Source organism: Osmia lignaria, unplaced genomic scaffold (assembly GCF_051020975.1).
Source record: "Osmia lignaria lignaria isolate PbOS001 unplaced genomic scaffold, iyOsmLign1 scaffold0002, whole genome shotgun sequence".
Classification (NCBI taxonomy): domain Eukaryota; kingdom Metazoa; phylum Arthropoda; class Insecta; order Hymenoptera; family Megachilidae; genus Osmia; species Osmia lignaria.
Genome location: NW_027478159.1, coordinates 23486356 through 23558444, shown reverse-complemented (window position 1 = coordinate 23558444; position 72089 = coordinate 23486356).

The window sequence follows — 72089 nt, the reverse complement described above, 5'->3', positions numbered from 1 at the left end:
CTTTTCATGTTCTATGATATTTTTTGATCAGATGCGTAGTTCTCGAGATATATCAAGATATTTAAAAGTTCCGAAGCCGCACCAACATAATAGAGATACAGAAACACCGTGGCCCCTTTCTTTGAGATAACTCTGAACTATTGCGAGCTGCAAATGCCACTTCCAGCTTAGCTGTGCAGAAGAAGAACAACAAGAAGAAGAAATATCTCGAAATATGTCCGTCAGGCCACTTCCCTTGAGATGAATCTGCAAATATCTCGGAAACGAAGCGAGCTATGGCAAAATGTTAAGAGACCTTTTTTGTAGAGAATTAAGTTTCCTACTTTTTATGTTCTCTGATATTTTTTGATCAGACGGGTAGTTCTCGAGATATATCAAGATATTTAAAAGTTCCGAAGCCGCACCAACATAATAGAGATACAGAAACACCGTGGCCCCTTTCTTTGAGATAACTCTGCACTATTGCGAGCTGCAAATGCCACTTCCAGCTTAGCTGTGCAGAAGAAGAACAACAAGAAGAAGAAATATCTCGAAATATGTCCGTCAGGCCCCTTCCCTTGAGATATATCTGCAAATATCTCGGAAACGAAGCGAGCTATGGCAAAATCTTAAGAGACCTTTTTTGTAGAGAATTATGTTTCCTACAATTTAGGTTCTATGATATTTTTTGATCAGAAGCGTAGTTTTCGAGATATATCGAGATATTTAAAAGTTCCGAAGCCGCACCAACATAAGAGAGATACAGAAACACCGTGGCCCCTTTCATTGAGATAACTCTGCACTAGTGCGAGCCGCAAATGCCACTTCCAGCTTAGCTGTGCAGAAGAAGAACAACAAGAAGAAGAAATATCTCGAAATATGTCCGTCAGGCCCCTTCCCTTGAGATAAATCTGCAAATATCTCGGAAACGAAGAGAGCTATGGCAAAATGTTAAGAGACCTTTTTGGTAGAGAATTAAGTTTCCTACTTTTCATGTTCTATGATATTTTTTGATCAGATGCGTAGTTCTCGAGATATATCAAGATATTTAAAAGTTCCGAAGCCGCACCAACATAATAGAGATACAGAAACAGCGTGGCCCCTTTCTTTGAGATAACTCTGCACTATTGCGAGCTGCAAATGCCACTTCCAGCTTAGCTGTGCAGAAGAAGAACAACAAGAAGAAGAAATATCTCGAAATATGTCCGTCAGGCCCCTTCCCTTGAGATATATCTGCAAATATCTCGGAAACGAAGCGAGCTATGGCAAAATATTAAGAGACCTTTTTTGTAGAGAATTAAGTTTCCTACTTTTTATGTTCTATGATATTTTTTGATCAGATGCGTAGTTCTCGAGATATATCAAGATATTTAAAAGTTCCGAAGCCGCACCAACATAATAGAGATACAGAAACACCGTGGCCCCTTTCTTTGAGATAACTCTGCACTATTGCGAGCTGTAAATGCCACTTCCAGCTTAGCTGTGCAGAAGAAGAACAACAAGAAGAAGAAATATCTCGAAATATGTCCGTCAGGCCCCTTCCCTTGAGATATATCTGCAAATATCTCGGAAACGAAGCGAGCTATGGCAAAATGTTAAGAGACCTTTTTTGTAGAGAATTATGTTTCCTACAATTTATGTTCTATGATATTTTTTGATCAGAAGCGTAGTTTTCGAGATATATCGAGATATTTAAAAGTTCCGAAGCCGCACCAACATAATAGAGATACAGAAACACCGTGGCCCCTTTCTTTGAGATAACTCTGCACCATTGCGAGCTGCAAATGCCACTTCCAGCTTAGCTGTGCAGAGCAAGAACAACAAGAAGAAGAAATATCTCGAAATATGTCCGTCAGGCCAGTTCCTTTGAGCTGAATCTGCAAATATCTCGGAAACGAAGCGAGCTATGGCAAAATGTTAAGAGACGTTTTTTGTAGAGAATTATGTTTCCTACAATTTATGTTCGATGATATTTTTTGATCAGAAGCGTAGTTTTCGAGATATATCGAGATACTTAAAAGTTCCGAAGCCGCACCAACATAATAGAGATACAGAAACACCGTGGCCCCTTTCTTTGAGATAACTGTGCACTAGTGCGAGCCGCAAATGCCACTTCCAGCTTAGCTGTGCAGAAGAAGAACAAGAAGAAGAAATATCTCGAAATATGTCCGTCAGGCCCCTTCCCTTGAAATAAATCTGCAAATATCTCGGAAACGAAGCGAGCTATGGCAAAATGTTTAGAGACCTTTTTTGTAGAGAATTATGTTTCTTACTTTTTATGTTCTATGATATTTTTTGATCAGACGCGTAGTTCTCGAGATATATCAAGATATTTAAAAGTTCCAAAGCCGCACCAACATAGTAGAGATACAGAAACACCGTGGCCCCTTTCTTTGAGATATCTCTGCACTATTGCGAGCTGCAAATGCCACTTCCAGCTTAGCTGTGCAGAAGAAGAACAACAAGAAGAAGAAATATCTCGAAATATGTCCGTCAGGCCACTTCCCTTGAGATAAATCTGCAAATATCTCGGAAACGAAGCGAGCTATGGCAAAATGTTAAGAGACCTTTTTTGTAGAGAATTAAGTTTCCTATTTTTTATGTTCGATGATATTTTTTGATCAGAAGCGTAGTTTTCGAGATATATCGACATATTTAAAAGTTCCGAAGACGCACCAACATAATAGAGATACAGAAACACCGTGGCCCCTTTCTTTGAGATAACTGTGCACTAGTGCGAGCCGCAAATGCCACTTCCAGCTTAGCTGTGCAGAAGAAGAACAACAAGAAGAAGAAATATCTCGAAATATGCCCGTCAGGCCCCTTCCCTTGAAATATATCTGCAAATATCTCGGAAACGAAGCGAGCTATGGCAAAATGTTAAGAGACCTTTTTTGTAGAGAATTATGTTTCCTACAATTTACGTTCTATGATATTTTTTGATCAGAAGCGTAGTTCTCGAGATATATCAAGATATTTAAAAGTTCCGAAGCCGCACCAACATAATAGAGATACAGAAACACCGTGGCCCCTTTCTTTCAGATAACTCTGCACTATTGCGAGCTGCAAATGCCACTTCCAGCTTAGCTGTGCAGAGGAAGAACAACAAGAAGAAGAAATATCTCGAAATATGTCCGTCAGGCCCCTTCCCTTGAGATATATCTGCAAATATCTCGGAAACGAAGCCAGCTATGGCAAAATGTTAAGAGACCTTTTTTGTAGAGAATTAAGTTTCCTACTTTTTATCTTCTATGATATTTTTTGATCAGATACGTAGTTCTCGAGATATATCAAGATATTTAAAAGTTCCGAAGCCGCACCAACATAATAGAGATACAGAAACACCGTGGCCCCTTTCTTTGAGATAACTCTGCACTATTGCGAGCTGCAAATGCCACTTCCAGCTTAGCTGTGCAGAGGAAGAACAACAAGAAGAAGAAATATCTCGAAATATGCCCGTCAGGCCCCTTCCCTTGAAATATATCTGCAAATATCTCGGAAACGAAGCGAGCTATGGCAAAATGTTAAGAGACCTTTTTTGTAGAGAATTAAGTTTCCTACTTTTTATCTTCTATGATATTTTTTGATCAGATACGTAGTTCTCGAGATATATCAAGATATTTAAAAGTTCCGAAGCCGCACCAACATAATAGAGATACAGAAACACCGTGGCCCCTTTCTTTGAGATAACTCTGCACTATTGCGAGCTGCAAATGCCACTTCCAGCTTAGCTGTGCAGAGGAAGAACAACAAGAAGAAGAAATATCTCGAAATATGTCCGTCAGGCCCCTTCCCTTGAGATATATCTGCAAATATCTCGGAAACGAAGCGAGCTATGGCAAAATGTTAAGAGACATTTTTTGTAGAGAATTATGTTTCCTACAATTTATGTTCTATGATATTTTTTGATCAGAAGCGTAGTTTTCGAGATATATCGAGATATTTAAAAGTTCCGAAGCCGCACCAACATAATAGAGATACAGAAACACCGTGGCCCCTTTCTTTGAGATAACTCTGCACTAGTGCGAGCCGCAAATGCCACTTCCAGCTTAGCTGTGCAGAAGAAGAACAACAAGAACAAGAAATATCTCGAAATATGTCCGTTAGGCCCCTTCCCTTGAGATAAATCTGCAAATATCTCGGAAACGAAGCGAGCTATGGCAAAATGTTAAGAGACCTTTTTTGTAGAGAATTAAGTTTCCTACTTTTTATGTTCTATGATATTTTTTGATCAGATGCGTAGTTCTCGAGATACATCGAGATATTTAAAAGTTCCGAAGCCGCACCAACATAATAGAGATACAGAAACACCGTGGCCCCTTTCTTTGAGATAACTCTGCACTAGTGCGAGCCGCAAATGCCACTTCCAGCTTAGCTGTGCAGAAGAAGAACAACAAGAAGAAGAAATATCTCGAAATATGTCCGTCAGGCCCCTTCCCTTGAGATAAATATGCAAATATCTCGGAAACGAAGCGAGCTATGGCAAAATGTTAAGAGACCTTTTTTGTAGAGAATTAAGTTTCCTACTTTTTATGTTCTATGATATTTTTTGATCAGATGCGTAGTTCTCGAGATATATCAAGATATTTAAAAGTTCCGAAGCCGCACCAACATAATAGAGATACAGAAACACCGTGGCCCCTTTCTTTGAGATAACTCTGCACTAGTGCGAGCCGCAAATGCCACTTCGAGCTTAGCTGTGCAGAAGAAGAACAACAAGAAGAAGAAATATCTCGAAATATGTCCGTCAGACCCCTTCGCTTGAGATGAATCTGCAAATATCTCGGAAACGAAGCGAGCTATGGCAAAATGTTAAGAGACCTTTTTTGTAGAGAATTAAGTTTCCTACTTTTTATGTTCTATGATATTTTTTGATCAGGAGCGTAGTTTTCGAGATATATCGAGATATTTAAAAGTTCCGAAGCCGCACCAACATAATAGAGATACAGAAACACCGTGGCCCCTTTCTTTGAGATAACTCTGCACTAGTGCGAGCCGCAAATGCCACTTCCAGCTTAGCTGTGCGGAAGAAGAACAACAAGAAGAAGAAATATCTCGAAATATGTCCGTCAGGCCCCTTCCCTTGAGATAAATATGCAAATATCTCGGAAACGAAGCGAGCTATGGCAAAATGTTAAGAGACCTTTTTTGTAGAGAATTATCTTTCCTACCTTTTATGTTCTATGATATTTTTTGATCAGATGCGTAGTTCTCGAGATATATCAAGATATTTAAAAGTTCCGAAGCCGCACCAACATAATAGAGATACAGAAACACCGTGGCCCCTTTCTTTGAGATAACTCTGCACTATTGCGAGCTGTAAATGCCACTTCCAGCTTAGCTGTGCAGAAGAAGAACAACAAGAAGAAGAAATATCTCGAAATATGTCCGTCAGGCCCCTTTCCCTTGAGATATATCTGCAAATATCTCGGAAACGAAGCGAGCTATGGCAAAATGTTAAGCGACCTTTTTTGTAGAGAATTATGTTTCCTACAATTTATGTTCTATGATATTTTTTGATCAGAAGCGTAGTTTTCGAGATATATCGAGATATTTAAAAGTTCCGAAGCCGCACCAACATAATAGAGATACAGAAACACCGTGGCCCCTTTCTTTGAGATAACTCTGCACTAGTGCGAGCCGCAAATGCCACTTCCAGCTTAGCTGTGCAGAAGAAGAACAACAAGAAGAAGAAATATCTCGAAATATGTCCGTCAGGCCCCTTCCCTTGAGATAAATATGCAAATATCTCGGAAACGAAGCGAGCTATGGCAAAATGTTAAGAGACCTTTTTTGTAGAGAATTAAGTTTCCTACTTTTTATGTTCTATGATATTTTTTGATCAGATGCGTAGTTCTCGAGATATATCAAGATATTTAAAAGTTCCGAAGCCGCACCAACATAATAGAGATACAGAAACACCGTGGCCCCTTTCTTTGAGATAACTCTGCACTAGTGCGAGCCGCAAATGCCACTTCCAGCTTAGCTGTGCAGAAGAAGAACAACAAGAAGAAGAAATATCTCGAAATATGTCCGTCAGGCCCCTTCCCTTGAGATAAATCTGCAAATATCTCGGAAACGAAGCGAGCTATGGCAAAATGTTAAGAGACCTTTTTTGTAGAGAATTATGTTTCCTACAATTTATGTTCTATGATATTTTTTGATCAGAAGCGTAGTTTTCGAGATATATCGAGATATTTAAAAGTTCCGAAGCCGCACCAACATAATAGAGATGCAGAAACACCGTGGCCCCTTTCTTTGAGATAACTCTGCACTATTGCGAGCTGGAAATGCCACTTCCAGTTTAGCTGTGCAGAAGAAGAACAACAAGAAGAAGAAATATCTCGAAATATGTCCGTCAGGCCCCTTCCCATGAGATAAATATGCAAATATCTCGGAAACGAAGCGAGCTATGGCAAAATGTTTAGAGACCTTTTTTGTAGAGAATTAAGTTTCCTACTTTTTATGTTCTATGATATTTTTTGATCAGATGCGTAGTTCTCGAGATATATCAAGATATTTAAAAGTTCCGAAGCCGCACCAACATAATAGAGATACAGAAACACCGTGGCCCCTTTCTTTGAGATAACTCTGCACTATTGCGAGCTGCAAATGCCACTTCCAGCTTAGCTGTGCAGAAGAAGAACAACAAGAAGAAGAAATATCTCGAAATATGTCCGTTAGGCCCCTTCCCTTGAGATAAATCTGCAAATATCTCGGAAACGAAGCGAGCTATGGCAAAATGTTAAGAGACCTTTTTTGTAGAGAATTATGTTTCCTACAATTTACGTTGTATGATATTTTTTGATCAGAAGCGTAGTTTTCGAGATATATCGAGATATTTAAAGGTTCCGAAGCCGCACCAACATAATAGAGATACAGAAACAGCGTGGCCCCTTTCTTTGAGATAACTCTGCACTAGTGCGAGCGGCAAATGCCACTTCCAGCCTAGCTGTGCAGAAGGAGAACAACAAGAAGAAGAAATATCTCGAAATATGTCCGTCAGGCCCCTTCCCTTGAGATAAATCTGCAAATATCTCGGAAACGAAGCGAGCTATGGCAAAATGTTAAGAGACCTTTTTTGTAGAGAATTATGTTTCCTACAATTTATGTTCTACGATATTTTTTGATCAGAAGCGTAGTTTTCGAGATATATCGAGATATTTAAAAGTTCCAAAGCCGCACCAACATAATAGAGATACAGAAACACCGTGGCCCCTTTCTTTGAGATAACTCTGCACTAGTGCGAGCCGCCAATGCCACTTCCAGCTTAGCTGTGCAGAAGAAGAACAACAAGAAGAAGAAATATCTCGAAATATGTCCGTCAGGCCCCTTCCCTTGAGATAAATCTGCAAATATCTCGGAAACGAAGAGAGCTATTGCAAAATGTTAACAGACATTTTTGTAGAGAATTAAGTTTCCTACTTTTTATGTTCTATGATATTTTTTGATCTGATGCGTAGTTCTCGAGATATATCAAGATATTTAAAAGTTCCGAAGCCGCACCAACATAATAGAGATACAGAAACACCGTGGCCCCTTTCTTTGAGATAACTCTGCACTAGTGCGAGCCGCAAATGCCACTTCCAGCTTAGCTGTGCAGAAGAAGAACAACAAGAAGAATAAATATCTCGAAATATGTCCGTCAGGCCCCTTCCCTTGAGATAAATCTGCAAATATCTCGGAAACGAAGCGAGCTATGGCCAATTGTTAAGAGACCTTTTTTGTAGAGAATTAAGTTTCCTACTTTTTATGTTCTATGATATTTTTTGATCAGATGCGTAGTTCTCGAGATATATCAAGATATTTAAAAGTTCCGAAGCCGCACCAACATAATAGGGATACAGAAACACCGTGGCCCCTTTCTTTGAGATAACTCTGCACTAGTGCGAGCCGCAAATGCCACTTCCAGCTTAGCTGTGCAGAAGAAGAACAACAAGAAGAAGAAATATCTCGAAATATGTCCGTCAGGCCCCTTCCCTTGAGATAAATCTGCAAATATCTCGGAAACGAAGCGAGCTATGGCAAAATGTTGAGAGACCTTTTTTGTAGAGAATTAAGTTTCCTACTTTTTATGTTCTATGATATTTTTTGATCAGATGCGTAGTTCTCGAGATATATCAAGATATTTAAAAGTTCCGAAGCCGCACCAACATAATAGAGATACAGAAACACCGTGGCCCCTTTCTTTCAGATAACTATGCACTATTGCGAGCTGCAAATGCCACTTCCAGCTTAGCTGTGCAGAAGAACAACAAGAAGAAGAAATATCTCGAAATATGTCCGTCAGGCCCCTTCCCTTGAGATAAATCTGCAAATATCTCGGAAACGAAGAGAGCTATGGCAAAATGTTAAGAGACTTTTTTTGTAGAGAATTAAGTTTCCTACTTTTTATGTTCTATGATATTTTTTGATCTGATGCGTAGTTCTCGAGATATATCAAGATATTTAAAAGTTCCGAAGCCGCACCAACATAATAGAGATACAGAAACACCGTGGCCCCTTTCTTTGAGATAACTCTGCACTATTGCGAGCTGCAAATGCCACTTCCAGCTTAGCTGTGCAGAGGAAGAACAACAAGAAGAAGAAATACCTCGAAATATGTCCGTCAGGCCAGTTCCTTTGAGCTGAATCTGCAAATATCTCGGAAACGAAGCGAGCTATGACAAAATGTTAAGAGACGTTTTTTATAGAGAATTATGTTTCCTACAATTTATGTTCTATGATATTTTTTGATCAGAAGCGTAGTTTTCGAGATATATCGAGATATTTAAAAGTTCCGAAGCCGCACCAACATAATAGGGATACAGAAACACCGTGGCCCCTTTCTTTGAGATAACTCTGCACTAGTGCGAGCCGCAAATGCCACTTCCAGCTTAGCTGTGCAGAAGAAGAACAACAAGAAGAAGAAATATCTCGAAATATGTCCGTCAGGCCCCTTCCCTTGAGATAAATCTGCAAATATCTCGGAAACGAAGCGAGCTATGGCAAAATGTTAAGAGACCTTTTTTGTAGAGAATTATGTTTCCTACAATTTATGTTCTATGATATTTTTTGATCAGAAGCGTAGTTTTCGAGATACATCGAGATATTTAAAAGTTCCGAAGCCGCACCAACATAATAGAGATACAGAAACACCGTGGCCCCTTTCTTTGAGATAACTCTGCACTAGTGCGAGCCGCAAATGCCACTTCCAGCTTAGCTGTGCAGAAGAAGAACAACAAGAAGAAGAAATATCTCGAAATATGTCCGTCAGGCCCCTTCCCTTGAGATAAATCTGCAAATATCTCGGAAACGAAGCGAGCTATGGCAAAATGTTAAGAGACCTTTTTTGTAGAGAATTAAGTTTCCTACTCTTTATGTTCTATGATATTTTTTGATCAGATGCGTAGTTCTCGAGATATATCAAGATATTTAAAAGTTCCGAAGCCGCACCAACATAATAGAGATACAGAAACACCGTGGCCCCTTTCTTTGAGATAACTCTGCACTATTGCGAGCTGCAAATGCCACTTCCAGCTTAGCTGTGCAGAGGAGGAACAACAAGAAGAAGAAATATCTCGAAATATGTCCGTCAGGCCAGTTCCTTTGAGCTGAATCTGCAAATATCTCGGAAACGAAGCGAGCTATGGCAAAATGTTAAGAGACGTTTTTTATAGAGAATTATGTTTCCTACAATTTATGTTCTATGATATTTTTTGATCAGAAGCGTAGTTTTCGAGATATATCGAGATGTTTAAAAGTTCCGAAGCCGCACCAACATAATAGGGATACAGAAACACCGTGGCCCCTTTCTTTGAGATAACTCTGCACTATTGCGAGCTGGAAATGCCACTTCCAGCTTAGCTGTGCAGAAGAAGAACAACAAGAAGAAGAAATATCTCGAAATATGTCCGTCAGGCCCCTCCCCTTGAGATATATCAGCAAATATCTCGGAAACGAAGCGAGCTATGGCAAAATGTTAAGAGACCTTTTTTGTAGAGAATTATGTTTCCTACAATTTATGTTCTATGATATTTTTTGATCAGAAGCGTAGTTTTCGAGATACATCGAGATATTTAAAAGTTCCGAAGCCGCACCAACATAATAGAGATACAGAAACACAGTGGCCCCTTTCTTTGAGATAACTCTGCACTAGTGCGAGCCGCAAATGCCACTTCCAGCTTAGCTGTGCAGAAGAAGAACAACAAGAAGAAGAAATATCTCGAAATATGTCCGTCAGGCCCCTTCCCTTGAGATATATCTGCAAATATTTCGGAAACGAAGCGAGCTATGGCAAAATGTTCAGAGACCTTTTTTGTAGAGAATTCTGTTTCCTACAATTTATGTTCTATGATATTTTTTGATCAGAAGCGTAGTTTTCGAGATACATCGAGATATTTAAAAGTTCCGAAGCCGCACCAACATAATAGAGATACAGAAACACCGTGGCCCCTTTCTTTGAGATAACTCTGCACTAGTGCGGGCCGCAAATGCCACTTCCAGCTTAGCTGTGCAGAAGAAGAACAACAAGAAGAAGAAATATCTCGAAATATGTCCGTCAGGCCCCTTCCCTTGAGATAAATCTGCAAATATCTCGGAAACGAAGCGAGCTATGGCAAAATGTTAAGAGACCTTTTTTGTAGAGAATTAAGTTTCCTACTTTTTATGTTCTATGATATTTTTTGATCAGATGCGTAGTTCTCGAGATACATCGAGATATTTAAAAGTTCCGAAGCCGCACCAACATAATAGAGATACAGAAACACCGTGGCCCCTTTCTTTGAGATAACTCTGCACTAGTGCGAGCCGCAAATGCCACTTCCAGCTTAGCTGTGCAGAAGAAGAACAACAAGAAGAAGAAATATCTCGAAATATGTCCGTCAGGCCCCTTCCCTTGAGATAAATCTGCAAATATCTCGGAAACGAAGCGAGCTATGGCAAAATGTTAAGAGACCTTTTTTGTAGGGAATTAAGTTTCCTACTTTTTATGTTCTATGATATTTTTTGATCAGAAGCGTAGTTTTCGAGATACATCGAGATAGTTAAAAGTTCCGAAGCCGCACCAACATAATAGAGATACAGAAACACCGTGGCCCCTTTCTTTGAGATAACTCTGCACTAGTGCGAGCCGCAAATGCCACTTCCAGCTTAGCTGTGCAGAAGAAGAACAACAAGAAGAAGAAATATCTCGAAATATGTCCGTCAGGCCCCTTCCCTTGAGATAAATCTGCAAATATCTCGGAAACGAAGCGAGCTATGGCAAAATGTTAAGAGACCTTTTTTGTAGGGAATTAAGTTTCCTACTTTTTATGTTCTATGATATTTTTTGATCAGATGCGTAGTTCTCGAGATATATCAAGATATTTAAAAGTTCCGAAGCCGCACCAACATAATAGAGATACAGAAACACCGTGGCCCCTTTCTTTGAGATAACTCTGCACTATTGCGAGCTGCAAATGCCACTTCCAGCTTAGCTGTGCAGAGGAAGAACAACAAGAAGAAGAAATATCTCGAAATATGTCCGTCAGGCCCCTTCCCTTGAGATATATCAGCAAATATCTCGGAAACGAAGCGAGCTATGGCAAAATGTTAAGAGACCTTTTTTGTAGAGAATTATGTTTCCTACAATTTATGTTCTATGATATTTTTTGATCAGAAGCGTAGTTTTCGAGATACATCGAGATATTTAAAAGTTCCGAAGCCGCACCAACATAATAGAGATACAGAAACACCGTGGCCCCTTTCTTTGAGATAACTCTGCACTAGTGCGGGCCGCAAATGCCACTTCCAGCTTAGCTGTGCAGAAGAAGAACAACAAGAAGAAGAAATATCTCGAAATATGTCCGTCAGGCCCCTTCCCTTGAGATAAATCTGCAAATATCTCGGAAACAAAGCGAGCTATGGCAAAATGTTAAGAGACCTTTTTTGTAGAGAATTAAGTTTCCTACTTTTTATGTTCTATGATATTTTTTGATCAGATGCGTAGTTCTCGAGATACATCGAGATATTTAAAAGTTCCGAAGCCGCACCAACATAATAGAGATACAGAAACACCGTGGCCCCTTTCTTTGAGATAACTCTGCACTAGTGCGAGCCGCAAATGCCACTTCCAGCTTAGCTGTGCAGAAGAAGAACAACAAGAAGAAGAAATATCTCGAAATATGTCCGTCAGGCCCCTTCCCTTGAGATAAATCTGCAAATATCTCGGAAACGAAGCGAGCTATGGCAAAATGTTAAGAGACCTTTTTTGTAGGGAATTAAGTTTCCTACTTTTTATGTTCTATGATATTTTTTGATCAGATGCGTAGTTCTCGAGATATATCAAGATGTTTAAAAGTTCCGAAGCCGCACCAACATAATAGAGATACAGAAACACCGTGGCCCCTTTCTTTGAGATAACTCTGCACTATTGCGAGCTGCAAATGCCACTTCCAGCTTAGCTGTGCAGAGGAAGAACAACAAGAAGAAGAAATATCTCGAAATATGTCCGTCAGGCCAGTTCCTTTGAGCTGAATCTGCAAATATCTCGGAAACGAAGCGAGCTATGGCAAAATGTTAAGAGACGTTTTTTATAGAGAATTATGTTTCCTACAATTTATGTTCCATGATATTTTTTGATCAGAAGCGTAGTTTTCGAGATATATCGAGATATTTAAAAGTTCCGAAGCCGCACCAACATAATAGGGATACAGAAACACCGTGGCCCCTTTCTTTGAGATAACTCTGCACTAGTGCGAGCCGCAAATGCCACTTCCAGCTTAGCTGTGCAGAAGAAGAACAACAGGAAGAAGAAATATCTCGAAATATGTCCGTCAGGCCCCTTCCCTTGAGATAAATCTGCAAATATCTCGGAAACGCCGCGAGCTATGGCAAAATGTTAAGAGACCTCTTTTGTAGAGAATTAAGTTTCCTACTTTTTATGTTCTATGATATTTTTTGATCAGATGCGTAGTTCTCGAGATATATCAAGATATTTAAAAGTTCCGAAGCCGCACCAACATAATAGAGATACAGAAACACCGTGGCCCCTTTCTTTGAGATAACTCTGCACTATTGCGAGCTGCAAATGCCACTTCCAGCTTAGCTGTGCAGAAGAAGAACAACAAGAAGAGGAAATATCTCGAAATATGTCCGTCAGGCCCCTTCCCTTGAGATATATCTGCAAATATCTCGGAAACGAAACGAGCTATGGCAAAATGTTAAGAGACCTTTTTTGTAGAGAATTATGTTTCCTACAATTTATGTTCTATGATATTTTTTGATCAGAAGCGTAGTTTTCGAGATATATCGAGATATTTAAAAGATCCGAAGCTGCACCAACATAATAGAGATACAGAAACACCGTGGCCCCTTTCTTTGAGATAACTCTGCACTAGTGCGAGCCGCAAATGCCGCTTCCAGCTTAGCTGTGCAGAAGAAGAACAACAAGAAGAAGAAATATCTCGAAATATGTCCGTCAGGCCCCTTCCCTCGAGATAAATCTGCAAATATCTCGGAAACGAAGCGAGCTATGGCAAAATGTTAAGAGACCTTTTTTGTAGAGAATTATGTTTCCTACAATTTATGTTCTACGATATTTTTTGATCAGAAGCGTAGTTTTCGAGATATATCGAGATATTTAAAAGTTCCAAAGCCGCACCAACATAATAGAGATACAGAAACACCGTGGCCCCTTTCTTTGAGATAACTCTGCACTAGTGCGAGCCGCCAATGCCACTTCCAGCTTAGCTGTGCAGAAGAAGAACAACAAGAAGAAGAAATATCTCGAAATATGTCCGTCAGGCCCCTTCCCTTGAGATAAATCTGCAAATATCTCGGAAACGAAGAGAGCTATTGCAAAATGTTAACAGACATTTTTGTAGAGAATTAAGTTTCCTACTTTTTATGTTCTATGATATTTTTTGATCTGATGCGTAGTTCTCGAGATATATCAAGATATTTAAAAGTTCCGAAGCCGCACCAACATAATAGAGATACAGAAACACCGTGGCCCCTTTCTTTGAGATAACTCTGCACTAGTGCGAGCCGCAAATGCCACTTCCAGCTTAGCTGTGCAGAAGAAGAACAACAAGAAGAATAAATATCTCGAAATATGTCCGTCAGGCCCCTTCCCTTGAGATAAATCTGCAAATATCTCGGAAACGAAGCGAGCTATGGCCAATTGTTAAGAGACCTTTTTTGTAGAGAATTAAGTTTCCTACTTTTTATGTTCTATGATATTTTTTGATCAGATGCGTAGTTCTCGAGATATATCAAGATATTTAAAAGTTCCGAAGCCGCACCAACATAATAGGGATACAGAAACACCGTGGCCCCTTTCTTTGAGATAACTCTGCACTAGTGCGAGCCGCAAATGCCACTTCCAGCTTAGCTGTGCAGAAGAAGAACAACAAGAAGAAGAAATATCTCGAAATATGTCCGTCAGGCCCCTTCCCTTGAGATAAATCTGCAAATATCTCGGAAACGAAGCGAGCTATGGCAAAATGTTGAGAGACCTTTTTTGTAGAGAATTAAGTTTCCTACTTTTTATGTTCTATGATATTTTTTGATCAGATGCGTAGTTCTCGAGATATATCAAGATATTTAAAAGTTCCGAAGCCGCACCAACATAATAGAGATACAGAAACACCGTGGCCCCTTTCTTACAGATAACTCTGCACTATCGCCAGCTGCAAATGCCACTTCCAGCTTAGCTGTGCAGAGGAAGAACAACAAGAAGAAGAAATATCTCGAAATATGTCCGTCAGGCCAGTTCCTTTGAGCTGAATCTGCAAATATCTCGGAAACGAAGCGAGCTATGGCAAAATGTTAAGAGACGTTTTTTGTAGAGAATTATGTTTCCTACAATTTATGTTCTATGATATTTTTTGATCAGAAGCGTAGTTTTCGAGATATATCGAGATATTTAAAAGTTCCGAAGCCGCACCAACATAATAGGGATACAGAAACACCGTGGCCCCTTTCTTTGAGATAACTCTGCACTAGTGCGAGCCGCAAATGCCACTTCCAGCTTAGCTGTGCAGAAGAAGAACAACAAGAAGAAGAAATATCTCGAAATATGTCCGTCAGGCCCCTTCCCTTGAGATAAATCTGCAAATATCTCGGAAACGAAGCGAGCTATGGCAAAATGTTAGGAGACCTTTTTTGTAGAGAATTAAGTTTCCTACTTTTTATGTTCTATGATATTTTTTGATCAGATGCGTAGTTCTCGAGATATATCAAGATATTTAAAAGTTCCGAAGCCGCACGAACATAATAGAGATACAGAAACACCGTGGCCCCTCTCTTTGAGATAACTCTGCACTAGTGCGAGCCGCAAATGCCACTTCCAGCTTAGCTGTGCAGAAGAAGAACAACAAGAAGAAGAAATATCTCGAAATATGTCCGTCAGGCCCCTTCCCTTGAGATAAATCTGCAAATATCTCGGAAACGCAGCGAGCTATGGCAAAATGTTAGGAGACCTTTTTTGTAGAGAATTAGGTTTCCTACTTTTTATGTTCTATGATATTTTTTGATCAGATGCGTAGTTCTCGAGATATATCAAGAGATTTAAAAGTTCCGAAGCCGCACCAACATAATAGAGATACAGACACACCGTGGCCCCTCTCTTTGAGATAACTCTGCACTATTGCGAGCTGGAAATGCCACTTCCAGTTTAGCTGTGCAGAAGAAGAACAACAAGAAGAAGAAATATCTCGAAATATGTCCGTTAGGCCCCTTCCCTTGAGATAAATCTGCAAATATCTCGGAAACGAAGCGAGCTATGGCAAAATGTTAAGAGACCTTTTTTGTAGAGAATTAAGTTTCCTACTTTTTATGTTCTATGATATTTTTTTATCAGATGCGTAGTTCTCGAGATATATCAAGATATTTAAAAGTTCCGAAGCCGCACCAACATAATAGAGATACAGAAACACCGTGGCCCCTTTCTTTGAGATAACTCTGCACTATTGCGAGCTGTAAATGCCACTTCCAGCTTAGCTGTGCAGAAGAAGAACAACAAGAAGAAGACATATCTCGAAATATGTCCGTCAGGCCCCTTCCCTTGAGATATATCTGCAAATATCTCGGAAACGAAGCGAGCTATGGCAAAATGTTAAGAGACCTTTTTTGTAGAGAATTATGTTTCCTACAATTTATGTTCTACGATATTTTTTGATCAGAAGCGTAGTTTTCGAGATATATCGAGATATTTAAAAGTTCCAAAGCCGCACCAACATAATAGAGATACAGAAACACCGTGGCCCCTTTCTTTGAGATAACTCTGCACTAGTGCGAGCCGCCAATGCCACTTCCAGCTTAGCTGTGCAGAAGAAGAACAACAAGAAGAATAAATATCTCGAAATATGTCCGTCAGGCCCCTTCCCTTGAGATAAATCTGCAAATATCTCGGAAACGAAGCGAGCTATGGCCAATTGTTAAGAGACCTTTTTTGTAGAGAATTAAGTTTCCTACTTTTTATGTTCTATGATATTTTTTGATCAGATGCGTAGTTCTCGAGATATATCAAGATATTTAAAAGTTCCGAAGCCGCACCAACATAATAGAGATACAGAAACACCGTGGCCCCTTTCTTTGAGATAACTCTGCACTATTGCGAGCTGTAAATGCCACTTCCAGCTTAGCTGTGCAGAAGAAGAACAACAAGAAGAAGAAATATCTCGAGATATGTCCGTCAGGCCCCTTCCCTTGAGATATATCTGTAAATATCTCGGAAACGAAGCGAGCTATGGCAAAATGTTAAGAGACCTTTTTTGTAGAGAATTCTGTTTCCTACAATTTATGTTCTATGATGTTTTTTGATCAGAAGCGTACTTTTCGAGATATATCGAGATATTTAAAAGTTCCGAAGCCGCACCAACATAATAGAGATACAGAAACACCGTGGCCCCTTTCTTTGAGATAACTCTGCACTAGTGCGAGCCGCAAATGCCACTTCCAGCTTAGCTGTGCAGAAGAAGAACAACAAGAAGAAGAAATATCTCGAAATATGTCCGTCAGGCCCCTTCCCTTGAGATAAATCTGCAAATATCTCGGAAACGAAGCGACCTATGGCAAAATGTTCAGAGACCTTTTTTGTAGAGAATTAAGTTTCCTACTTTTTATGTTCTATGATATTTTTTGATCAGATGCGTAGTTCTCGAGATATATCAAGATATTTAAAAGTTCCGAAGCCGCACCAACATAATAGAGATACAGAAACACCGTGGCCCCTTTCTTTGAGATAACTCTGCACTATTGCGAACTGCAAATGCCACTTCCAGCTTAGCTGTGCAGAGGAAGAACAACAAGAAGAAGAAATATCTCGAAATATGTCCGTCAGGCCAGTTCCTTTGAGCTGAATCTGCAAATATCTCGGAAACGAAGCGAGCTATGGCAAAATGTTAAGAGACGTTTTTTATAGAGAATTATGTTTCCTACAATTTATGTTCTATGATATTTTTTGATCAGAAACGTAGTTTTCGAGATATATCGAGATATTTAAAAGTTCCGAAGCTGCACCAACATAATAGGGATACAGAAACACCGTGGCCCCTTTCTTTGAGATAACTCTGCACTAGTGCGAGCCGCAAATGCCACTTCCAGCTTAGCTGTGCAGAAGAAGAACAACAAGAAGAAGAAATATCTCGAAATATGTCCGTCAGGCCCCTTCCCTTGAGATATATCTGCAAATATCTCGGAAACGAAGCGAGCTATGGCAAAATGTTAAGAGACCTTTTTTGTAGAGAATTCTGTTTCCTACAATTTATGTTCTATGATGTTTTTTGATCAGAAGCGTACTTTTCGAGATATATCGAGATATTTAAAAGTTCCGAAGCCGCACCAACATAATAGAGATACAGAAACACCGTGGCCCCTTTCTTTGAGATAACTCTGCACTAGTGCGAGCCGCAAATGCCACTTCCAGCTTAGCTGTGCAGAAGAAGAACAACAAGAAGAAGAAATATCTCGAAATATGTCCGTCAGGCCCCTTCCCTTGAGATAAATCTGCAAATATCTCGGAAACGAAGCGACCTATGGCAAAATGTTCAGAGACCTTTTTTGTAGAGAATTAAGTTTCCTACTTTTTATGTTCTATGATATTTTTTGATCAGATGCGTAGTTCTCGAGATATATCAAGATATTTAAAAGTTCCGAAGCCGCACCAACATAATAGAGATACAGAAACACCGTGGCCCCTTTCTTTGAGATAACTCTGCACTATTGCGAACTGCAAATGCCACTTCCAGCTTAGCTGTGCAGAGGAAGAACAACAAGAAGAAGAAATATCTCGAAATATGTCCGTCAGGCCAGTTCCTTTGAGCTGAATCTGCAAATATCTCGGAAACGAAGCGAGCTATGGCAAAATGTTAAGAGACGTTTTTTATAGAGAATTATGTTTCCTACAATTTATGTTCTATGATATTTTTTGATCAGAAACGTAGTTTTCGAGATATATCGAGATATTTAAAAGTTCCGAAGCTGCACCAACATAATAGGGATACAGAAACACCGTGGCCCCTTTCTTTGAGATAACTCTGCACTAGTGCGAGCCGCAAATGCCACTTCCAGCTTAGCTGTGCAGAAGAAGAACAACAAGAAGAAGAAATATCTCGAAATATGTCCGTCAGGCCCCTTCCCTTGAGATATATCTGCAAATATCTCGGAAACGAAGCGAGCTATGGCAAAATGTTAAGAGACCTTTTTTGTAGAGAATTCTGTTTCCTACAATTTATGTTCTATGATGTTTTTTGATCAGAAGCGTACTTTTCGAGATATATCGAGATATTTAAAAGTTCCGAAGCCGCACCAACATAATAGAGATACAGAAACACCGTGGCCCCTTTCTTTGAGATAACTCTGCACTAGTGCGAGCCGCAAATGCCACTTCCAGCTTAGCTGTGCAGAAGAAGAACAACAAGAAGAAGAAATATCTCGAAATATGTCCGTCAGGCCCCTTCCCTTGAGATAAATCTGCAAATATCTCGGAAACGAAGCGACCTATGGCAAAATGTTCAGAGACCTTTTTTGTAGAGAATTAAGTTTCCTACTTTTTATGTTCTATGATATTTTTTGATCAGATGCGTAGTTCTCGAGATATATCAAGATATTTAAAAGTTCCGAAGCCGCACCAACATAATAGAGATACAGAAACACCGTGGCCCCTTTCTTTGAGATAACTCTGCACTATTGCGAACTGCAAATGCCACTTCCAGCTTAGCTGTGCAGAGGAAGAACAACAAGAAGAAGAAATATCTCGAAATATGTCCGTCAGGCCAGTTCCTTTGAGCTGAATCTGCAAATATCTCGGAAACGAAGCGAGCTATGGCAAAATGTTAAGAGACGTTTTTTATAGAGAATTATGTTTCCTACAATTTATGTTCTATGATATTTTTTGATCAGAAACGTAGTTTTCGAGATATATCGAGATATTTAAAAGTTCCGAAGCTGCACCAACATAATTGGGATACAGAAACACCGTGGCCCCTTTCTTTGAGATAACTCTGCACTAGTGCGAGCCGCAAATGCCACTTCCAGCTTAGCTGTGCAGAAGAAGAACAACAAGAAGAAGAAATATCTCGAAATATGTCCGTCAGGCCCCTTTCCTTGAGATAAATCTGCAAATATCTCGGAAACGAAGCGAGCTATGGCAAAATGTTAAGAGACCTTTTTTGTAGAGAATTAAGTTTCCTACTTTTTATCTTCTATGATATTTTTTGATCAGATGCGTAGTTCTCGAGATATATCAAGATATTTAAAAGTTCCGAAGCCGCACCAACATAATAGAGATACAGAAACACCGTGGCCCCTTTCTTTGAGATAACTCTGCACTAGTGCGAGCCGCAAATGCCACTTCCAGCTTAGCTGTGCAGAAGAAGAACAACAAGAAGAAGAAATATCTCGAAATATGTCCGTCAGGCCCCTTCCCTTGAGATATATCTGCAAATATCTCGGAAACGAAGCGAGCTATGGCAAAATGTTAAGAGACCTTTTTTGTAGAGAATTATGTTTCCTACAATTTATGTTCTACGATATTTTTTGATCAGAAGCGTAGTTTTCGAGATATATCGAGATATTTAAAAGTTCCAAAGCCGCACCAACATAATAGAGATACAGAAACACCGTGGCCCCTTTCTTTGAGATAACTCTGCACTAGTGCGAGCCGCCAATGCCACTTCCAGCTTAGCTGTGCAGAAGAAGAACAACAAGAAGAAGAAATATCTCGAAATATGTCCGTCAGGCCCCTTCCCTTGAGATAAATCTGCAAATATCTCGGAAACGAAGAGAGCTATTGCAAAATGTTAACAGACATTTTTGTAGAGAATTAAGTTTCCTACTTTTTATGTTCCATGATATTTTTTGATCTGATGCGTAGTTCTCGAGATATATCAAGATATTTAAAAGTTCCGAAGCCGCACCAACATAATAGAGATACAGAAACACCGTGGCCCCTTTCTTTGAGATAACTCTGCACTAGTGCGAGCCGCAAATGCCACTTCCAGCTTAGCTGTGCAGAAGAAGAACAACAAGAAGAAGAAATATCTCGAAATATGTCCGTCAGGCCCCTTCCCTTGAGATAAATCTGCAAATATCTCGGAAACGAAGCGAGCTATGGCCAATTGTTAAGAGACCTTTTTTGTAGAGAATTAAGTTTCCTACTTTTTATGTTCTATGATATTTTTTGATCAGATGCGTAGTTCTCGAGATATATCAAGATATTTAAAAGTTCCGAAGCCGCACCAACATAATAGGGATACAGAAACACCGTGGCCCCTTTCTTTGAGATAACTCTGCACTAGTGCGAGCCGCAAATGCCACTTCCAGCTTAGCTGTGCAGAAGAAGAACAACAAGAAGAAGAAATATCTCGAAATATGTCCGTCAGGCCCCTTCCCTTGAGATAAATCTGCAAATATCTCGGAAACGAAGCGAGCTATGGCAAAATGTTGAGAGACCTTTTTTGTAGAGAATTAAGTTTCCTACTTTTTATCTTCTATGATATTTTTTGGTCAGAAGCGGAGTTTTCGAGATATATCGAGATATTTAAAAGTTCCAAAGCCGCACCAACATAATAGAGATACAGAAACACCGTGGCCCCTTTCTTTGAGATAACTCTGCACTAGTGCGAGCCGCCAATGCCACTTCCAGCTTAGCTGTGCAGAAGAAGAACAACAAGAAGAATAAATATCTCGAAATATGTCCGTCAGGCCCCTTCCCTTGAGATAAATCTGCAAATATCTCGGAAACGAAGCGAGCTATGGCCAATTGTTAAGAGACCTTTTTTGTAGAGAATTAAGTTTCCTACTTTTTATGTTCTATGATATTTTTTGATCAGATGCGTAGTTCTCGAGATATATCAAGATATTTAAAAGTTCCGAAGCCGCACCAACATAATAGAGATACAGAAACACCGTGGCCCCTTTCTTTGAGATAACTCTGCACTATTGCGAGCTGTAAATGCCACTTCCAGCTTAGCTGTGCAGAAGAAGAACAACAAGAAGAAGAAATATCTCGAGATATGTCCGTCAGGCCCCTTCCCTTGAGATATATCTGTAAATATCTCGGAAACGAAGCGAGCTATGGCAAAATGTTAAGAGACCTTTTTTGTAGAGAATTCTGTTTCCTACAATTTATGTTCTATGATGTTTTTTGATCAGAAGCGTACTTTTCGAGATATATCGAGATATTTAAAAGTTCCGAAGCCGCACCAACATAATAGAGATACAGAAACACCGTGGCCCCTTTCTTTGAGATAACTCTGCACTAGTGCGAGCCGCAAATGCCACTTCCAGCTTAGCTGTGCAGAAGAAGAACAACAAGAAGAAGAAATATCTCGAAATATGTCCGTCAGGCCCCTTCCCTTGAGATAAATCTGCAAATATCTCGGAAACGAAGCGACCTATGGCAAAATGTTCAGAGACCTTTTTTGTAGAGAATTAAGTTTCCTACTTTTTATGTTCTATGATATTTTTTGATCAGATGCGTAGTTCTCGAGATATATCAAGATATTTAAAAGTTCCGAAGCCGCACCAACATAATAGAGATACAGAAACACCGTGGCCCCTTTCTTTGAGATAACTCTGCACTATTGCGAACTGCAAATGCCACTTCCAGCTTAGCTGTGCAGAGGAAGAACAACAAGAAGAAGAAATATCTCGAAATATGTCCGTCAGGCCAGTTCCTTTGAGCTGAATCTGCAAATATCTCGGAAACGAAGCGAGCTATGGCAAAATGTTAAGAGACGTTTTTTATAGAGAATTATGTTTCCTACAATTTATGTTCTATGATATTTTTTGATCAGAAACGTAGTTTTCGAGATATATCGAGATATTTAAAAGTTCCGAAGCTGCACCAACATAATAGGGATACAGAAACACCGTGGCCCCTTTCTTTGAGATAACTCTGCACTAGTGCGAGCCGCAAATGCGACTTCCAGCTTAGCTGTGCAGAAGAAGAACAACAAGAAGAAGAAATATCTCGAAATATGTCCGTCAGGCCCCTTCCCTTGAGATATATCTGCAAATATCTCGGAAACGAAGCGAGCTATGGCAAAATGTTAAGAGACCTTTTTTGTAGAGAATTCTGTTTCCTACAATTTATGTTCTATGATGTTTTTTGATCAGAAGCGTACTTTTCGAGATATATCGAGATATTTAAAAGTTCCGAAGCCGCACCAACATAATAGAGATACAGAAACACCGTGGCCCCTTTCTTTGAGATAACTCTGCACTAGTGCGAGCCGCAAATGCCACTTCCAGCTTAGCTGTGCAGAAGAAGAACAACAAGAAGAAGAAATATCTCGAAATATGTCCGTCAGGCCCCTTCCCTTGAGATAAATCTGCAAATATCTCGGAAACGAAGCGACCTATGGCAAAATGTTCAGAGACCTTTTTTGTAGAGAATTAAGTTTCCTACTTTTTATGTTCTATGATATTTTTTGATCAGATGCGTAGTTCTCGAGATATATCAAGATATTTAAAAGTTCCGAAGCCGCACCAACATAATAGAGATACAGAAACACCGTGGCCCCTTTCTTTGAGATAACTCTGCACTATTGCGAACTGCAAATGCCACTTCCAGCTTAGCTGTGCAGAGGAAGAACAACAAGAAGAAGAAATATCTCGAAATATGTCCGTCAGGCCAGTTCCTTTGAGCTGAATCTGCAAATATCTCGGAAACGAAGCGAGCTATGGCAAAATGTTAAGAGACGTTTTTTATAGAGAATTATGTTTCCTACAATTTATGTTCTATGATATTTTTTGATCAGAAACGTAGTTTTCGAGATATATCGAGATATTTAAAAGTTCCGAAGCTGCACCAACATAATAGGGATACAGAAACACCGTGGCCCCTTTCTTTGAGATAACTCTGCACTAGTGCGAGCCGCAAATGCCACTTCCAGCTTAGCTGTGCAGAAGAAGAACAACAAGAAGAAGAAATATCTCGAAATATGTCCGTCAGGCCCCTTTCCTTGAGATAAATCTGCAAATATCTCGGAAACGAAGCGAGCTATGGCAAAATGTTAAGAGACCTTTTTTGTAGAGAATTAAGTTTCCTACTTTTTATCTTCTATGATATTTTTTGATCAGATGCGTAGTTCTCGAGATATATCAAGATATTTAAAAGTTCCGAAGCCGCACCAACATAATAGAGATACAGAAACACCGTGGCCCCTTTCTTTGAGATAACTCTGCACTAGTGCGAGCCGCAAATGCCACTTCCAGCTTAGCTGTGCAGAAGAAGAACAACAAGAAGAATAAATATCTCGAAATATGTCCGTCAGGCCCCTTCCCTTGAGATAAATCTGCAAATATCTCGGAAACGAAGAGAGCTATTGCAAAATGTTAACAGACATTTTTGTAGAGAATTAAGTTTCCTACTTTTTATGTTCCATGATATTTTTTGATCTGATGCGTAGTTCTCGAGATATATCAAGATATTTAAAAGTTCCGAAGCCGCACCAACATAATAGAGATACAGAAACACCGTGGCCCCTTTCTTTGAGATAACTCTGCACTAGTGCGAGCCGCAAATGCCACTTCCAGCTTAGCTGTGCAGAAGAAGAACAACAAGAAGAAGAAATATCTCGAAATATGTCCGTCAGGCCCCTTCCCTTGAGATAAATCTGCAAATATCTCGGAAACGAAGCGAGCTATGGCCAATTGTTAAGAGACCTTTTTTGTAGAGAATTAAGTTTCCTACTTTTTATGTTCTATGATATTTTTTGATCAGATGCGTAGTTCTCGAGATATATCAAGATATTTAAAAGTTCCGAAGCCGCACCAACATAATAGGGATACAGAAACACCGTGGCCCCTTTCTTTGAGATAACTCTGCACTAGTGCGAGCCGCAAATGCCACTTCCAGCTTAGCTGTGCAGAAGAAGAACAACAAGAAGAAGAAATATCTCGAAATATGTCCGTCAGGCCCCTTCCCTTGAGATAAATCTGCAAATATCTCGGAAACGAAGCGAGCTATGGCAAAATGTTGAGAGACCTTTTTTGTAGAGAATTAAGTTTCCTACTTTTTATCTTCTATGATATTTTTTGGTCAGAAGCGGAGTTTTCGAGATATATCGAGATATTTAAAAGTTCCAAAGCCGCACCAACATAATAGAGATACAGAAACACCGTGGCCCCTTTCTTTGAGATAACTCTGCACTAGTGCGAGCCGCAAATGCCACTTCCAGCTTAGCTGTGCAGAAGAAGAACAACAAGAAGAAGAAATATCTCGATATATGTCCGTCAGGCCCCTTCCCTTGAGATAAATCTGCAAATATCTCGGAAACGAAGCGAGCTATGGCAAAATGTTGAGAGACCTTTTTTGTAGAGAATTAAGTTTCCTACGTTTTATGTTCTATGATATTTTTTGATCAGATGCGTAGTTCTCGAGATATATCAAGATATTTAAAAGTTCCGAAGCCGCACCAACATAATAGAGATACAGAAACACCGTGGCCCCTTTCTTTGAGATAACTCTGCACGATTGCGAGCTGGAAATGCCACTTCCAGTTTAGCTGTGTAGAAGAAGAACAACAAGAAGAAGAAATATCTCGAAATATGTCCATCAGGACCCTTCCCTTGAGATAAATCTGCAAATATCTCGGAAACGAAGCGAGCTATGGCAAAATGTTAAGAGACCTTTTTTGTAGAGAATTAAGTTTCCTACTTTTTATGTTCTATGATATTTTTTGATCTGATGCGTAGTTCTCGAGATATATCAAGATATTTAAAAGTTCCGAAGCCGCACCAACATAATAGAGATACAGAAACACCGTGGCCCCTTTCTTTGAGATAACTCTGCACTATTGCGAGCTGTAAATGCCACTTCCAGCTTAGCTGTGCAGAAGAAGAACAACAAGAAGAAGAAATATCTCGAAATATGTCCGTCAGGCCCCTTCCCTTGAGATATATCTGCAAATATCTCGGAAACCAAGCGAGCTATGGCAAAATGTTAAGAGACCTTTTTTGTAGAGAATTATGTTTCCTACAATTTATGTTCTATGATATTTTTTGATCAGAAGCGTAGTTTTCGAGATATATCGAGATATTTAAAAGTTCCGAAGCCGCACCAACATAATAGAGATACAGAAACACCGTGGCCCCTTTCTTTGAGATAACTCTGCACTAGTGCGAGCCGCAAATGCCACTTCCAGCTTAGCTGTGCAGAAGAAGAACAACAAGAAGAAGAAATATCTCGAAATATGTCCGTCAGGCCCCTTCCCTTGAGATAAATCTGCAAATATCTCGGAAACGAAGCGAGCTATGGCAAAATGTTAAGAGACCTCTTTTGTAGAGAATTAAGCTTCCTACTTTTTATGTTCTATGATATTTTTTGATCAGATGCGTAGTTCTCGAGATATATCAAGATATTTAAAAGTTCCGAAGCCGCACCAACATAATAGAGATACAGAAACACCGTGGCCCCTTTCTTTGAGATAACTCTGCACTATTGCGAGCTGCAAATGCCACTTCCAGCTTAGCTGTGCAGAAGAAGAACATCAAGAAGAAGAAATATCTCGAAATATGTCCGTCAGGCCCCTTCCCTTGAGATAAATCTGCAAATATCTCGGAAACGAAGAGAGCTATGGCAAAATGTTAAGAGACCTTTTTTGTAGAGAATTAAGTTTCCTACTTTTTATGTTCTATGATATTTTTTGATCTGATGCGTAGTTCTCGAGATATATCAAGATATTTAAAAGTTCCGAAGCCGCACCAACATAATAGAGATACAGAAACACCGTGGCCCCTTTCTTTGAGATAACTCTGCACTATTGCGAGCTGTAAATGCCACTTACAGCTTAGCTGTGCAGAAGAAGAACAACAAGAAGAAGAAATATCTCGAAATAGGTCCGTCAGGCCCCTTCCCTTGAGATATATCTGCAAATATCTCGGAAACCAAGCGAGCTATGGCAAAATGTTAAGAGACCTTTTTTGTAGAGAATTATGTTTCCTACAATTTATGTTCTATGATATTTTTTGATCAGAAGCGTAGTTTTCGAGATATATCGAGATATTTAAAAGTTCCGAAGCCGCACCAACATAATAGAGATACAGAAACACCGTGGCCCCTCTCTTTGAGATAACTCTGCACTACTGCGAGCTGGAAATGCCACTTCCAGTTTAGCTGTGCAGAAGAAGAACAACAAGAAGAAGAAATATCTCGAAATATGTCCGTTAGGCCCCTTCCCTTGAGATAAATCTGCAAATATCTCGGAAACGAAGCGAGCTATGGCAAAATGTTAAGAGACCTCTTTTGTAGAGAATTAAGCTTCCTACTTTTTATGTTCTATGATATTTTTTGATCAGATGCGTAGTTCTCGAGATATATCAAGATATTTAAAAGTTCCGAAGCCGCACCAACATAATAGAGATACAGAAACACCGTGGCCCCTTTCTTTGAGATAACTCTGCACTATTGCGAGCTGCAAATGCCACTTCCAGCTTAGCTGTGCAGAGGAAGAACAACAAGAAGAAGAAATATCTCGAAATATGTCCGTCAGGCCCCTTCCCTTGAGATAAATCTGCAAATATCTCGGAAACGAAGCGAGCTATGGCAAAATGTTGAGAGACCTTTTTTGTAGAGAATTAAGTTTCCTACGTTTTATGTTCTATGATATTTTTTGATCAGATGCGTAGTTCTCGAGATATATCAAGATATTTAAAAGTTCCGAAGCCGCACCAACATAATAGAGATACAGAAACACCGTGGCCCCTTTCTTTGAGATAACTCTGCACGATTGCGAGCTGGAAATGCCACTTCCAGTTTAGCTGTGCAGAAGAAGAACAACAAGAAGAAGAAATATCTCGAAATATGTCCATCAGGACCCTTCCCTTGAGATAAATCTGCAAATATCTCGGAAACGAAGCGAGCTATGGCAAAATGTTAAGAGACCTTTTTTGTAGAGAATTAAGTTTCCTACTTTTTATGTTCTATGATATTTTTTGATCTGATGCGTAGTTCTCGAGATATATCAAGATATTTAAAAGTTCCGAAGCCGCACCAACATAATAGAGATACAGAAACACCGTGGCCCCTTTCTTTGAGATAACTCTGCACTATTGCGAGCTGTAAATGCCACTTCCAGCTTAGCTGTGCAGAAGAAGAACAACAAGAAGAAGAAATATCTCGAAATATGTCCGTCAGGCCCCTTCCCTTGAGATATATCTGCAAATATCTCGGAAACCAAGCGAGCTATGGCAAAATGTTAAGAGACCTTTTTTGTAGAGAATTATGTTTCCTACAATTTATGTTCTATGATATTTTTTGATCAGAAGCGTAGTTTTCGAGATATATCGAGATATTTAAAAGTTCCGAAGCCGCACCAACATAATAGAGATACAGAAACACCGTGGCCCCTTTCTTTGAGATAACTCTGCACTAGTGCGAGCCGCAAATGCCACTTCCAGCTTAGCTGTGCAGAAGAAGAACAACAAGAAGAAGAAATATCTCGAAATATGTCCGTCAGGCCCCTTCCCTTGAGATAAATCTGCAAATATCTCGGAAACGAAGCGAGCTATGGCAAAATGTTAAGAGACCTCTTTTGTAGAGAATTAAGCTTCCTACTTTTTATGTTCTATGATATTTTTTGATCAGATGCGTAGTTCTCGAGATATATCAAGATATTTAAAAGTTCCGAAGCCGCACCAACATAATAGAGATACAGAAACACCGTGGCCCCTTTCTTTGAGATAACTCTGCACTATTGCGAGCTGCAAATGCCACTTCCAGCTTAGCTGTGCAGAAGAAGAACATCAAGAAGAAGAAATATCTCGAAATATGTCCGTCAGGCCCCTTCCCTTGAGATAAATCTGCAAATATCTCGGAAACGAAGAGAGCTATGGCAAAATGTTAAGAGACCTTTTTTGTAGAGAATTAAGTTTCCTACTTTTTATGTTCTATGATATTTTTTGATCTGATGCGTAGTTCTCGAGATATATCAAGATATTTAAAAGTTCCGAAGCCGCACCAACATAATAGAGATACAGAAACACCGTGGCCCCTTTCTTTGAGATAACTCTGCACTATTGGGAGCTGCAAATGCCACTTCCAGCTTAGCTGTGCAGAGGAAGAACAACAAGAAGAAGAAATATCTCGAAATATGTCCGTCAGGCCAGTTCCTTTGAGCTGAATCTGCAAATATCTCGGAAACGAAGCGAGCTATGGCAAAATGTTAAGAGACGTTTTTTATAGAGAATTATGTTTCCTACAATTTATGTTCTATGATATTTTTTGATCAGAAACGTAGTCTTCGAGATATATCGAGATATTTAAAAGTTCCGAAGCTGCACCAACATAATAGGGATACAGAAACACCGTGGCCCCTTTCTTTGAGATAACTCTGCACTAGTGCGAGCCGCAAATGCCACTTCCAGCTTAGCTGTGGAGAAGAAGAACAACAAGAAGAAGAAATATCTCGAAATATGTCCGTCAGGCCCCTTTCCTTGAGATAAATCTGCAAATATCTCGGAAACGAAGCGAGCTATGGCAAAATGTTAAGAGACCTTTTTTGTAGAGAATTAGGTTTCCTACTTTTTATCTTCTATGATATTTTTTGATCAGATGCGTAGTTCTCGAGATATATCAAGATATTTAAAAGTTCCGAAGCCGCACCAACATAATAGAGATACAGAAACACCGTGGCCCCTCTCTTTGAGATAACTCTGCACTATTGCGAGCTGGAAATGCCACTTCCAGTTTAGCTGTGCAGAAGAAGGACAACAAGAAGAAGAAATATCTCGAAATATGTCCGTTAGGCCCCTTCCCTTGAGATAAATCTGCAAATATCTCGGAAACGAAGCGACCTATGGCAAAATGTTAAGAGACCTTTTTTGTAGAGAATTAAGTTTCCTACTTTTTATGTTCTATGATATTTTTTGATCAGATGCGTAGTTCTCGAGATATATCAAGATATTTAAAAGTTCCGAAGCCGCACCAACATAATAGAGATACAGAAACACCGTGGCCCCTTTCTTTGAGATAACTCTGCACTAGTGCGAGCCGCAAATGCCACTTCCAGCTTAGCTGTGCAGAAGAAGAACAACAAGAAGAAGAAATATCTCGAAATATGTCCGTCAGGCCCCTTCCCTTGAGATAAATCTGCAAATATCTCGGAAACGAAGCGAGCTATGGCAAAATGTTAAGAGACCTCTTTTGTAGAGAATTAAGCTTCCTACTTTTTATGTTCTATGATATTTTTTGATCAGATGCGTAGTTCTCGAGATATATCAAGATATTTAAAAGTTCCGAAGCCGCACCAACATAATAGAGATACAGAAACACCGTGGCCCCTTTCTTTGAGATAACTCTGCACTATTGCGAGCTGCAAATGCCACTTCCAGCTTAGCTGTGCAGAGGAAGAACAACAAGAAGAAGAAATATCTCGAAATATGTCCGTCAGGCCCCTTCCCTTGAGATAAATCTGCAAATATCTCGGAAACGAAGCGAGCTATGGCAAAATGTTGAGAGACCTTTTTTGTAGAGAATTAAGTTTCCTACGTTTTATGTTCTATGATATTTTTTGATCAGATGCGTAGTTCTCGAGATATATCAAGATATTTAAAAGTTCCGAAGCCGCACCAACATAATAGAGATACAGAAACACCGTGGCCCCTTTCTTTGAGATAACTCTGCACGATTGCGAGCTGGAAATGCCACTTCCAGTTTAGCTGTGCAGAAGAAGAACAACAAGAAGAAGAAATATCTCGAAATATGTCCATCAGGACCCTTCCCTTGAGATAAATCTGCAAATATCTCGGAAACGAAGCGAGCTATGGCAAAATGTTAAGAGACCTTTTTTGTAGAGAATTAAGTTTCCTACTTTTTATGTTCTATGATATTTTTTGATCTGATGCGTAGTTCTCGAGATATATCAAGATATTTAAAAGTTCCGAAGCCGCACCAACATAATAGAGATACAGAAACACCGTGGCCCCTTTCTTTGAGATAACTCTGCACTATTGCGAGCTGTAAATGCCACTTCCAGCTTAGCTGTGCAGAAGAAGAACAACAAGAAGAAGAAATATCTCGAAATATGTCCGTCAGGCCCCTTCCCTTGAGATATATCTGCAAATATCTCGGAAACCAAGCGAGCTATGGCAAAATGTTAAGAGACCTTTTTTGTAGAGAATTATGTTTCCTACAATTTATGTTCTATGATATTTTTTGATCAGAAGCGTAGTTTTCGAGATATATCGAGATATTTAAAAGTTCCGAAGCCGCACCAACATAATAGAGATACAGAAACACCGTGGCCCCTTTCTTTGAGATAACTCTGCACTAGTGCGAGCCGCAAATGCCACTTCCAGCTTAGCTGTGCAGAAGAAGAACAACAAGAAGAAGAAATATCTCGAAATATGTCCGTCAGGCCCCTTCCCTTGAGATAAATCTGCAAATATCTCGGAAACGAAGCGAGCTATGGCAAAATGTTAAGAGACCTCTTTTGTAGAGAATTAAGCTTCCTACTTTTTATGTTCTATGATATTTTTTGATCAGATGCGTAGTTCTCGAGATATATCAAGATATTTAAAAGTTCCGAAGCCGCACCAACATAATAGAGATACAGAAACACCGTGGCCCCTTTCTTTGAGATAACTCTGCACTATTGCGAGCTGCAAATGCCACTTCCAGCTTAGCTGTGCAGAAGAAGAACATCAAGAAGAAGAAATATCTCGAAATATGTCCGTCAGGCCCCTTCCCTTGAGATAAATCTGCAAATATCTCGGAAACGAAGAGAGCTATGGCAAAATGTTAAGAGACCTTTTTTGTAGAGAATTAAGTTTCCTACTTTTTATGTTCTATGATATTTTTTGATCTGATGCGTAGTTCTCGAGATATATCAAGATATTTAAAAGTTCCGAAGCCGCACCAACATAATAGAGATACAGAAACACCGTGGCCCCTTTCTTTGAGATAACTCTGCACTATTGGGAGCTGCAAATGCCACTTCCAGCTTAGCTGTGCAGAGGAAGAACAACAAGAAGAAGAAATATCTCGAAATATGTCCGTCAGGCCAGTTCCTTTGAGCTGAATCTGCAAATATCTCGGAAACGAAGCGAGCTATGGCAAAATGTTAAGAGACGTTTTTTATAGAGAATTATGTTTCCTACAATTTATGTTCTATGATATTTTTTGATCAGAAACGTAGTCTTCGAGATATATCGAGATATTTAAAAGTTCCGAAGCTGCACCAACATAATAGGGATACAGAAACACCGTGGCCCCTTTCTTTGAGATAACTCTGCACTAGTGCGAGCCGCAAATGCCACTTCCAGCTTAGCTGTGGAGAAGAAGAACAACAAGAAGAAGAAATATCTCGAAATATGTCCGTCAGGCCCCTTTCCTTGAGATAAATCTGCAAATATCTCGGAAACGAAGCGAGCTATGGCAAAATGTTAAGAGACCTTTTTTGTAGAGAATTAGGTTTCCTACTTTTTATCTTCTATGATATTTTTTGATCAGATGCGTAGTTCTCGAGATATATCAAGATATTTAAAAGTTCCGAAGCCGCACCAACATAATAGAGATACAGAAACACCGTGGCCCCTCTCTTTGAGATAACTCTGCACTATTGCGAGCTGGAAATGCCACTTCCAGTTTAGCTGTGCAGAAGAAGGACAACAAGAAGAAGAAATATCTCGAAATATGTCCGTTAGGCCCCTTCCCTTGAGATAAATCTGCAAATATCTCGGAAACGAAGCGACCTATGGCAAAATGTTAAGAGACCTTTTTTGTAGAGAATTAAGTTTCCTACTTTTTATGTTCTATGATATTTTTTGATCAGATGCGTAGTTCTCGAGATATATCAAGATATTTAAAAGTTCCGAAGCCGCACCAACATAATAGAGATACAGAAACACCGTGGCCCCTTTCTTTGAGATAACTCTGCACTAGTGCGAGCCGCAAATGCCACTTCCAGCTTAGCTGTGCAGAAGAAGAACAACAAGAAGAAGAAATATCTCGAAATATGTCCGTCAGGCCCCTTCCCTTGAGATAAATCTGCAAATATCTCGGAAACGAAGCGAGCTATGGCAAAATGTTAAGAGACCTCTTTTGTAGAGAATTAAGCTTCCTACTTTTTATGTTCTATGATATTTTTTGATCAGATGCGTAGTTCTCGAGATATATCAAGATATTTAAAAGTTCCGAAGCCGCACCAACATAATAGAGATACAGAAACACCGTGGCCCCTTTCTTTGAGATAACTCTGCACTATTGCGAGCTGCAAATGCCACTTCCAGCTTAGCTGTGCAGAGGAAGAACAACAAGAAGAAGAAATATCTCGAAATATGTCCGTCAGGCCCCTTCCCTTGAGATAAATCTGCAAATATCTCGGAAACGAAGCGAGCTATGGCAAAATGTTGAGAGACCTTTTTTGTAGAGAATTAAGTTTCCTACGTTTTATGTTCTATGATATTTTTTGATCAGATGCGTAGTTCTCGAGATATATCAAGATATTTAAAAGTTCCGAAGCCGCACCAACATAATAGAGATACAGAAACACCGTGGCCCCTTTCTTTGAGATAACTCTGCACGATTGCGAGCTGGAAATGCCACTTCCAGTTTAGCTGTGCAGAAGAAGAACAACAAGAAGAAGAAATATCTCGAAATATGTCCATCAGGACCCTTCCCTTGAGATAAATCTGCAAATATCTCGGAAACGAAGCGAGCTATGGCAAAATGTTAAGAGACCTTTTTTGTAGAGAATTAAGTTTCCTACTTTTTATGTTCTATGATATTTTTTGATCTGATGCGTAGTTCTCGAGATATATCAAGATATTTAAAAGTTCCGAAGCCGCACCAACATAATAGAGATACAGAAACACCGTGGCCCCTTTCTTTGAGATAACTCTGCACTATTGCGAGCTGTAAATGCCACTTCCAGCTTAGCTGTGCAGAAGAAGAACAACAAGAAGAAGAAATATCTCGAAATATGTCCGTCAGGCCCCTTCCCTTGAGATATATCTGCAAATATCTCGGAAACCAAGCGAGCTATGGCAAAATGTTAAGAGACCTTTTTTGTAGAGAATTATGTTTCCTACAATTTATGTTCTATGATATTTTTTGATCAGAAGCGTAGTTTTCGAGATATATCGAGATATTTAAAAGTTCCGAAGCCGCACCAACATAATAGAGATACAGAAACACCGTGGCCCCTTTCTTTGAGATAACTCTGCACTAGTGCGAGCCGCAAATGCCACTTCCAGCTTAGCTGTGCAGAAGAAGAACAACAAGAAGAAGAAATATCTCGAAATATGTCCGTCAGGCCCCTTCCCTTGAGATAAATCTGCAAATATCTCGGAAACGAAGCGAGCTATGGCAAAATGTTAAGAGACCTCTTTTGTAGAGAATTAAGCTTCCTACTTTTTATGTTCTATGATATTTTTTGATCAGATGCGTAGTTCTCGAGATATATCAAGATATTTAAAAGTTCCGAAGCCGCACCAACATAATAGAGATACAGAAACACCGTGGCCCCTTTCTTTGAGATAACTCTGCACTATTGCGAGCTGCAAATGCCACTTCCAGCTTAGCTGTGCAGAAGAAGAACATCAAGAAGAAGAAATATCTCGAAATATGTCCGTCAGGCCCCTTCCCTTGAGATAAATCTGCAAATATCTCGGAAACGAAGAGAGCTATGGCAAAATGTTAAGAGACCTTTTTTGTAGAGAATTAAGTTTCCTACTTTTTATGTTCTATGATATTTTTTGATCTGATGCGTAGTTCTCGAGATATATCAAGATATTTAAAAGTTCCGAAGCCGCACCAACATAATAGAGATACAGAAACACCGTGGCCCCTTTCTTTGAGATAACTCTGCACTATTGGGAGCTGCAAATGCCACTTCCAGCTTAGCTGTGCAGAGGAAGAACAACAAGAAGAAGAAATATCTCGAAATATGTCCGTCAGGCCAGTTCCTTTGAGCTGAATCTGCAAATATCTCGGAAACGAAGCGAGCTATGGCAAAATGTTAAGAGACGTTTTTTATAGAGAATTATGTTTCCTACAATTTATGTTCTATGATATTTTTTGATCAGAAACGTAGTCTTCGAGATATATCGAGATATTTAAAAGTTCCGAAGCTGCACCAACATAATAGGGATACAGAAACACCGTGGCCCCTTTCTTTGAGATAACTCTGCACTAGTGCGAGCCGCAAATGCCACTTCCAGCTTAGCTGTGGAGAAGAAGAACAACAAGAAGAAGAAATATCTCGAAATATGTCCGTCAGGCCCCTTTCCTTGAGATAAATCTGCAAATATCTCGGAAACGAAGCGAGCTATGGCAAAATGTTAAGAGACCTTTTTTGTAGAGAATTAGGTTTCCTACTTTTTATCTTCTATGATATTTTTTGATCAGATGCGTAGTTCTCGAGATATATCAAGATATTTAAAAGTTCCGAAGCCGCACCAACATAATAGAGATACAGAAACACCGTGGCCCCTCTCTTTGAGATAACTCTGCACTATTGCGAGCTGGAAATGCCACTTCCAGTTTAGCTGTGCAGAAGAAGGACAACAAGAAGAAGAAATATCTCGAAATATGTCCGTTAGGCCCCTTCCCTTGAGATAAATCTGCAAATATCTCGGAAACGAAGCGACCTATGGCAAAATGTTAAGAGACCTTTTTTGTAGAGAATTAAGTTTCCTACTTTTTATGTTCTATGATATTTTTTGATCAGATGCGTAGTTCTCGAGATATATCAAGATATTTAAAAGTTCCGAAGCCGCACCAACATAATAGAGATACAGAAACACCGTGGCCCCTTTCTTTGAGATAACTCTGCACTAGTGCGAGCCGCAAATGCCACTTCCAGCTTAGCTGTGCAGAAGAAGAACAACAAGAAGAAGAAATATCTCGAAATATGTCCGTCAGGCCCCTTCCCTTGAGATAAATCTGCAAATATCTCGGAAACGAAGCGAGCTATGGCAAAATGTTCAGAGACCTTTTTTGTAGAGAATTAAGTTTCCTACTTTTTATGTTCTATGATATTTTTTGATCAGATGCGTAGTTCTCGAGATATATCAAGATATTTAAAAGTTCCGAAGCCGCACCAACATAATAGAGATACAGAAACACCGTGGCCCCTTTCTTTGAGATAACTCTGCACTATTGCGAGCTGTAAATGCCACTTCCAGCTTAGCTGTGCAGAAGAAGAACAACAAGAAGAAGAAATATCTCGAAATATGTCCGTCAGGCCCCTTCCCTTGAGATATATCTGCAAATATCTCGGAAACGAAGCGAGCTATGGCAAAATGTTAAGAGGCCTTTTTTGTAGAGAATTCTGTTTCCTACAATTTATGTTCTATGATATTTTTTGATCAGAAGCGTAGTTTTCGAGATATATCGAGATATTTAAAAGTTCCGAAGCCGCACCAACATAATAGAGATACAGAAACAGCGTGGCCCCTTTCTTTGAGATAACTCTGCACTAGTGCGAGCCGCAAATGCCACTTCCAGCTTAGCTGTGCAGAAGAAGAACAACAAGAAGAAGAAATATCTCGAAATATGTCCGTCAGGCCCCTTCCCTTGAGATAAATCTGCAAATATCTCGGAAACGAAGCGAGCTATGGCAAAATGTTCAGAGACCTTTTTTGTAGAGAATTAAGTTTCCTACTTTTTATGTTCTATGATATTTTTTGATCAGATGCGTAGTTCTCGAGATATATCAAGATATTTAAAAGTTCCGAAGCCGCACCAACATAATAGAGATACAGAAACACCGTGGCCCCTTTCTTTGAGATAACTCTGCACTATTGCGAGCTGCAAATGCCACTTCCAGCTTAGCTGTGCAGAGGAAGAACAACAAGAAGAAGAAATATCTCGAAATATGTCCGTCAGGCCAGTTCCTTTGAGCTGAATCTGCAAATATCTCGGAAACGAAGCGAGCTATGGCAAAATGTTAAGAGACGTTTTTTATAGAGAATTATGTTTCCTACAATTTATGTTCTATGATATTTTTTGATCAGAAGCGTAGTTTTCGAGATATATCGAGATATTTAAAAGTTCCGAAGCCGCACCAACATAATAGGGATACAGAAACACCGTGGCCCCTTTCTTTGAGATAACTCTGCACTAGTGCGAGCCGCAAATGCCACTTCCAGCTGAGCTGTGCAGAAGAAGAACAACAAGAAGAAGAAATATCTCGAAATATGTCCGTCAGGCCCCTTTCCTTGAGATAAATCTGCAAATATCTCGGAAACGAAGCGAGCCATGGCAAAATGTTAAGAGACCTTTTTTGTAGAGAATTAAGTTTCCTACTATTTATGTTCTATGATATTTTTGGATCAGATGCGTAGTTCTCGAGATATATCAAGATATTTAAAAGTTCCGAAGCCGCACCAACATAATAGAGATACAGAAACACCGTGGCCCCTTTCTTTGAGATAACTCTGCACTATTGCGAGCTGTACATGCCACTTCCAGCTTAGCTGTGCAGAGGAAGAACAACAAGAAGAAGAAATATCTCGAAATATGTCCGTCAGGCCAGTTCCTTTGAGCTGAATCTGCAAATATCTCGGAAACGAAGCGAGCTATGGCAAAATGTTAAGAGACGTTTTTTGTAGAGAATTATGTTTCCTACAATTTATGTTCTATGATATTTTTTGATCAGAAGCGTAGTTTTCGAGATATATCGAGATATTTAAAAGTTCCGAAGCCGCACCAACATAATAGAGAAACAGAAACACCGTGGCCCCTTTCTTTGAGATAACTCTGCACTATTGCGAGCTGCAAATGCCACTTCCAGCTTAGCTGTGCAGAAGAAGAACAACAAGAAGAAGAAATATCTGGAAATATGTCCGTCAGGCCCCTTCCCTTGAGATAAATCTGCAAATATCTCGGAAACGAAGCGAGCTATGGCAAAATGTTGAGAGACCTTTTTTGTAGAGAATTAAGTTTCCTACTTTTTATGTTCTATGATATTTTTTGATCTGATGCGTAGTTCTCGAGATATATCAAGATATTTAAAAGTTCCGAAGCCGCACCAACATAATAGAGATACAGAAACACCGTGGCCCCTTTCTTTGAGATAACTCTGCACTATTGCGAGCTGTAAATGCCACTTCCAGCTTAGCTGTGCAGAAGAAGAACAACAAGAAGAAGAAATATCTCGAAATATGTCCGTCAGGCCCCTTCCCTTGAGATATATCTGCAAATATCTCGGAAACGAAGCGAGCTATGGCAAAATGTTAAGAGACCTTTTTTGTAGAGAATTATGTTTCGTACAATTTATGTTCTATGATATTTTTTGGTCAGAAGCGTAGTTTTCGAGATATATCGAGATATTTAAAAGTTCCAAAGCCGCACCAACATAATAGAGATACAGAAACACCGTGGCCCCTTTCTTTGAGATAACTCTGCACTAGTGCGAGCCGCAAATGCCACTTCCAGCTTAGCTGTGCAGAAGAAGAACAACAAGAAGAAGAAATATCTCGAAATATGTCCGTCAGGCCCCTTCCCTTGAGATAAATCTGCAAATATCTCGGAAACGAAGCGAGCTATGGCAAAATGTTAAGAGACCTCTTTTGTAGAGAATTAAGCTTCCTACTTTTTATGTTCTATGATATTTTTTGATCAGATGCGTAGTTCTCGAGATATATCAAGATATTTAAAAGTTCCGAAGCCGCACCAACATAATAGAGATACAGAAACACCGTGGCCCCTTTCTTTGAGATAACTCTGCACTAGTGCGAGCCGCAAATGCCACTTCCAGCTTAGCTGTGCAGAAGAAGAACAACAAGAAGAAGAAATATCTCGAAATATGTCCGTCAGGCCCCTTCCCTTGAGATAAATCTGCAAATATCTCGGAAACGAAGCGAGCTATGGCAAAATGTTCAGAGACCTTTTTTGTAGAGAATTAAGTTTCCTACTTTTTATGTTCTATGATATTTTTTGATCAGATGCGTAGTTCTCGAGATATATCAAGATATTTAAAAGTTCCGAAGCCGCACCAACATAATAGAGATACAGAAACACCGTGGCCCCTTTCTTTGAGATAACTCTGCACTATTGCGAGCTGCAAATGCCACTTCCAGCTTAGCTGTGCAGAGGAAGAACAACAAGAAGAAGAAATATCTCGAAATATGTCCGTCAGGCCAGTTCCTTTGAGCTGAATCTGCAAATATCTCGGAAACGAAGCGAGCTATGGCAAAATGTTAAGAGACGTTTTTTATAGAGAATTATGTTTCCTACAATTTATGTTCTATGATATTTTTTGATCAGAAGCGTAGTTTTCGAGATATATCGAGATATTTAAAAGTTCCGAAGCCGCACCAACATAATAGGGATACAGAAACACCGTGGCCCCTTTCTTTGAGATAACTCTGCACTAGTGCGAGCCGCAAATGCCACTTCCAGCTTAGCTGTGCAGAAGAAGAACAACAAGAAGAAGAAACATCTCGCAATATGTCCGTTAGGCCCCTTCCCTTGAGATAAATCTGCAAATATCTCGGAAACGAAGCGACCTATGGCAAAATGTTAAGAGACCTTTTTTGTAGAGAATTAAGTTTCCTACTTTTTATGTTGTATGATATTTTTTGATCAGATGCGTAGTTCTCGAGATATATCAAGATATTTAAAAGTTCCGAAGCCGCACCAACATAATAGAGATACAGAAACACCGTGGCCCCTTTCTTTGAGATAACTCTGCACTAGAGCGAGCCGCAAATGCCACTTCCAGCTTAGCTGTGCAGAAGAAGAACAACAAGAAGAAGAAATATCTCGAAATATGTCCGTCAGGCCAGTTCCTTTGAGGTGAATCTGCAAATATCTCGGAAACGAAGCGAGCTATGGCAAAATGTTAAGAGACGTTTTTTGTAGAGAATTATGTTTCCTACAATTCATGTTCTATGATATTTTTTGATCAGAAGCGTAGTTTTCGAGATATATCGAGATATTTAAAAGTTCCGAAGCCGCACCAACATAATAGGGATACAGAAACACCGTGGCCCCTTTCTTTGAGATAACTCTGCACTAGTGCGAGCCGCAAATGCCACTTCCAGCTTAGCTGTGCAGAAGAAGAACAACAAGAAGAAGAAATATCTCGAAATATGTCCGTCAGGCCCCTTCCCTTGAGATAAATCTGCAAATATCTCGGAAACGAAGCGAGCTATGGCAAAATGTTAAGAGACCTTTTTTGTAGAGAATTAAGTTTCCTACTTTCTATGTTCTATGATATTTTTTGATCAGATGCGTAGTTCTCGAGATATATCAAGATATTTAAAAGTTCCGAAGCCGCACCAACATAATAGAGATACAGAAACACCGTGGCCCCTTTCTTTGAGATAACTCAGCACTATTGCGAGCTGTAAATGCCACTTCCAGCTTAGCTGTGCAGAAGAAGAACAACAAGAAGAAGAAATATCTCGAAATATGTCCGTCAGGCCCCTTCCCTTGAGATAAATCTGCAAATATCTCGGAAACGAAGCGAGCTATGGCAAAATGTTAAGAGACCTTTTTTGTAGAGAATTAAGTTTCCTACTTTTTATGTTCTATGATATTTTTTGATCAGATGCGTAGTTCTCGAGATATATCAAGATATTTAAAAGTTCCGAAGCCGCACCAACATAATAGAGATACAGAAACACCGTGGCCCCTTTCTTTGAGATAACTCTGCACTATTGCGAGCTGTAAATGCCACTTCCAGCTTAGCTGTGCAGAGGAAGAACAACAAGAAGAAGAAATATCTCGAAATATGTCCGTCAGGCCAGTTCCTTTGAGCTGAATCTGCAAATATCTCGGAAACGAAGCGAGCTATGGCAAAATGTTGAGAGACCTTTTTTGTAGAGAATTAAGTTTCCTACTTTTTATCTTCTATGATATTTTTTGATCAGAAGCGTAGTTCTCGAGATATATCAAGATATTTAAAAGTTCCGAAGCCGCACCAACATAATAGAGATACAGAAACACCGTGGCCCCTTTCTTTGAGATAACTCTGCACTAGTGCGAGCCGCAAATGCCACTTCCAGCTTAGCTGTGCAGAAGAAGAACAACAAGAAGAAGAAATATCTCGAAATATGTCCGTCAGGCCCCTTCCCTTGAGATAAATCTGCAAATATCTCGGAAACGAAGCGAGCTATGGCAAAATGTTGAGAGACCTTTTTTGTAGAGAATTAAGTTTCCTACTATTTATGTTCTATGATATTTTTGGATCAGATGCGTAGTTCTCGAGATATATCAAGATATTTAAAAGTTCCGAAGCCGCACCAACATAATAGAGATACAGAAACACCGTGGCCCCTTTCTTTGAGATAACTCTGCACTATTGCGAGCTGCAAATGCCACTTCCAGCTTAGCTGTGCAGAGGAAGAACAACAAGAAGAAGAAATATCTCGAAATATGTCCGTCAGGCCAGTTCCTTTGAGCTGAATCTGCAAATATCTCGGAAACGAAGCGAGCTATGGCAAAATGTTAAGAGACGTTTTTTGTAGAGAATTATGTTTCCTACAATTTATGTTCTATGATATTTTTTGATCAGAAGCGTAGTTTTCGCGATATATCGAGATATTTAAAAGTTCCGAAGCCGCACCAACATAATAGGGATACAGAAACACCGTGGCCCCTTTCTTTGAGATAACTCTGCAGTATTGCGAGCTGTAAATGCCACTTCCAGCTTAGCTGTGCAGAAGAAGAACAACAAGAAGAAGAAATATCTCGAAATATGTCCGTCAGGCCCCTTCCCTTGAGATAAATCTGCAAATATCTCGGAAACGAAGAGAGCTATGGCAAAATGTTAAGAGACCTTTTGTGTAGAGAATTAAGTTTCCTACTTTTTATGTTCTATGATATTTTTTGATCTGATGCGTAGTTCTCGAGATATATCAAGATATTTAAAAGTTCCGAAGCCGCACCAACATAATGGAGATACAGAAACACCGTGGCCCCTTTCTTTGAGATAACTCTGCACTATTGCGAGCTGTAAATGCCACTTCCAGCTTCGCTGTGCAGAAGAAGAACAACAAGAAGAAGAAATATCTCGAAATATGTCCGTCAGGCCCCTTCCCTTGAGATATATCTGCAAATATCTCGGAAACGAAGCGAGCTATGGCAAAATGTTAAGAGACCTTTTTTGTAGAGAATTATGTTTCGTACAATTTATGTTCTATGATATTTTTTGGTCAGAAGCGGAGTTTTCGAGATATATCGAGATATTTAAAAGTTCCAAAGCCGCACCAACATAATAGAGATACAGAAACACCGTGGCCCCTTTCTTTGAGATAACTCTGCACTAGTGCGAGCCGCAAATGCCACTTCTAGCTTAGCTGTGCAGAAGAAGAACAACAAGAAGAAGAAATATCTCGAAATATGTCCGTCAGGCCCCTTCCCTTGAGATAAATCTGCAAATATCTCGGAAACGAAGCGAGCTATGGCAAAATGTTGAGAGACCTTTTTAGTAGAGAATTAAGTTTCCTACGTTTTATGTTCTATGATATTTTTTGATCAGATGCGTAGTTCTCGAGATATATCAAGATATTTAAAAGTTCCGAAGCCGCACCAACATAATAGAGATACAGAAACACCGTGGCCCCTTTCTTTGAGATAACTCTGCACGATTGCGAGCTGGAAATGCCACTTCCAGTTTAGCTGTGCAGAAGAAGAACAACAAGAAGAAGAAATATCTCGAAATATGTCCATCAGGACCCTTCCCTTGAGATAAATCTGCAAATATCTCGGAAACGAAGCGAGCTATGGCAAAATGTTAAGAGACCTTTTTTGTAGAGAATTAAGTTTCCTACTTTTTATGTTCTATGATATTTTTTGATCTGATGCGTAGTTCTCGAGATATATCAAGATATTTAAAAGTTCCGAAGCCGCACCAACATAATAGAGATACAGAAACACCGTGGCCCCTTTCTTTGAGATAACTCTGCACTATTGCGAGCTGTAAATGCCACTTCCAGCTTAGCTGTGCAGAAGAAGAACAACAAGAAGAAGAAATATCTCGAAATATGTCCGTCAGGCCCCTTCCCTTGAGATATATCTGCAAATATCTCGGAAACCAAGCGAGCTATGGCAAAATGTTAAGAGACCTTTTTTGTAGAGAATTATGTTTCCTACAATTTATGTTCTATGATATTTTTTGATCAGAAGCGTAGTTTTCGAGATATATCGAGATATTTAAAAGTTCCGAAGCCGCACCAACATAATAGAGATACAGAAACACCGTGGCCCCTTTCTTTGAGATAACTCTGCACTAGTGCGAGCCGCAAATGCCACTTCCAGCTTAGCTGTGCAGAAGAAGAACAACAAGAAGAAGAAATATCTCGAAATATGTCCGTCAGGCCCCTTCCCTTGAGATAAATCTGCAAATATCTCGGAAACGAAGCGAGCTATGGCAAAATGTTAAGAGACCTCTCTTGTAGAGAATTAAGCTTCCTACTTTTTATGTTCTATGATATTTTTTGATCAGATGCGTAGTTCTCGAGATATATCAAGATATTTAAAAGTTCCGAAGCCGCACCAACATAATAGAGATACAGAAACACCGTGGCCCCTTTCTTTGAGATAACTCTGCACTATTGCGAGCTGCAAATGCCACTTCCAGCTTAGCTGTGCAGAAGAAGAACATCAAGAAGAAGAAATATCTCGAAATATGTCCGTCAGGCCCCTTCCCTTGAGATAAATCTGCAAATATCTCGGAAACGAAGAGAGCTATGGCAAAATGTTAAGAGACCTTTTTTGTAGAGAATTAAGTTTCCTACTTTTTATGTTCTATGATATTTTTTGATCTGATGCGTAGTTCTCGAGATATATCAAGATATTTAAAAGTTCCGAAGCCGCACCAACATAATAGAGATACAGAAACACCGTGGCCCCTTTCTTTGAGATAACTCTGCACTATTGCGAGCTGTAAATGCCACTTACAGCTTAGCTGTGCAGAAGAAGAACAACAAGAAGAAGAAATATCTCGAAATAGGTCCGTCAGGCCCCTTCCCTTGAGATATATCTGCAAATATCTCGGAAACCAAGCGAGCTATGGCAAAATGTTAAGAGACCTTTTTTGTAGAGAATTATGTTTCCTACAATTTATGTTCTATGATATTTTTTGATCAGAAGCGTAGTTTTCGAGATATATCGAGATATTTAAAAGTTCCGAAGCCGCACCAACATAATAGAGATACAGAAACACCGTGGCCCCTCTCTTTGAGATAACTCTGCACGACTGCGAGCTGGAAATGCCACTTCCAGTTTAGCTGTGCAGAAGAAGAACAACAAGAAGAAGAAATATCTCGAAATATGTCCGTTAGGCCCCTTCCCTTGAGATAAATCTGCAAATATCTCGGAAACGAAGCGAGCTATGGCAAAATGTTAAGAGACCTCTTTTGTAGAGAATTAAGCTTCCTACTTTTTATGTTCTATGATATTTTTTGATCAGATGCGTAGTTCTCGAGATATATCAAGATATTTAAAAGTTCCGAAGCCGCACCAACATAATAGAGATACAGAAACACCGTGGCCCCTTTCTTTGAGATAACTCTGCACTATTGCGCGCTGTAAATGCCACTTCCAGCTTAGCTGTGCAGAAGAAGAACAACAAGAAGAAGAAATATCTCGAAATATGTCCGTCAGGCCCCTTCCCTTGAGATATATCTGCAAATATCTCGGAAACGAAGCGAGCTATGACAAAATGTTAAGAGACCTTTTTTGTAGAGAATTATGTTTCCTACTTTTTATGTTCTATGATATTTTTTGATCAGATGCGTAGTTCTCGAGATATATCAAGATATTTAAAAGTTCCGAAGCCGCACCAACATAATAGAGATACAGAAACACCGTGGCCCCTTTCTTTGAGATAACTCTGCACTATTGCGAGCTGTAAATGCCACTTCCAGCTTAGCTGTGCAGAAGAAGAACAACAAGAAGAAGAAATATCTCGAGATATGTCCGTCAGGCCCCTTCCCTTGAGATAAATCTGCAAATATCTCGGAAACGAAGCGAGCTATGGCAAAATGTTCAGAGACCTTTTTTGTAGAGAATTAAGTTTCCTACTTTTTATGTTCTATGATATTTTTTGATCAGATGCGTAGTTCTCGAGATATATCAAGATATTTAAAAGTTCCGAAGCCGCACCAACATAATAGAGATACAGAAACACCGTGGCCCCTTTCTTTGAGATAACTCTGCACTATTGCGAGCTGCAAATGCCACTTCCAGCTTAGCTGTGCAGAGGAAGAACAACAAGAAGAAGAAATATCTCGAAATATGTCCGTCAGGCCAGTTCCTTTGAGCTGAATCTGCAAATATCTCGGAAACGAAGCGAGCTATGGCAAAATGTTAAGAGACGTTTTTTATAGAGAATTATGTTTCCTACAATTTATGTTCTATGATATTTTTTGATCAGAAACGTAGTCTTCGAGATATATCGAGATATTTAAAAGTTCCGAAGCTGCACCAACATAATAGGGATACAGAAACACCGTGGCCCCTTTCTTTGAGATAACTCTGCACTAGTGCGAGCCGCAAATGCCACTTCCAGCTTAGCTGTGGAGAAGAAGAACAACAAGAAGAAGAAATATCTCGAAATATGTCCGTCAGGCCCCTTTCCTTGAGATAAATCTGCAAATATCTCGGAAACGAAGCGAGCTATGGCAAAATGTTAAGAGACCTTTTTTGTAGAGAATTAGGTTTCCTACTTTTTATCTTCTATGATATTTTTTGATCAGATGCGTAGTTCTCGAGATATATCAAGATATTTAAAAGTTCCGAAGCCGCACCAACATAATAGAGATACAGAAACACCGTGGCCCCTCTCTTTGAGATAACTCTGCACTATTGCGAGCTGGAAATGCCACTTCCAGTTTAGCTGTGCAGAAGAAGGACAACAAGAAGAAGAAATATCTCGAAATAGGTCCGTTAGGCCCCTTCCCTTGAGATAAATCTGCAAATATCTCGGAAACGAAGCGACCTATGGCAAAATGTTAAGAGACCTTTTTTGTAGAGAATTAAGTTTCCTACTTTTTATGTTGTATGATATTTTTTGATCAGATGCGTAGTTCTCGAGATATATCAAGATATTTAAAAGTTCCGAAGCCGCACCAACATAATAGAGATACAGAAACACCGTGGCCCCTTTCTTTGAGATAACTCTGCACTAGTGCGAGCCGCAAATGCCACTTCCAGCTTAGCTGTGCAGAAGAAGAACAACAAGAAGAAGAAATATCTCGAAATATGTCCGTCAGGCCCCTTCCCTTGAGATAAATCTGCAAATATCTCGGAAACGAAGCGAGCTATGGCAAAATGTTCAGAGACCTTTTTTGTAGAGAATTAAGTTTCCTACTTTTTATGTTCTATGATATTTTTTGATCAGATGCGTAGTTCTCGAGATATATCAAGATATTTAAAAGTTCCGAAGCCGCACCAACATAATAGAGATACAGAAACACCGTGGCCCCTTTCTTTGAGATAACTCTGCACTATTGCGAGCTGCAAATGCCACTTCCAGCTTAGCTGTGCAGAGGAAGAACAACAAGAAGAAGAAATATCTCGAAATATGTCCGTCAGGCCAGTTCCTTTGAGCTGAATCTGCAAATATCTCGGAAACGAAGCGAGCTATGGCAAAATGTTAAGAGACGTTTTTTATAGAGAATTATGTTTCCTACAATTTATGTTCTATGATATTTTTTGATCAGAAGCGTAGTTTTCGAGATATATCGAGATATTTAAAAGTTCCGAAGCCGCACCAACATAATAGGGATACAGAAACACCGTGGCCCCTTTCTTTGAGATAACTCTGCACTAGTGCGAGCCGCAAATGCCACTTCCAGCTTAGCTGTGCAGAAGAAGAACAACAAGAAGAAGAAATATCTCGAAATATGTCCGTCAGGCCCCTTTCCTTGAGATAAATCTGCAAATATCTCGGAAACGAAGCGAGCCATGGCAAAATGTTAAGAGACCTTTTTTGTAGAGAATTAAGTTTCCTACTATTTATGTTCTATGATATTTTTGGATCAGATGCGTAGTTCTCGAGATATATCAAGATATTTAAAAGTTCCGAAGCCGCACCAACATAATAGAGATACAGAAACACCGTGGCCCCTTTCTTTGAGATAACTCTGCACTATTGCGAGCTGTACATGCCACTTCCAGCTTAGCTGTGCAGAGGAAGAACAACAAGAAGAAGAAATATCTCGAAATATGTCCGTCAGGCCAGTTCCTTTGAGCTGAATCTGCAAATATCTCGGAAACGAAGCGAGCTATGGCAAAATGTTAAGAGACGTTTTTTGTAGAGAATTATGTTTCCTACAATTTATGTTCTATGATATTTTTTGATCAGAAGCGTAGTTTTCGAGATATATCGAGATATTTAAAAGTTCCGAAGCCGCACCAACATAATAGAGAAACAGAAACACCGTGGCCCCTTTCTTTGAGATAACTCTGCACTATTGCGAGCTGCAAATGCCACTTCCAGCTTAGCTGTGCAGAAGAAGAACAACAAGAAGAAGAAATATCTGGAAATATGTCCGTCAGGCCCCTTCCCTTGAGATAAATCTGCAAATATCTCGGAAACGAAGCGAGCTATGGCAAAATGTTGAGAGACCTTTTTTGTAGAGAATTAAGTTTCCTACTTTTTATGTTCTATGATATTTTTTGATCTGATGCGTAGTTCTCGAGATATATCAAGATATTTAAAAGTTCCGAAGCCGCACCAACATAATAGAGATACAGAAACACCGTGGCCCCTTTCTTTGAGATAACTCTGCACTATTGCGAGCTGTAAATGCCACTTCCAGCTTAGCTGTGCAGAAGAAGAACAACAAGAAGAAGAAATATCTCGAAATATGTCCGTCAGGCCCCTTCCCTTGAGATATATCTGCAAATATCTCGGAAACGAAGCGAGCTATGGCAAAATGTTAAGAGACCTTTTTTGTAGAGAATTATGTTTCGTACAATTTATGTTCTATGATATTTTTTGGTCAGAAGCGTAGTTTTCGAGATATATCGAGATATTTAAAAGTTCCAAAGCCGCACCAACATAATAGAGATACAGAAACACCGTGGCCCCTTTCTTTGAGATAACTCTGCACTAGTGCGAGCCGCAAATGCCACTTCCAGCTTAGCTGTGCAGAAGAAGAACAACAAGAAGAAGAAATATCTCGAAATATGTCCGTCAGGCCCCTTCCCTTGAGATAAATCTGCAAATATCTCGGAAACGAAGCGAGCTATGGCAAAATGTTAAGAGACCTCTTTTGTAGAGAATTAAGCTTCCTACTTTTTATGTTCTATGATATTTTTTGATCAGATGCGTAGTTCTCGAGATATATCAAGATATTTAAAAGTTCCGAAGCCGCACCAACATAATAGAGATACAGAAACACCGTGGCCCCTTTCTTTGAGATAACTCTGCACTATTGCGAGCTGCAAATGCCACTTCCAGCTTAGCTGTGCAGAAGAAGAACATCAAGAAGAAGAAATATCTCGAAATATGTCCGTCAGGCCCCTTCCCTTGAGCTAAATCTGCAAATATCTCGGAAACGAAGAGAGCTATGGCAAAATGTTAAGAGACCTTTTTTGTAGAGAATTAAGTTTCCTACTTTTTATGTTCTATGATATTTTTTGATCTGATGCGTAGTTCTCGAGATATATCAAGATATTTAAAAGTTCCGAAGCCGCACCAACATAATAGAGATACAGAAACACCGTGGCCCCTTTCTTTGAGATAACTCTGCACTATTGCGAGCTGTAAATGCCACTTCCAGCTTAGCTGTGCAGAAGAAGAACAACAAGAAGAAGAAATATCTCGAAATATGTCCGTCAGGCCCCTTCCCTAGAGATATATCTGCAAATATCTCGGAAACCAAGCGAGCTATGGCAAAATCTTAAGAGATCTTTTTTGTAGAGAATTATGTTTCCTACAATTTATGTTCTATGATATTTTTTGATCAGAAGCGTAGTTTTCGAGATATATCGAGATATTTAAAAGTTCCGAAGCCGCACCAACATAATAGAGATACAGAAACACCGTGGCCCCTTTCTTTGAGATAACTCTGCACTAGTGCGAGCCGCAAATGCGACTTCCAGCTTAGCTGTGCAGAAGAAGAACAACAAGAAGAAGAAATATCTCGAAATATGTCCGTCAGGCCCCTTCCCTTGAGATAAATCTGCAAATATCTCGGAAACGAAGCGAGCTATGGCAAAATGTTCAGAGACCTTTTTTGTAGAGAATTAAGTTTCCTACTTTTTATGTTCTATGATATTTTTTGATCAGATGCGTAGTTCTCGAGATATATCAAGATATTTAAAAGTTCCGAAGGCGCACCAACATAATAGAGATACAGAAACACCGTGGCCCCTTTCTTTGAGATAACTCTGCACTAGAGCGAGCCGCAAATGCCACTTCCAGCTTAGCTGTGCAGAAGAAGAACAACAAGAAGAAGAAATATCTCGAAATATGTCCGTCAGGCCAGTTCCTTTGAGGTGAATCTGCAAATATCTCGGAAACGAAGCGAGCTATGGCAAAATGTTAAGAGACGTTTTTTGTAGAGAATTATGTTTCCTACAATTCATGTTCTATGATATTTTTTGATCAGAAGCGTAGTTTTCGAGATATATCGAGATATTTAAAAGTTCCGAAGCCGCACCAACATAATAGGGATACAGAAACACCGTGGCCCCTTTCTTTGAGATAACTCTGCACTAGTGCGAGCCGCAAATGCCACTTCCAGCTTAGCTGTGCAGAAGAAGAACAACAAGAAGAAGAAATATCTCGAAATATGTCCGTCAGGCCCCTTCCCTTGAGATAAATCTGCAAATATCTCGGAAACGAAGCGAGCTATGGCAAAATGTTAAGAGACCTTTTTTGTAGAGAATTAAGTTTCCTACTTTCTATGTTCTATGATATTTTTTGATCAGATGCGTAGTTCTCGAGATATATCAAGATATTTAAAAGTTCCGAAGCCGCACCAACATAATAGAGATACAGAAACACCGTGGCCCCTTTCTTTGAGATAACTCAGCACTATTGCGAGCTGTAAATGCCACTTCCAGCTTAGCTGTGCAGAAGAAGAACAACAAGAAGAAGAAATATCTCGAAATATGTCCGTCAGGCCCCTTCCCTTGAGATAAATCTGCAAATATCTCGGAAACGAAGCGAGCTATGGCAAAATGTTAAGAGACCTTTTTTGTAGAGAATTAAGTTTCCTACTTTTTATGTTCTATGATATTTTTTGATCAGATGCGTAGTTCTCGAGATATATCAAGATATTTAAAAGTTCCGAAGCCGCACCAACATAATAGAGATACAGAAACACCGTGGCCCCTTTCTTTGAGATAACTCTGCACTATTGCGAGCTGTAAATGCCACTTCCAGCTTAGCTGTGCAGAGGAAGAACAACAAGAAGAAGAAATATCTCGAAATATGTCCGTCAGGCCAGTTCCTTTGAGCTGAATCTGCAAATATCTCGGAAACGAAGCGAGCTATGGCAAAATGTTAAGAGACGTTTTTTGTAGAGAACTATGTTTCCTACAATTTATGTTCTATGATATTTTTTGATCAGAAGCGTAGTTTTCGAGATATATCGAGATATTTAAAAGTTCCGAAGCCGCACCAACATAATAGAGATACAGAAACACCGTGGCCCCTTTCTTTGAGATAACTCTGCACTATTGCGAGCTGCAAATGCCACTTCCAGCTTAGCTGTGCAGAAGAAGAACAACAAGAAGAAGAAATATCTGGAAATATGTCCGTCAGGCCCCTTCCCTTGAGATAAATCTGCAAATATCTCGGAAACGAAGCGAGCTATGGCAAAATGTTGAGAGACCTTTTTTGTAGAGAATTAAGTTTCCTACTATTTATGTTCTATGATATTTTTGGATCAGATGCGTAGTTCTCGAGATATATCAAGATATTTAAAAGTTCCGAAGCCGCACCAACATAATAGAGATACAGAAACACCGTGGCCCCTTTCTTTGAGATAACTCTGCACTAGAGCGAGCCGCAAATGCCACTTCCAGCTTAGCTGTGCAGAAGAAGAACAACAAGAAGAAGAAATATCTCGAAGTATGTCCGTCAGGCCAGTTCCTTTGAGCTGAATCTGCAAATATCTCGGAAACGAAGCGAGCTATGGCAAAATGTTAAGAGACGTTTTTTGTAGAGAATTATGTTTCCTACAATTCATGTTCTATGATATTTTTTGATCAGAAGCGTAGTTTTCGAGATATATCGAGATATTTAAAAGTTCCGAAGCCGCACCAACATAATAGGGATACAGAAACACCGTGGCCCCTTTCTTTGAGATAACTCTGCACTAGTGCGAGCCGCAAATGCCACTTCCAGCTTAGCTGTGCAGAAGAAGAACAACAAGAAGAAGAAATATCTCGAAATATGTCCGTCAGGCCCCTTCCCTTGAGATAAATCTGCAAATATCTCGGAAACGAAGCGAGCTATGGCAAAATGTTCAGAGACCTTTTTTGTAGAGAATTAAGTTTCCTACTTTTTATGTTCTATGATATTTTTTGATCAGATGCGTAGTTCTCGAGATATATCAAGATATTTAAAAGTTCCGAAGCCGCACCAACATAATAGAGATACAGAAACACCGTGGCCCCTTTCTTTGAGATAACTCTGCACTATTGCGAGCTGCAAATGCCACTTCCAGCTTAGCTGTGCAGAGGAAGAACAACAAGAAGAAGAAATATCTCGAAATATGTCCGTCAGGCCAGTTCCTTTGAGCTGAATCTGCAAATATCTCGGAAACGAAGCGAGCTATGGCAAAATGTTAAGAGACGTTTTTTATAGAGAATTATGTTTCCTACAATTTATGTTCTATGATATTTTTTGATCAGAAGAGTAGTTTTCGAGATATATCGAGATATTTAAAAGTTCCGAAGCCGCACCAACATAATAGGGATACAGAAACACCGTGGCCCCTTTCTTTGAGATAACTCTGCACTAGTGCGAGCCGCAAATGCCACTTCCAGCTTAGCTGTGCAGAAGAAGAACAACAAGAAGAAGAAATATCTCGAAATATGTCCGTCAGGCCCCTTTCCTTGAGATAAATCTGCAAATATCTCGGAAACGAAGCGAGCTATGGCAAAATGTTAAGAGACCTTTTTTGTAGAGAATTAAGTTTCCTACTTTTTATCTTCTATGATATTTTTTGATCAGATGCGTAGTTCTCGAGATATATCAAGATATTTAAAAGTTCCGAAGCCGCACCAACATAATAGAGATACCGAAACACCGTGGCCCCTCTCTTTGAGATAACTCTGCACTATTGCGAGCTGGAAATGCCACTTCCAGTTTAGCTGTGCAGAAGAAGGACAACAAGAAGAAGAAATATCTCGAAATATGTCCGTTAGGCCCCTTCCCTTGAGATAAATCTGCAAATATCTCGGAAACGAAGCGACCTATGGCAAAATGTTAAGAGACCTTTTTTGTAGAGAATTAAGTTTTCTACTTTTTATGTTCTATGATATTTTTTGATCAGATGCGTAGTTCTCGAGATATATCAAGATATTTAAAAGTTCCGAAGCCGCACCAACATAATAGAGATACAGAAACACCGTGGCCCCTTTCTTTGAGATAACTCTGCACTATTGCGAGCTGCAAATGCCACTTCCAGCTTAGCTGTGCAGAGGAAGAACAACAAGAAGAAGAAATATCTCGAAATATGTCCGTCAGGCCAGTTCCTTTGAGCTGAATCTGCAAATATCTCGGAAACGAAGCGAGCTATGGCAAAATGTTAAGAGACGTTTCTTATAGAGAATTATGTTTCCTACAATTTATGTTCTATGATATTTTTTGATCAGAAGCGTAGTTTTCGAGATATATCGAGATATTTAAAAGTTCCGAAGCCGCACCAACATAATAGGGATACAGAAACACCGTGGCCCCTTTCTTTGAGATAACTCTGCACTAGTGCGAGCCGCAAATGCCACTTCCAGCTTAGCTGTGCAGAAGAAGAACAACAAGAAGAAGAAATATCTCGAAATATGTCCGTCAGGCCCCTTTCCTTGAGATAAATCTGCAAATATCTCGGAAACGAAGCGAGCTATGGCAAAATGTTAAGAGACCTTTTTTGTAGAGAATCAAGTTTCCTACTTTTTATCTTCTATGATATTTTTTGATCAGATGCGTAGTTCTCGAGATATATCAAGATATTTAAAAGTTCCGAAGCCGCACCAACATAATAGAGATACCGAAACACCGTGGCCCCTCTCTTTGAGATAACTCTGCACTATTGCGAGCTGGAAATGCCACTTCCAGTTTAGCTGTGCAGAAGAAGGACAAGAAGAAGAAGAAATATCTCGAAATATGTCCGTTAGGCCCCTTCCCTTGAGATAAATCTGCAAATATCTCGGAAACGAAGCGACCTATGGCAAAATGTTAAGAGACCTTTTTTGTAGAGAATTAAGTTTTCTACTTTTCATGTTCTATGATATTTTTTGATCAGATGCGTAGTTCTCGAGATATATCAAGATATTTAAAAGTTCCGAAGCCGCACCAACATAATAGAGATACAGAAACACCGTGGCCCCTTTCTTTGAGATAACTCTGCACTATTGCGAGCTGTAAATGCCACTTCCAGCTTAGCTGTGCAGAAGAAGAACAACAAGAAGAAGAAATATCTCGAAATATGTCCGTCAGGCCCCTTCCCTTGAGATAAATCTGCAAATATCTCTGAAACGAAGCGAGCTATGGCAAAATGTTAAGCGACCTTTTTTGTAGAGAATTAAGTTTCCTACTTTTTATGTTCTGTGATATTTTTTGATCAGATGCGTAGTTCTCGAGATATATCAAGATATTTAAAAGTTCCGAAGCCGCACCAACATAATAGAGATACAGAAACACCGTGGCCCCTTTCTTTGAGATAACTCTGCACTATTGCGAGCTGTAAATGCCACTTCCAGCTTAGCTGTGCAGAGGAAGAACAACAAGAAGAAGAAATATCTCGAAATATGTCCGCCAGGCCAGTTCCTTTGAGCTGAATCTGCAAATATCTCGGAAACGAAGCGAGCTATGGCAAAATGTTAAGAGACGTTTTTTGTAGAGAATTATGTTTCCTACAATTTATGTTCTATGATATTTTTTGATCAGAAGCGTAGTTTTCGAGATATATCGAGATATTTAAAAGTTCCGAAGCCGCACCAACATAATAGAGATACAGAAACACCGTGGCCCCTTTCTTTGAGATAACTCTGCACTAGTGCGAGCCGCAAATGCCACTTCCAGCTTAGCTGTGCAGAAGAAGAACAACAAGAAGAAGAAATATCTCGAAATATGTCCGTCAGGCCCCTTCCCTTGAGATAAATCTGCAAATATCTCGGAAACGAAGCGAGCTATGGCAAAATGTTCAGAGACCTTTTTTGTAGAGAATTAAGTTTCCTACTTTTTATGTTCTATGATATTTTTTGATCAGATGCGTAGTTCTCGAGATATATCAAGATATTTAATAGTTCCGAAGCCGCACCAACATAATAGAGATACAGAAACACCGTGGCCCCTTTCTTTGAGATAACTCTGCACTATTGCGAGCTGCAAATGCCACTTCCAGCTTAGCTGTGCAGAGGAAGAACAACAAGAAGAAGAAATATCTCGAAATATGTCCGTCAGGCCAGTTCCTTTGAGCTGAATCTGCAAATATCTCGGAAACGAAGCGAGCTATGGCAAAATGTTAAGAGACGTTTTTTATAGAGAATTATGTTTCCTACAATTTATGTTCTACGATATTTTTTGATCAGAAGCGTAGTTTTCGAGATATATCGAGATATTTAAAAGTTCCGAAGCCGCACCAACATAATAGGGATACAGAAACACCGTGGCCCCTTTCTTTGAGATAACTCTGCACTAGTGCGAGCCGCAAATGCCACTTCCAGCTTAGCTGTGCAGAAGAAGAACAACAAGAAGAAGAAATATCTCGAAATATGTCCGTCAGGCCCCTTCCCTTGAGATAAATCTGCAAATATCTCGGAAACGAAGCGAGCTATCGCAAAATGTTAAGAGACCTTTTTTGTAGAGAATTAAGTTTCCTACTTTTTATGTTCTATGATATTTTTTGATCAGATGCGTAGTTCTCGAGATATATCAAGATATTTAAAAGTTCCGAAGCCGCACCAACATAATAGAGATACAGAAACACCGTGGCCCCTTTCTTTGAGATAACTCTGCACTATTGCGAGCTGTAAATGCCACTTCCAGCTTAGCTGTGCAGAAGAAGAACAACAAGAAGAAGAAATATCTCGAAATATGTCCGACAGGCCCCTTCCCTTGAGATAAATCTGCAAATATCTCGGAAACGAAGCGAGCTATGGCGAAATGTTAAGAGACCTTTTTTGTAGAGAATTAAGTTTCCTACTTTTTATCTTCTATGATATTTTTTGATCAGATGCGTAGTTCTCGAGATATATCAAGATATTTAAAAGTTCCGAAGCCGCACCAACATAATAGAGATACAGAAACACCGTGGCCCCTTTCTTTGAGATAACTCTGCACTATTGCGCGCTGCAAATGCCACTTCCAGCTTAGCTGTGCAGAAGAAGAACAACAAGAAGAAGAAATATCTCGAAATATGTCCGTCAGGCCCCTTCCCTTGAGATAAATCTGCAAATATCTCGGAAACGACGCGAGCTATGGCAAAATGTTAAGAGACCTTTTTTGTAGAGAATTAAGTTTCCTACTTTTTATGTTCTATGATATTTTTTGATCAGATGCGTAGTTCTCGAGATATATCAAGATATTTAAAAGTTCCAAAGCCGCACCAACATAATAGAGATACAGAAACACCGTGGCCCCTTTCTTTGAGATAACTCTGCATTATTGCGAGCTGCAAATGCCACTTCCAGCTTAGCTGTGCAGAGGAAGAACAACAAGAAGAAGAAGTATCTCGAAATATGTCCGTCAGGCCCGTTCCTTTGAGCTGAATCTGCAAATATCTCGGAAACGAAGCGAGCTATGGCAAAATGTTAAGAGACGTTTTTTGTAGAGAATTATGTTTCCTACAATTTATGTTCTATGATATTTTTTGATCAGAAGCGTAGTTTTCGAGATATATCGAAATATTTAAAAGTTCCGAAGCCGCACCAACATAATAGAGATACAGAAACACCGTGGCCCCTTTCTTTGAGATAACTCTGCACTAGTGCGAGCCGCAAATGCCACTTCCAGCTTAGCTGTGCAGAAGAAGAACAACAAGAAGAAGAAATATCTCGAAATATGTCCGTCAGGCCAGTTCCTTTGAGCTGAATCTGCAAATATCTCGGAAACGAAGCGAGCTATGGCAAAATGTTAAGAGACGTTTCTTATAGAGAATTATGTTTCCTACAATTTATGTTCTATGATATTTTTTGATCAGAAGCGTAGTTTTCGAGATATATCGAGATATTTAAAAGTTCCGAAGCCGCACCAACATAATAGGGATACAGAAACACCGTGGCCCCTTTCTTTGAGATAACTCTGCACTAGTGCGAGCCGCAAATGCCACTTCCAGCTTAGCTGTGCAGAAGAAGAACAACAAGAAGAAGAAATATCTCGAAATATGTCCGTCAGGCCCCTTTCCTTGAGATAAATCTGCAAATATCTCGGAAACGAAGCGAGCTATGGCAAAATGTTAAGAGACCTTTTTTGTAGAGAATCAAGTTTCCTACTTTTTATCTTCTATGATATTTTTTGATCAGATGCGTAGTTCTCGAGATATATCAAGATATTTAAAAGTTCCGAAGCCGCACCAACATAATAGAGATACCGAAACACCGTGGCCCCTCTCTTTGAGATAACTCTGCACTATTGCGAGCTGGAAATGCCACTTCCAGTTTAGCTGTGCAGAAGAAGGACAAGAAGAAGAAGAAATATCTCGAAATATGTCCGTTAGGCCCCTTCCCTTGAGATAAATCTGCAAATATCTCGGAAACGAAGCGACCTATGGCAAAATGTTAAGAGACCTTTTTTGTAGAGAATTAAGTTTTCTACTTTTCATGTTCTATGATATTTTTTGATCAGATGCGTAGTTCTCGAGATATATCAAGATATTTAAAAGTTCCGAAGCCGCACCAACATAATAGAGATACAGAAACACCGTGGCCCCTTTCTTTGAGATAACTCTGCACTATTGCGAGCTGTAAATGCCACTTCCAGCTTAGCTGTGCAGAAGAAGAACAACAAGAAGAAGAAATATCTCGAAATATGTCCGTCAGGCCCCTTCCCTTGAGATAAATCTGCAAATATCTCTGAAACGAAGCGAGCTATGGCAAAATGTTAAGAGACCTTTTTTGTAGAGAATTAAGTTTCCTACTTTTTATGTTCTGTGATATTTTTTGATCAGATGCGTAGTTCTCGAGATATATCAAGATATTTAAAAGTTCCGAAGCCGCACCAACATAATAGAGATACAGAAACACCGTGGCCCCTTTCTTTGAGATAACTCTGCACTATTGCGAGCTGTAAATGCCACTTCCAGCTTAGCTGTGCAGAGGAAGAACAACAAGAAGAAGAAATATCTCGAAATATGTCCGTCAGGCCAGTTCCTTTGAGCTGAATCTGCAAATATCTCGGAAACGAAGCGAGCTATGGCAAAATGTTAAGAGACGTTTTTTGTAGAGAATTATGTTTCCTACAATTTATGTTCTATGATATTTTTTGATCAGAAGCGTAGTTTTCGAGATATATCGAGATATTTAAAAGTTCCGAAGCCGCACCAACATAATAGAGATACAGAAACACCGTGGCCCCTTTCTTTGAGATAACTCTGCACTAGTGCGAGCCGCAAATGCCACTTCCAGCTTAGCTGTGCAGAAGAAGAACAACAAGAAGAAGAAATATCTCGAAATATGTCCGTCAGGCCCCTTCCCTTGAGATAAATCTGCAAATATCTCGGAAACGAAGCGAGCTATGGCAAAATGTTCAGAGACCTTTTTTGTAGAGAATTAAGTTTCCTACTTTTTATGTTCTATGATATTTTTTGATCAGATGCGTAGTTCTCGAGATATATCAAGATATTTAATAGTTCCGAAGCCGCACCAACATAATAGAGATACAGAAACACCGTGGCCCCTTTCTTTGAGATAACTCTGCACTATTGCGAGCTGCAAATGCCACTTCCAGCTTAGCTGTGCAGAGGAAGAACAACAAGAAGAAGAAATATCTCGAAATATGTCCGTCAGGCCAGTTCCTTTGAGCTGAATCTGCAAATATCTCGGAAACGAAGCGAGCTATGGCAAAATGTTAAGAGACGTTTTTTATAGAGAATTATGTTTCCTACAATTTATGTTCTACGATATTTTTTGATCAGAAGCGTAGTTTTCGAGATATATCGAGATATTTAAAAGTTCCGAAGCCGCACCAACATAATAGGGATACAGAAACACCGTGGCCCCTTTCTTTGAGATAACTCTGCACTAGTGCGAGCCGCAAATGCCACTTCCAGCTTAGCTGTGCAGAAGAAGAACAACAAGAAGAAGAAATATCTCGAAATATGTCCGTCAGGCCCCTTTCCTTGAGATAAATCTGCAAATATCTCGGAAACGAAGCGAGCTATGGCAAAATGTTAAGAGACCTTTTTTGTAGAGAATTAAGTTTCCTACTTTTTATCTTCTATGATATTTTTTGATCAGATGCGTAGTTCTCGAGATATATCAAGATATTTAAAAGTTCCGAAGCCGCACCAACATAATAGAGATACAGAAACACCGTGGCCCCTCTCTTTGAGATAACTCTGCACTATTGCGAGCTGGAAATGCCACTTCCAGTTTAGCTGTGCAGAAGAAGGACAACAAGAAGAAGAAATATCTCGAAATATGTCCGTTAGGCCCCTTCCCTTGAGATAAATCTGCAAATATCTCGGAAACGAAGCGACCTATGGCAAAATGTTAAGAGACCTTTTTTGTAGAGAATTAAGTTTCCTACTTTTTATGTTCTATGATATTTTTTGATCAGATTCGTAGTTCTCGAGATATATCAAGATATTTAAAAGTTCCGAAGCCGCACCAACATAATAGAGATACAGAAACACCGTGGCCCCTTTCTTTGAGATAACTCTGCACTATTGCGAGCTGTAAATGCCACTTCCAGCTTAGCTGTGCAGAAGAAGAACAACAAGAAGAAGAAATATCTCGAAATATGTCCGTCAGGCCCCTTCCCTTGAGATAAATCTGCAAATATCTCGGAAACGAAGCGAGCTATCGCAAAATGTTAAGAGACCTTTTTTGTAGAGAATTAAGTTTCCTACTTTTTATGTTCTATGATATTTTTTGATCAGATGCGTAGTTCTCGAGATATATCAAGATATTTAAAAGTTCCGAAGCCGCACCAACATAATAGAGATACAGAAACACCGTGGCCCCTTTCTTTGAGATAACTCTGCACTATTGCGAGCTGTAAATGCCACTTCCAGCTTAGCTGTGCAGAGGAAGAACAACAAGAAGAAGAAATATCTCGAAATATGTCCGTCAGGCCAGTTCCTTTGAGCTGAATCTGCAAATATCTCGGAAACGAAGCGAGCTATGGCAAAATGTTAAGAGACGTTTTTTGTAGAGAATTATGTTTCCTACAATTTATGTTCTATGATATTTTTTGATCAGAAGCGTAGTTTTCGAGATGTATCGAGATATTTAAAAGTTCCGAAGCCGCACCAACATAATAGAGATACAGAAACACCGTGGCTCCTTTCTTTGAGATAACTCTGCACTAGTGCGAGCCGCAAATGCCACTTCCAGCTTAGCTGTGCAGAAGAAGAACAACAAGAAGAAGAAATATCTCGAAATATGTCCGTCAGGCCCCTTCCCTTGAGATAAATCTGCAAATATCTCGGAAACGAAGCGAGCTATCGCAAAATGTTAAGAGACCTTTTTTGTAGAGAATTAAGTTTCCTACTTTTTATGTTCTATGATATTTTTTGATCAGATGCGTAGTTCTCGAGATATATCAAGATATTTAAAAGTTCCGAAGCCGCACCAACATAATAGAGATACAGAAACACCGTGGCCCCTTTCTTTGAGATAACTCTGCACTATTGCGAGCTGTAAATGCCACTTCCAGCTTAGCTGTGCAGAGGAAGAACAACAAGAAGAAGAAATATCTCGAAATATGTCCGTCAGGCCAGTTCCTTTGAGCTGAATCTGCAAATATCTCGGAAACGAAGCGAGCTATGGCAAAATGTTAAGAGACGTTTTTTGTAGAGAATTATGTTTCCTACAATTTATGTTCTATGATATTTTTTGATCAGAAGCGTAGTTTTCGAGATGTATCGAGATATTTAAAAGTTCCGAAGCCGCACCAACATAATAGAGATACAGAAACACCGTGGCTCCTTTCTTTGAGATAACTCTGCACTAGTGCGAGCCGCAAATGCCACTTCCAGCTTAGCTGTGCAGAAGAAGTACAACAAGAAGAAGAAATATCTCGAAATATGTCCGACAGGCCCCTTCCCTTGAGATAAATCTGCAAATATCTCGGAAACGAAGCGAGCTATGGCGAAATGTTAAGAGACCTTTTCTGTAGAGAATTAAGTTTCCTACTTTTTATCTTCTATGATATTTTTTGATCAGATGCGTAGTTCTCGAGATATATCGAGATATTTAAAAGTTCCGAAGCCGCACCAACATAATAGAGATACAGAAACACCGTGGCCCCTTTCTTTGAGATAACTCTGCACTAGTGCGAGCCGCAAATGCCACTTCCAGCTTAGCTGTGCAGAAGAAGAACAACAAGAAGAAGAAATATCTCGAAATATGTCCGTCAGGCCCCTTCCCTTGAGATAAATCTGCAAATATCTCGGAAACGAAGCGAGCTATGGCAAAATGTTCAGAGACCTTTTTTGTAGAGAATTAAGTTTCCTACTTTTTATGTTCTATGATATTTTTTGATCAGATGCGTAGTTCTCGAGATATATCAAGATATTTAATAGTTCCGAAGCCGCACCAACATAATAGAGATACAGAAACACCGTGGCCCCTTTCTTTGAGATAACTCTGCACTATTGCGAGCTGCAAATGCCACTTCCAGCTTAGCTGTGCAGAGGAAGAACAACAAGAAGAAGAAATATCTCGAAATATGTCCGTCAGGCCAGTTCCTTTGAGCTGAATCTGCAAATATCTCGGAAACGAAGCGAGCTATGGCAAAATGTTAAGAGACGTTTTTTATAGAGAATTATGTTTCCTACAATTTATGTTCTACGATATTTTTTGATCAGAAGCGTAGTTTTCGAGATATATCGAGATATTTAAAAGTTCCGAAGCCGCACCAACATAATAGGGATACAGAAACACCGTGGCCCCTTTCTTTGAGATAACTCTGCACTAGTGCGAGCCGCAAATGCCACTTCCAGCTTAGCTGTGCAGAAGAAGAACAACAAGAAGAAGAAATATCTCGAAATATGTCCGTCAGGCCCCTTTCCTTGAGATAAATCTGCAAATATCTCGGAAACGAAGCGAGCTATGGCAAAATGTTAAGAGACCTTTTTTGTAGAGAATTAAGTTTCCTACTTTTTATCTTCTATGATATTTTTTGATCAGATGCGTAGTTCTCGAGATATATCAAGATATTTAAAAGTTCCGAAGCCGCACCAACATAATAGAGATACAGAAACACCGTGGCCCCTCTCTTTGAGATAACTCTGCACTATTGCGAGCTGGAAATGCCACTTCCAGTTTAGCTGTGCAGAAGAAGGACAACAAGAAGAAGAAATATCTCGAAATATGTCCGTTAGGCCCCTTCCCTTGAGATAAATCTGCAAATATCTCGGAAACGAAGCGACCTATGGCAAAATGTTAAGAGACCTTTTTTGTAGAGAATTAAGTTTCCTACTTTTTATGTTCTATGATATTTTTTGATCAGATTCGTAGTTCTCGAGATATATCAAGATATTTAAAAGTTCCGAAGCCGCACCAACATAATAGAGATACAGAAACACCGTGGCCCCTTTCTTTGAGATAACTCTGCACTATTGCGAGCTGTAAATGCCACTTCCAGCTTAGCTGTGCAGAAGAAGAACAACAAGAAGAAGAAATATCTCGAAATATGTCCGTCAGGCCCCTTCCCTTGAGATAAATCTGCAAATATCTCGGAAACGAAGCGAGCTATCGCAAAATGTTAAGAGACCTTTTTTGTAGAGAATTAAGTTTCCTACTTTTTATGTTCTATGATATTTTTTGATCAGATGCGTAGTTCTCGAGATATATCAAGATATTTAAAAGTTCCGAAGCCGCACCAACATAATAGAGATACAGAAACACCGTGGCCCCTTTCTTTGAGATAACTCTGCACTATTGCGAGCTGTAAATGCCACTTCCAGCTTAGCTGTGCAGAGGAAGAACAACAAGAAGAAGAAATATCTCGAAATATGTCCGTCAGGCCAGTTCCTTTGAGCTGAATCTGCAAATATCTCGGAAACGAAGCGAGCTATGGCAAAATGTTAAGAGACGTTTTTTGTAGAGAATTATGTTTCCTACAATTTATGTTCTATGATATTTTTTGATCAGAAGCGTAGTTTTCGAGATGTATCGAGATATTTAAAAGTTCCGAAGCCGCACCAACATAATAGAGATACAGAAACACCGTGGCTCTTTTCTTTGAGATAACTCTGCACTAGTGCGAGCCGCAAATGCCACTTCCAGCTTAGCTGTGCAGAAGAAGAACAACAAGAAGAAGAAATATCTCGAAATATGTCCGTCAGGCCCCTTCCCTTGAGATAAATCTGCAAATATCTCGGAAACGAAGCGAGCTATCGCAAAATGTTAAGAGACCTTTTTTGTAGAGAATTAAGTTTCCTACTTTTTATGTTCTATGATATTTTTTGATCAGATGCGTAGTTCTCGAGATATATCAAGATATTTAAAAGTTCCGAAGCCGCACCAACATAATAGAGATACAGAAACACCGTGGCCCCTTTCTTTGAGATAACTCTGCACTATTGCGAGCTGTAAATGCCACTTCCAGCTTAGCTGTGCAGAGGAAGAACAACAAGAAGAAGAAATATCTCGAAATATGTCCGTCAGGCCAGTTCCTTTGAGCTGAATCTGCAAATATCTCGGAAACGAAGCGAGCTATGGCAAAATGTTAAGAGACGTTTTTTGTAGAGAATTATGTTTCCTACAATTTATGTTCTATGATATTTTTTGATCAGAAGCGTAGTTTTCGAGATGTATCGAGATATTTAAAAGTTCCGAAGCCGCACCAACATAATAGAGATACAGAAACACCGTGGCTCCTTTCTTTGAGATAACTCTGCACTAGTGCGAGCCGCAAATGCCACTTCCAGCTTAGCTGTGCAGAAGAAGTACAACAAGAAGAAGAAATATCTCGAAATATGTCCGACAGGCCCCTTCCCTTGAGATAAATCTGCAAATATCTCGGAAACGAAGCGAGCTATGGCGAAATGTTAAGAGACCTTTTCTGTAGAGAATTAAGTTTCCTACTTTTTATCTTCTATGATATTTTTTGATCAGATGCGTAGTTCTCGAGATATATCAAGATATTTAAAAGTTCCGAAGCCGCACCAACATAATAGAGATACAGAAACACCGTGGCCCCTTTCTTTGAGATAACTCTGCACGATTGCGAGCTGGAAATGCCACTTCCAGTTTAGCTGTGCAGATGAAGAACAACAAGAAGAAGAAATATCTCGAAATATGTCCATCAGGACCCTTCCCTTGAGATAAATCTGCAAATATCTCGGAAACGAAGCGAGCTATGGCAAAATGTTAAGAGACCTTTTTTGTAGAGAATAATGTTTCCTACAATTTACGTTCTATGATATTTTTTGATCAGAAGCGTAGTTTTCGAGATATATCGAGATATTTAAAAGTTCCGAAGCCGCACCAACATAGTAGAGATACAGAAACACCGTGGCCCCTTTCTTTGAGATAACTCTGCACTATTGCGACCTGTAAATGCCACTTCCAGCTCAGCTGTGCAGAAGAAGAACAACATAATAGAGATACAGAAACACCGTGGCCCCTTTCTTTGAGATAACTCTGCACTATTGCGAGCTGCAAATGCCACTTCCAGCTTAGCTGTGCAGAGGAAGAACAAGAAGAAGAAGAAGTATCTCGAAATATGTCCGTCAGGCCCGTTCCTTTGAGCTGAATCTGCAAATATCTCGGAAACGAAGCGAGCTATGGCAAAATGTTAAGAGACCTTTTTTGTAGAGAATTAAGTTTCCTACTTTTTATGTTCTATGATATTTTTTGATCAGATGCGTAGTTCTCGAGGTATATCAAGATATTTAAAAGTTCCGAAGCCGCACCAACATAATAGAGATACAGAAACACCGTGGCCCCTTTCTTTGAGATAACTCTGCACTATTGCGAGCTACAAATGCCACTTCCAGCTTAGCTGTGCAGAAGAAGAACAACAAGAAGAAGAAATATCTCGAAATATGTCCGTCAGGCCCCTTCCCTTGAGATAAATCTGCAAATATCTCGGAAACGAAGAGAGCTATGGCAAAATGTTAAGAGACCTTTTTTGTAGAGAATTAAGTTTCCTACTTTTCATGTTCTATGATATTTTTTGATCAGATGCGTAGTTCTCGAGATATATCAAGATATTTAAAAGTTCCGAAGCAGCACCAACATAATAGAGATACAGAAACACCGTGGCCCCTTTCTTTGAGATAACTCTGCACTATTGCGAGCTGTAAATGCCACTTCCAGCTTAGCTGTGCAGAAGAAGAACAACAAGAAGAAGAAATATCTCGAAATATGTCCGTCAGGCCCCTTCCCTTGAGATAAATCTGCAAATATCTCGGAAACGAAGCGAGCTATGGCAAAATGTTAAGAGACCTTTTTTGTAGAGAATTAAGTTTCCTACTTTTTATGTTCTATGATATTTTTTGATCAGATGCGTAGTTCTCGAGATATATCAAGATATTTAAAAGTTCCGAAGCCGCACCAACATAATAGAGATACAGAAACACCGTGGCCCCTTTCTTTGAGATAACTCTGCACTATTGCGAGCTGCAAATGCCACTTCCAGCTTAGCTGTGCAGAGGAAGAACAACAAGAAGAAGAAGTATCTCGAAATATGTCCGTCAGGCCCGTTCCTCTGAGCTGAATCTGCAAATATCTCGGAAACGAAGCGAGCTATGGCAAAATGTTAAGAGACGTTTTTTGTAGAGAATTATGTTTCCTACAATTTATGTTCTATGATATTTTTTGATCAGAAGCGTAGTTTTCGAGATATATCGAGATATTTAAAAGTTCCGAAGCCGCACCAACATAATAGAGATACAGAAACACCGTGGCCCCTTTCTTTGAGATAACTCTGCACTAGTGCGAGCCGCAAATGCCACGTCCAGCTTAGCTGTGCAGAAGAAGAACAACAAGAAGAAGAAATATCTCGAAATATGTCCGACAGGCCCCTTCCCTTGAGATAAATCTGCAAATATCTCGGAAACGAAGCGAGCTATGGCGAAATGTTAAGAGACCTTTTTTGTAGAGAATTAAGTTTCCTACTTTTTATCTTCTATGATATTTTTTGATCAGATGCGTAGTTCTCGAGATATATCAAGATATTTAAAAGTTCCGAAGCCGCACCAACATAATAGAGATACAGAAACACCGTGGCCCCTTTCTTTGAGATAACTCTGCACTATTGCGCGCTGCAAATGCCACTTCCAGCTTAGCTGTGCAGAAGAAGAACAACAAGAAGAAGAAATATCTCGAAATATGTCCGTCAGGCCCCTTCCCTTGAGATAAATCTGCAAATATCTCGGAAACGACGCGAGCTATGGCAAAATGTTAAGAGCCCTTTTTTGTAGAGAATTAAGTTTCCTACTTTTTATGTTCTATGATATTTTTCGATCAGAGGCGTAGTTCTCGAGATATATCAAGATATTTAAAAGTTCCAAAGCCGCACCAACATAATAGAGATACAGAAACACCGTGGCCCCTTTCTTTGAGATAACTCTGCATTATTGCGAGCTGCAAATGCCACTTCCAGCTTAGCTGTGCAGAGGAAGAACAACAAGAAGAAGAAGTATCTCGAAATATGTCCGTCAGGCCCGTTCCTTTGAGCTGAATGTGCAAATATCTCGGAAACGAAGCGAGCTATGGCAAAATGTTAAGAGACGTTTTTTGTAGAGAATTATGTTTCCTACAATTTATGTTCTATGATATTTTTTGATCAGAAGCGTAGTTTTCGAGATATATCGAAATATTTAAAAGTTCCGAAGCCGCACCAACATAATAGAGATACAGAAACACCGTGGCCCCTTTCTTTGAGATAACTCTGCACTAGTGCGAGCCGCAAATGCCACTTCCAGCTTAGCTGTGCAGAAGAAGAACAACAAGAAGAAGAAATATCTCGAAATATGTCCGACAGGCCCCTTCCCTTGAGATAAATCTGCAAATATCTCGGAAACGAAGCGAGCTATGGCGAAATGTTAAGAGACCTTTTTTGTAGAGAATAATGTTTCCTACAATTTACGTTCTATGATATTTTTTGATCAGAAGCGTAGTTTTCGAGATATATCGAAATATTTAAAAGTTCCGAAGCCGCACCAACATAATAGAGATACAGAAACACCGTGGCCCCTTTCTTTGAGATAGCTCTGCACTATTGCGAGCTGCAAATGCCACTTCCAGCTTAGCTGTGCAGAAGAAGAACAACAAGAAGAAGAAATATCTCGAAATATGTCCGTCAGGCCCCTTCCCTTGAGATATATCTGCAAATATCTCGGAAACGAAGCGAGCTATGGCAAAATGTTAAGAGACCTTTTTTGTAGAGAATTATGTTTCCTACAATTTAGGTTCTATGATATTTTTTGGTCAGAAGCGTAGTTTTCGAGATATATCGAGATATTTAAAAGTTCCGAAGCCGCACCAACATAATAGAGATACAGAAACACCGTGGCCCCTTTCTTTGAGATAACTCTGCACTATTGCGAGCTGTAAATGCCACTTCCAGCTTAGCTGTGCAGAAGAAGAACAACAAGAAGAAGAAATATCTCGAAATATGTCCGGCAGGCCCCTTCCCTTGAGATATATCTGCAAATATCTCGGAAACGAAGCGAGCTATGGCAAAATGTTAAGAGACCTTTTTTGTAGAGAATTAAGTTTCCTACTTTTTATGCTCTATGATATTTTTTGATCAGATGCGTAGTTCTCGAGATATATCAAGATATTTAAAAGTTCCGAAGCCGCACCAACATAATAGAGATACAGAAACACCGTGGCCCCTTTCTTTGAGATAACTCTGCACTATTGCGAGCTGCAAATGCCACTTCCAGCTTAGCTGTGCAGAGGAAGAACAACAAGAAGAAGAAATATCTCGAAATATGTCCGTCAGGCCAGTTCCTTTGAGCTGAATCTGCAAATATCTCGGAAACGAAGCGAGCTATGGCAAAATGTTAAGAGACGTTTTTTGTAGAGAATTATGTTTCCTACAATTTATGTTCTATGATATTTTTTGATCAGAAGCGTAGTTTTCGAGATATATCGAGATATTTAAAAGTTCCGAAGCCGCACCAACATAATAGAGATACAGAAACACCGTGGCCCCTTTCTTTGAGATAACTCTGCACTAGTGCGAGCCGCAAATGCCACTTCCAGCTTAGCTGTGCAGAAGAAGAACAACAAGAAGAAGAAATATCTCGAAATATGTCCGACAGGCCCCTTCCCTTGAGATAAATCTGCAAATATCTCGGAAACGAAGCGAGCTATGGCGAAATGTTAAGAGACCTTTTTTGTAGAGAATTAAGTTTCCTACTTTTTATCTTCTATGATATTTTTTGATCAGATGCGTAGTTCTCGAAATATATCAAGATATTTAAAAGTTCCGAAGCCGCACCAACATAATAGAGATACAGAAACACCGTGGCCCCTTTCTTTGAGATAACTCTGCACTATTGCGCGCTGCAAATGCCACTTCCAGCTTAGCTGTGCAGAAGAAGAACAACAAGAAGAAGAAATATCTCGAAATATGTCCGTCAGGCCCCTTCCCTTGAGATAAATCTGCAAATATCTCGGAAACGAAGCGAGCTATGGCAAAATATTAAGAGACCTTTTTTGTAGAGAATTAAGTTTCCTACTTTTTATGTACTATGATATTTTTCGATCAGAGGCGTAGTTCTCGAGATATATCAAGATATTTAAAAGTTCCGAAGCAGCACCAACATAATAGAGATACAGAAACACCGCGGCCCCTTTCTTTGAGATAACTCTGCACTATTGCGAGCTGTAAATGCCACTTCCAGCTTAGCTGTGCAGAAGAAGAACAACAAGAAGAAGAAATATCTCGAAATATGTCCGTCAGGCCCCTTCCCTTGAGATATATCTGCAAATATCTCGGAAACGAAGCGAGCTATGGCAAAATGTTAAGAGAACTTTTTTGTAGAGAATTATGTTTCCTACAATTTAGGATCTATGATATTTTTTGGTCAGAAGCGTAGTTTTCGAGATATATCGAGATATTTAAAAGTTCCGAAGCCGCACCAACATAATAGAGATACAGAAACACCGTGGCCCCTTTCTTTGAGATAACTCTGCACTAGTGCGAGCCGCAAATGCCACTTCCAGCTTAGCTGTGCAGAAGAAGAACAACAAGAAGAAGAAATATCTCGAAATATGTCCGTCAGGCCCCTTCCCTTGAGATAAATCTGCAAATATCTCGGAAACGAAGCGAGCTATGGCAAAATGTTAAGAGACCTTTTTTGTAGAGAATTAAGTTCCCTACTTTTCATGTTCTATGATATTTTTTGATCAGATGCGTAGTTCTCGAGATATATCAAGATATTTAAAAGTTCCGAAGCAGCACCAACATAATAGAGATACAGAAACACCGTGGCCCCTTTCTTTGAGATAACTCTGCACTATTGCGAGCTGTAAATGCCACTTCCAGCTTAGCTGTGCAGAAGAAGAACAACAAGAAGAAGAAATATCTCGAAATATGTCCGGCAGGCCCCTTCCCTTGAGATATATCTGCAAATATCTCGGAAACGAAGCGAGCTATGGCAAAATGTTAAGAGACCTTTTTTGTAGAGAATTAAGTTTCCTACTTTTTATCTTCTATGATATTTTTTGATCAGATGCGTAGTTCTCGAAATATATCAAGATATTTAAAAGTTCCGAAGCCGCACCAACATAATAGAGATACAGAAACACCGTGGCCCCTTTCTTTGAGATAACTCTGCACTATTGCGAGCTGCAAATGCCACTTCCAGCTTAGCTGTGCAGAGGAAGAACAACAAGAAGAAGAAATATCTCGAAATATGTCCGTCAGGCCAGTTCCTTTGAGCTGAATCTGCAAATATCTCGGAAACGAAGCGAGCTATGGCAAAATGTTAAGAGACGTTTTTTGTAGAGAATTATGTTTCCTACAATTTATGTTCTATGATATTTTTTGATCAGAAGCGTAGTTTTCGAGATATATCGAGATATTTAAAAGTTCCGAAGCCGCACCAACATAATAGAGATACAGAAACACCGTGGCCCCTTTCTTTGAGATAACTCTGCACTAGTGCGAGCCGCAAATGCCACTTCCAGCTTAGCTGTGCAGAAGAAGAACAACAAGAAGAAGAAATATCTCGAAATATGTCCGTCAGGCCCCTTCCCTTGAGATAAATCTGCAAATATCTCGGAAACGAAGCGAGCTATGGCAAAATGTTAAGAGACCTTTTTTGTAGAGAATTAAGTTTCCTACTTTTTATGTTCTATGATATTTTTTGATCAGATGCGTAGTTCTCGAGATATATCAAGATATTTAAAAGTTCCGAAGCCGCACCAACATAATAGAGATACAGAAACACCGTGGCCCCTTTCTTTGAGATAACTCTGCACTATTGCGAGCTGTAAATGCCACTTCCAGCTTAGCTGTGCAGAAGAAGAACAACAAGAAGAAGAAATATCTCGAAATATGTCGGTCAGGCCCCTTCCCTTGAGATAAATCTGCAAATATCTCGGGAACGAAGCGAGCTATGGCAAAATGTTAAGAGACCTTTTTTGTAGAGAATTAAGTTTCCTATTTTTTATGTTCTATGATATTTTTTGATCAGATGCGTAGTTCTCGAGATATATCAAGATATTTAAAAGTTCCGAAGCCGCACCAACATAATAGAGATACAGAAACACCGTGGCCCCTTTCTTTGAGATAACTCTGCACTAGTGCGAGCCGCAAATGCCACTTCCAGCTTAGCTGTGCAGAAGAAGAACAACAAGAAGAAGAAATATCTCGAAATATGTCCGACAGGCCCCTTCCCTTGAGATAAATCTGCAAATATCTCGGAAACGAAGCGAGCTATGGCGAAATGTTAAGAGACCTTTTTTGTAGAGAATAATGTTTCCTACAATTTACGTTCTATGATATTTTTTGATCAGAAGCGTAGTTTTCGAGATATATCGAAATATTTAAAAGTTCCGAAGCCGCACCAACATAATAGAGATACAGAAACACCGTGGCCCCTTTCTTTGAGATAGCTCTGCACTATTGCGAGCTGCAAATGCCACTTCCAGCTTAGCTGTGCAGAAGAAGAACAACAAGAAGAAGAAATATCTCGAAATATGTCCGTCAGGCCCCTTCCCTTGAGATATATCTGCAAATATCTCGGAAACGAAGCGAGCTATGGCAAAATGTTAAGAGACCTTTTTTGTAGAGAATTATGTTTCCTACAATTTAGGTTCTATGATATTTTTTGGTCAGAAGCGTAGTTTTCGAGATATATCGAGATATTTAAAAGTTCCGAAGCCGCACCAACATAATAGAGATACAGAAACACCGTGGCCCCTTTCTTTGAGATAACTCTGCACTATTGCGAGCTGTAAATGCCACTTCCAGCTTAGCTGTGCAGAAGAAGAACAACAAGAAGAAGAAATATCTCGAAATATGTCCGGCAGGCCCCTTCCCTTGAGATATATCTGCGAATATCTCGGAAACGAAGCGAGCTATGGCAAAATGTTAAGAGACCTTTTTTGTAGAGAATTAAGTTTCCTACTTTTTATGCTCTATGATATTTTTTGATCAGATGCGTAGTTCTCGAGATATATCAAGATATTTAAAAGTTCCGAAGCCGCACCAACATAATAGAGATACAGAAACACCGTGGCCCCTTTCTTTGAGATAACTCTGCACTATTGCGAGCTGCAAATGCCACTTCCAGCTTAGCTGTGCAGAGGAAGAACAACAAGAAGAAGAAATATCTCGAAATATGTCCGTCAGGCCAGTTCCTTTGAGCTGAATCTGCAAATATCTCGGAAACGAAGCGAGCTATGGCAAAATGTTAAGAGACGTTTTTTGTAGAGAATTATGTTTCCTACAATTTATGTTCTATGATATTTTTTGATCAGAAGCGTAGTTTTCGAGATATATCGAGATATTTAAAAGTTCCGAAGCCGCACCAACATAATAGAGATACAGAAACACCGTGGCCCCTTTCTTTGAGATAACTCTGCACTAGTGCGAGCCGCAAATGCCACTTCCAGCTTAGCTGTGCAGAAGAAGAACAACAAGAAGAAGAAATATCTCGAAATATGTCCGACAGGCCCCTTCCCTTGAGATAAATCTGCAAATATCTCGGAAACGAAGCGAGCTATGGCGAAATGTTAAGAGACCTTTTTTGTAGAGAATTAAGTTTCCTACTTTTTATCTTCTATGATATTTTTTGATCAGATGCGTAGTTCTCGAAATATATCAAGATATTTAAAAGTTCCGAAGCCGCACCAACATAATAGAGATACAGAAACACCGTGGCCCCTTTCTTTGAGATAACTCTGCACTATTGCGCGCTGCAAATGCCACTTCCAGCTTAGCTGTGCAGAAGAAGAACAACAAGAAGAAGAAATATCTCGAAATATGTCCGTCAGGCCCCTTCCCTTGAGATAAATCTGCAAATATCTCGGAAACGAAGCGAGCTATGGCAAAATATTAAGAGACCTTTTTTGTAGAGAATTAAGTTTCCTACTTTTTATGTACTATGATATTTTTCGATCAGAGGCGTAGTTCTCGAGATATATCAAGATATTTAAAAGTTCCGAAGCAGCACCAACATAATAGAGATACAGAAACACCGCGGCCCCTTTCTTTGAGATAACTCTGCACTATTGCGAGCTGTAAATGCCACTTCCAGCTTAGCTGTGCAGAAGAAGAACAACAAGAAGAAGAAATATCTCGAAATATGTCCGTCAGGCCCCTTCCCTTGAGATATATCTGCAAATATCTCGGAAACGAAGCGAGCTATGGCAAAATGTTAAGAGAACTTTTTTGTAGAGAATTATGTTTCCTACAATTTAGGATCTATGATATTTTTTGGTCAGAAGCGTAGTTTTCGAGATATATCGAGATATTTAAAAGTTCCGAAGCCGCACCAACATAATAGAGATACAGAAACACCGTGGCCCCTTTCTTTGAGATAACTCTGCACTAGTGCGAGCCGCAAATGCCACTTCCAGCTTAGCTGTGCAGAAGAAGAACAACAAGAAGAAGAAATATCTCGAAATATGTCCGTCAGGCCCCTTCCCTTGAGATAAATCTGCAAATATCTCGGAAACGAAGCGAGCTATGGCAAAATGTTAAGAGACCTTTTTTGTAGAGAATTAAGTTCCCTACTTTTCATGTTCTATGATATTTTTTGATCAGATGCGTAGTTCTCGAGATATATCAAGATATTTAAAAGTTCCGAAGCAGCACCAACATAATAGAGATACAGAAACACCGTGGCCCCTTTCTTTGAGATAACTCTGCACTATTGCGAGCTGTAAATGCCACTTCCAGCTTAGCTGTGCAGAAGAAGAA